This window comes from Labeo rohita, chromosome 1, assembly GCF_022985175.1.
Source record: "Labeo rohita strain BAU-BD-2019 chromosome 1, IGBB_LRoh.1.0, whole genome shotgun sequence".
Classification (NCBI taxonomy): domain Eukaryota; kingdom Metazoa; phylum Chordata; class Actinopteri; order Cypriniformes; family Cyprinidae; genus Labeo; species Labeo rohita.
The window spans coordinates 27,596,581-27,668,669 of NC_066869.1; the positions used below are offsets into that span (position 1 = coordinate 27,596,581).

A 72,089-nucleotide genomic window follows, 5' to 3' on the forward strand; every position below is an offset into this window, starting at 1 on the left:
GTAACCAGGCATCACAGCTGGCAAAGGGGCATGTCTGACTTTGACATGTATATATTGCCATTATTATGTAATCAAAATGAAAATTATTATTGCTGGTCTTCAATGATAATGTCAAGTTACTTTAATGTATTTGCACCAAAAAATGATAAGAATGTATGCTGATATCGTCCAAAACCACACTTTGCCAGGGGTATGTCTAAACGTTTGGAGGGTAGTGTATGTATTTATTATAATTTTTAAATAATTTATATTATATATAAATACACATATTTGGTACACAAATAACATATTTCTCTTAAATATATACATGAATCTGTGTGTATTTATATATACATAATAATTACACACAGTACACACACAAATATTAGGGAAACTCAAACTTTTATTTTGAATGCGATTAATCGTTTGACAGCCCTAATATATAGATAACGCACACACATATATACAAACATACATACGTATACATATCCAAACTGACAGGTTATTGGTCTATCTATGACACAACTATCAATTTCAGTGTCTATAAAGGCATCTCCCTCACTAACTACTTTGTCCTGATCAGATTCAAAATGGTTAAAAATGTGATCGGAGTCTGAGTCCATCAACACCTCCAGTGTCTGTTTAGATGTATAGTAGTCAACATTCGAAGTGGATCAAAACCTTTCATCAAAGTTGTCCTAAACCTAAATCAATACTTGTTCTTGTATTAGGACAAAATTTAAGAACTTTTTTGATCCACTTCAAATGTTGACTACTGTATACCTCTTCATTATTATATGTGATATGATCTACATTTTCTCTGATCTTTCTATTGATGCCGATCATCGTACCTGGAAGACTCGGAAGTCCCTTAACTTATTCGGGGAATGTCCCAGGGCTTTCTTTACCGTAATACAACTAGAACGTGGATTGCCGTAAAAACTTGTCAATGGCGGGGAAGCGTTGTCTCTTAACTGATGAGATATCTCGTCAATGGCGGGGAAAGAGTTCAGATATTTTTGATGAAATCCAAGAGCTTTCTGCCCCTGCCTAGACAGCAAAGCAATCGAAACATCCAAGGCCCAGAAAGGTAGTAAGGGCATCATTAAAATAGTGTTGTGGTACTCGCATGGCAGAGACTGACAAGGAACAGAAGAAATCTTTAAATAGTAATTACTTTTGGGGCTTTTTGGGCACAAAAAAGTATTCTCATTGCTTCATAAAATTAAGGTTGAAGCACTGATGTCACATAGACTATTTTAACGATGTGCTTACTACCTTTCTTGGCCTTGAACGTGTTAGTTGCTTTAATGTCTATGCAGGGTCAGTAAGCTCTTGGATTTCTTTAAAAATATCTTAATTTGTGTTTCGAATATGAAGGACTTACAACTTTGGAACCATTCGACATCACAATTTTCCTCACATGTTATATGATTATTTTTCATCTTATCCCACAACTGGGACAGAAATCAAAATTATAAAACTATAATAAAAAATTATTTTCAATTTCACATGATAAATATTAAAATGATAAATCAATATCTATAAATAAAGGGCATTTGAAAAATAGCAAATATCAGTGATGAAGGTATAGAGCAGGGGTGCCCAAACTAGGTCCTGGAGGGCCGGTGTCCTGCAGAGTTTAGCTCCAACTTGCCTCAACACACCTGCCGGGAAGTTTCTAGCATGCCTAGTAGGAGCTTGATTAGCTGGTTCAGGTGTGTCTAATTGGGGTTGGAGCTAAACTCTGTAGGATAGCGGCCCTCCAGGACTGAGTTTGGGCACCCCTGGTATAGAGAAACATTTCTAAAAACATTTTTCATGCCATCTTTATATAACAAAAAGAAGAACAAGAAAAAAATCTGAAATCAGAAGCTATATAGAAGATGTTTCACATAAGGAATATCTAGAACAACTCTGAATCCACCTAGTAATGTTCATTCTTAAAGGGATAGCTTCATAACATTGTGGCTGAACCACTGATGTCACATAGATTATTTAAATGATGTTCTTACTGCCTTTCTGGGCCTTGAACGTGTCAGTTGTGTTGCTGTCTATGCAGCGTCAGAAAGCTCTCAGATTTCATCAAAAATATCTTAACTTGTGTTCCGAAGATGAACGAAGGTCTTACGGGTTTAGAATGACATGAGGGTGAGTATTTAATGACAGAAATTTCATTTTTGGGTGAACTATTCCAGCAGAAATGTCAGCAGAGGAAAATCTATAATAAGTAAGACCAACAGGCCTTTCATGACTAAATAAGTTAAAGTCTTTCATAGTGTTTAATGATGCAAAAACAGCACAATTCATATCTTACAAGTGAGTGTGGCCAGAAATATATGATAGGCTCAGCATGTGATAGCATGTGAAGGGCTCAGCCGTCTGGAGGAACACACAACGGTCTGAAAAAGTGAACTTTTGGACCTCCATGCTGTTAGGCAAAGACCTAGTAGTACATCACACGGAGAACACAATCCTTAGAGTGAAGCGTGGTGGTTGCAGCATCAAGCTTTGGGGAGGCTTCTCTGCGGCAAGGATTAGAAAACTCATAAAGTTAGGAGTAAAAATGGATGGAGCCACGTACAGTAGAATCCCTGAGGACAACGTGAAGCAATCCGCAAAAGCACTGAAATTTGGAAGACGATTCATCTTCCAACAGGGCAATGACCTAAAACATACCGCAACAGAGCTTGAGCAATATTGCTCCGAAAGAATGAGCAAAAATTCCATTATCAAGATGTGCAATACCGATAGACTGCGAGGCTACGCAGGCTCACAACTGAAATCCTGCCAGAGGTGATCCAACCCGCTTCAATCTTTGAATACTTGAATACTTGGAGTCTACCGGGGGTCAAAACTTTGAGAATAATTATGATTTTCTGCTCACAAAAGTTGAATTTATTTGATAATAATAATAAAACTATAAAAGTAATAATAATAATATAATTAGTATGTTAATAATAATAATATATTATAGTAATACAGTAATATTAGAAATGTTATTGCAATTTAAAATAACAGTTTTCTATTTTAATATACAATAAAATAATAACAATAATAACAATAATAATAATAATTTTATGTGAAGCAAAGCTGAATTTTGAGTATCATTATTCCAGTCTTCAGTGTCACATGATCCTTCAGAAATCATTCTAATATGCTGATTTATTATCAATACTGTCAATATTTATCAATAACTGTTGTGCTGCTTAATATTTTTGGGACCTAATACTTTTTCAGGATTCTTTGATAAATAAAAAAAGTTAAAAAAAGTTAAAAAAAAAAAAAAAAAAAAAAAAAAAGAGTGTTTATTCAAAATAGAAATTGTGTGTTACAATAAACACTGCTATTCAAAGTTTGGGGTCAGTACATTTTTGACTTTCTTTTTTTTAATGAAATTAATACTTTTATTCAGCAAGGATGTGTTAAATGCTGTTATTTTTAACTTTTTTTTTCATCACAGGTTTATCACAGGTTCCAAAAAAAAATATTAAGCTTTAACACTGATAATAAATCAGCATATTAGAATGATTTCTGAAGTATCATCTGACATTAAAAACTAGAATAATGATGCTAAAAATTCACAGCTGCATCACATAAATAAGTTATATTTTAAAGTGTATTAAAATAGGAAACCAATATTAGAAATTGCAATAATATTTATCAGTATTACTGTTTTTTTTTTTTTTTTGATCAAATAAATACAACCATGATTAGCATAAAAGACTTCATTAAAAAACACAAAAATCTTACTGATCCCAAACTTTTGAACGGCAGTGTAACTGCTTTCTAATACTGTAAAATATTATTCATCATGGTTTCCACAAAAATATTAAGCATCACAACTGTTTTCAAGACTGATAATAATAAGAAATGTTTCTTGAGCAGCAAATCAGCATATTAGAATTATTTCTGAAGGATCATGTGACACTGAAGACTTGAGTAATTGCACAAATAATTGTACTAATATTTCATAATATTACTGTTTTTTTTAATGTATGTTTGATTACATAATTTCAGCCTTTATTCCAAACATTTGAACCCCCAGTGTACATATTCAAATGTAGCTTATAGTAAAAAAAAACACCTGAGATCCAGTTTTAATTGTAATAGGAACAAGCTTCACCATTAACATTGATGACCTCTTGAGACAATGTTAATGCACAACCCGCGTACGCTGCTAAATTTTTAAATAAAAATAAAGCTATGATGGTGCTGCTACAGCACTTAAAGACTGTTCCTTAAACATATACACCTTGTCTAAAAGGTGTGTGTGATCTCATTTTCATACATCATGTTAATGGTAAACATTCAAAGTGTGCTTTCCATGATTCAGGAAACTCTTAAGTTTTATTAGACGCAATTTGTCACTGACCTCAAAGGCTGACAACAGCAAAACTCCTCAAGCAGTTCAGCTGAGATGTTTAAAAACACTTATGCAAAAGAGACGAGACCCGAGCCCACAGATTCATTACTCAAACCTTGTTCGAGTGTTGCGTTCTGAGATTTCAAAACAGCTTTCACTTCCGAGAGATCATATTAAGTGGTGCTTCAGCTGGAGGGTCGCCAGAGATAACCATTCCTGCCCAACCTAGGCTGTTTATGCCTTTGTCGAGGCATGTAAATTCAAAGTCCACGGTTTCTTGATCAGCAAATCAGCATATTAGAACTATTTCTAAAGGATCACATGACAGTGAAGACTAATTAAAGCCTGCTAAAAATGCAGCTTTGCATTACAGGAATAAATCACATTTTTAAATATATTCAAATAGAAAACAGATATTTTAAAATGTTATAGAAGCCCATTTTTGCTACATAGTAAAAAAGGCACTTTTTTTTCTTGCAATTCTAAATTTATATCTAATAATTCCGACCCATTTGAACTCGCAGTTCTAAGAAAAAAGTCAGAATGGTTGGATATCATCAACAATTCTGACTGACTTTCTCACAATTCCAAATTTACATCTTGCAATTCTGAGTTCACGGCTCATAATTCTGAATTTTTCTTCTAAATTCAGAGTTTACAACTCATAGTACTGTCTTTTTATTTCCACCATGAAATATAAAATTAAAAAAGGTAATTGCGATTTTTTTTTTTATCTCATAGTTCTGACTTTTTTTGTTCTCACAGTTGCATTTATATTTTACAATTCAGATTTTTTTCTCGCATTTTTGAGTTTAAAATCTCAAAATTCGGAGATTGTCACAATTCAGACTTTTTTTTCTCAGAACTATATATAATAGAATTATATAATTATTTTTTAATTTCAGTATAAATTCTGACGTAAAAATTGCAAAGAAAAAAACAAACAAACTCATTTTGATTTTAAAAATATGAGCTTATATCTCACAATTGGGACTTTTTTCCTGAAGTTCTGAGAAAAAAAATTACACAATTTTGAGATTTAAATTCTAAATTGTGAGATAAAAAGTCTGAATTGTGAAATATAAACACAATTGTGAGAAAAAAAAGTCAGAACTGTGAGATAAAGCAATTACTTTATTTATATGCACACATATATATATAGTTTTTTTTTTTTTTTTTTTTTTTTAGTTATAAACCTGCATCACTCACATGAGCACACTAGCTCATGTATTTAAAGTACTACTGCTGCACAACGGCACAATGTTTTTTCCATTTTTAATATATTCTTCGTAATCGAGAAACATACATCGGTCCCCAAGTTTTACCTTTTTGCGGGATCACTAACTGTCCCACTGAAGAATGAAAGTGGGCAAAGCAGAAATGATCGGACAGAGAGTCAATTAAGTGTTGCTGCACTTCCAGAAGCTCCACCCCTTGATAAGATGCAAGCACCGCCTCCACAACTGATTGGTTCTCGGCTCGTGACATGGTGCATGTGGAGTAAACAACCACTCCTCCAGGACGCACTGCTGCTAGGGCCGAACTGACAAACAATAAAAATAAACACAACCAGCAATTATTAACATTAAATAGATATCATCAAACGGGCACTTTATAAAACCACATTTAAAAAGGAAAGGTGCAGTTGTTAAATTGTAAACTATTGTTAAGTAAAACTATTACAATTCATATTTGTGACCCTGGACCAGTCATAAGCAGCACAGGGATATTTGTAGGAATAGCCAACAATACACTAAATTATAGACTTTTGTTTTATGCCAAAAATTACAAGGATATTAAGTAAAGATCATGTTCCATGAAAATATTTTGTACATTTCCTACTGTAAATGTAAAAACTTTTTGAGTCATATGCATTGCTAAGAACTTCATTTGGACAACTTTAAAGGCAATATTCTCAATATTTTGTTTTTTTTTGTAGTTTTTTTGCACCCTCAGAATCCAGATTATCAAATAGTTGTATCTCAAGCAAATATTGTCCTATCCTAACAAACCATACATCAACTTAAAGCTTAATTTAAAAAAAAAATTTTTTTTAAAAAAGGACCCTTATGACTGGTTTTGTGGTCCAGGGTCATATTTGTTAAATGAAATATAGCTGACAAAAAATATAAATGCTACATGAAACTTAACTGTAAAAAAACTGAATGTTAGAAATATATATATATAGCTTACATTTATTTTTTGTTGTTATTCAGTATATAAATCACATGCACATATGCACATAAATAAATCAAGCTAATATTAAAACAGAAATATAAAAATAAAAGTAAACTCAAAATATTAAAATAATAATAATAATAAAATAATAATAATAATAATAATAATAATAATAATAATAATAAAACTAATTATTTAAGCCATTTTTTAGTTCATTTTATGAGTTAACAATTTTTGCAGTTTTGTTACAATATTGTCATTTCCTAGCAATAAACATTTTGAAAAAATCAAATCTAAATAGAAAATATAGAATTTTATTTCATGCTACCATAATATTAACAATATTAATATGAATTAAATATTTCTAAATAAAATAAAATAAAATAAAATAAATAATGATACAACACAACATTTTTTCCATCATGCTGTGGGAAGGCTGCAAGTGTTATCAATTCTTCAGTGTTACAATTTAAAAAAAAAACTGATTGATTGATTAATTAACATATAAAAGGTAATTGCGAGCTTTTGACTTTTATTTTCTGACTTGTGAGTTATAAATTAGTCAGAATTGCAAGATATAAAATTTCTTTATATTTTTTATAGTTTATATAGTGTAATTTATATAATTTATATAGTTATTAATTTATATTTCGCAATTCTGACTTTTTTCTTAGAATTGTGAGTTATAAACTAACAATTGCAAGTTATAAAGTTCACATTTTTAAGGGGGGAAAAATACTAATATGTTCTCAGAACTGCAAGTTTATATCTCAGAATTCTGACTTTACTCATAATTCGTGTCAGAACAGTGAGACACTGGCAATTTTGAGTTTTTTTTAACAATTGCGAGTTTATATCCCACAATTTTGAGGAAAAAAGTCAGAATTGCGAGTCAGAATAAAAAGTCGCAACTACCTTTTTTATTCAGGGTTGAAAACAGGAAAATCGCGCAACAACAGGGTCGTGCATACAATTTTTGACAAAGCTAAATATTCTTTTTGGTCATTAAACTTCATAATAATAATTTTTAAAAATATTCAAAAAGAGGCTTTTAAAGAGTTTGCGTCAAAATTGTTGCACAATTTAAATTATGCCTACTGTCAGATTATAGATCTCAAATCAAGAATGAAAAAAAGGAGCAGAGTTGTTTTGCGCCGTCTATTTGCCCACTTTTGTTTGTGTGTGTGTGGGAGTTTCCATGATAGATATTTACCAGAGCAGCTCCTTCTGTAAGAGCGGTAGTTGAGTTCTCTCCTTCAGCCACATTTCCCCTTGGTGGGTATCAGGGGTATAAAGCCAACTCCGGTCATTAGAGCACGGGGCATCTACAAGCACCTGACACAGAGGGATGGAGCAACGCACACAGACAAACACACATCAGAGAACAGGTTTTAACTCTGCAGGGAGGAAAAAAACAGTGTAAGAGACTGAAGGGGAATATTTCATGTTCACCTGGGGGACGGTGAGCATAACACAAAGAGCAAAGCAGAAGGACAGCAGGGACCTGCCGGTATGGGCCTCATTAGCTCTTTAAAAGAACCAACACACTCACACCGTCCTCTGTGAAACCGGCTCAACAAATGAGAGAGCAGCTGAAGTAGAGAGAGAGAAAGAGAGAGTGGAAACACCACACACACCTGGGGCCAATAATCACAAAACGCACCTGAGCTAGAATCTTCTACAGTGGTTAAACAAACAACTAACGCAAGCACTAAGAATCTCCCTGAAAGTTTCAGATGAGCAATAGACAGGACTGAATAAAAACACCAGCCATTCGTTCTGGTACGGATCTCTCTCAGGAAATCCTGCAGTCCCTTACCCACCAAAACCATCGTTCCTTGCACAGGCTAAGCTCGTCTTTCTCGGCTTCCTTTGAGACTACTCTCTCCTCATTAGAACTGGCTGAAACTGCCTTGTCAAGCTGACAATTGAGCCCCACTGTTTTTCTCCTTGCCAGCTTTGTATTAGAGCCTCTTAATTCCCTCTCTTAGCTCTGCTGCCTGTCTGGCTAAAAGAACGCCGGGGGGCACTCTGGAGACCGACGTCACTAAAGGACATGATGCTGTAGAAAGACCCCCGTGGGCCTGACAATGTGATCTAGGAACGGCAACACATTTAAGTGCGAGAGCCAAACCTGTTACCCTCATCTAAGTGCCAGCGCTGATAAAGTGATTGGATTATGGGCGTCTGAGACGTATTCATTTGACATTTCGGGACAGGAGTTTTCATCACCAGAGCTTGAACGAGTACCTGTGTCCCCTCCATCGAGGGTCCTGGGAATCTTAAGCATCTGTGCAATGTGAATGGAGGTCAGTGAGAGTAAAACAACAACACTGTCACCTTCTGGTGGGACCGGTGTATCACAGCCATGTGTGGTTGTGCTACATAATGAATTGTACAAAAAACAACAGACTCATTGGAAAACAAGTGCCTTCACCTATATTTTTTTGCAAAATGATGTACCAAAGAAGTATCTATTTCAATTTACTGCAGTTTTCAGTTGAAATGAACACTCACACACGTTCTTACGTAGTGAAAAATACATTGCAGAGCAAAGAGGAAACTGACAACATGCCAACACAAGACAGAGCAGGTTAGTTTTGGTATGAAACAAGGTGTCAGCATTAAAATGTTGACTTTTTTTTAAGAAATTCAAACAATAAATATCATTCTGTGGCTCTCTAATGTGTTGTGAAAGATCGCTGTATTGCATTTTTAAATTAATCGACGAACCGATTGTCTTTTCTTCTTTACTTAAAGCAGGAAAAAAAAACACGAATGAACATCAGAACAAATTTAATCTCAACCGCGGAAAGATGTCAATACACACAATTTTTCATGTTTAAGTCCAAAGCTATATTTACTCTCCTGTCTTATTTGTTTGCCGGACAGAATGATGGATTCGGTGTTATGACTGGTCAGATTGCCTATCAATCTGTTTGCGAACTGTCAATTATGGGGCAGATTATCAATATATAAAAATAATAAAGACTTAATAAAGATTTTTGCTTTGTTCCTTGCACAGTACAATGTTTTGACTTCAAAACACTTTTACCATAGTGCAAGATTTAGAATCTAATACATTTTGAAGTCTGCATCACATTACCAGCTTCAGCTTTTCTGACATTGTAAACTTGCTCGGTAGCTCACCTGGTACAGCATTGTAATGGTAAACACTGCAGAGTGCTAATAAAAATCGAATGAAACACAAGTCACGATATAAAAGCTCAAAGATCTGTAGCAGCAAAATACATGTCATTTTTATCTCCTGTTTGCTTTTTTTAAAGGGATAGTTCACTCAAAAATGATAATTCTCTCATTAATTACTCACCCTCATGTGGTTCCAAACCCGTAAAACCTCATCTTCAGAACACAAATTAAGATATTTTTTGATGAAATCCGAGAGATTTCTGACCCTGTATCTGACCCAGTGCAAGAAAGATAGATAGTAAGAACATCCTTAAAATAGTCCATGGGACATGACTGGTTCAACCGTAATTTTACAAAGCTATGAGAATACTTTTTGCGTGCAAAGAACAATGTTTGACACGCATTCACGACAGTACCACGAAGAATGCATCAAAGACTGACACAGAAGAGATTGCTAAATAAAGTTGTTCTATTTGTTTTCTTTGTGCACAAAAAGTATTCTTATTGCTTCATAAAATTACAGTTGAACCACTGATATCACATGGACTATTTTAACAAAGGTTTTACTAGGGCTGCCCCCTAAAAGTTGACTGTTAGTCAACCATTAGTTAATGAGAAGAGGCTTGGTCGACCAAAATTTTATTAATCGCTTAGTAACAGAAAAAAAAAAAAAATTCGCAGAAAGTGGCGAAGTCATGCAGTCCGTGACGGACAGATTGTTAACGGATTGTCTATGTGGTAATACAGTACACCGGGCAGGACATCCAAATACTCATCGATCGACCTCAAATATGGCTTTTCATCTGAAAGATGTATGTAGTAGCAACTTTACATGGCTGCTCAATCTAATGTTAACCTCGAAAAATGTGCGCTATTAAAGTGTCTGTGCGAAAGCAGAACCTGATTTTACCAAGTACAACATGTTCCTGGATCAACATCTTTGTTGACCCTGGAACAACATTGCGATTAACCAATCAGATTTGAAAAAAACAGTTTATAGTCTTTGTGAAGTTTATAGTCTTTGCAATCAGTGTTTGGTGCTTGTACATCAGTGTCATTCATCTATCATTTCCTCTGATTTTAGGGATTACTCATGGGTAAGGTTAGGTTTAGGTGTAGGGATGTGGTCAAGATTAAATTTTTGGATTAAAATGTTGTTCCAGGGTCAACAAAATATGTTGACCCAGGAACACATCTAACTCAGCAAAATCAGGACGTGCCTGTGCGAAACGTGGAAGCTGAATAGTAGCACGCTCTCTGCATGACAGATGTAGGCGACGGTGCGGTCACTTGCTCTCAAAATACTCCGTCATTTTTGGTCATACAGATAAAAGTAATACATCTTTTTAATCTGCAAAGACTCTAAGTTTATTTGTGTGCACTCAGAATAACAACTAAACGTTGCACTTTTGTAAAATATTGAAAGCAAACAGGATGCGCTGTCTGCCGTCTCGGTCTCTGTGAACTTGAGTGCGAAACTTTGAAACTCTGTATATACTTAAGATACAAACATGAAAAATATGTCTATAAAGAGTGAAATGACTACTTTTAAATAAACCAATTCAAACTGAAAACAAATATTCTCAGATTAAATAATAATATAATAATAATCTGTATAAAACATGCATACAGGCGCATCACTATTGCAGAGATCAAAAGTCAGTGTCGCCGACTTTATCAATAAATTATTAAAACTTTAATGCAGTCTCGTTGCTGTTTTTCCCAGAGCCATTTATAATTTTTACATCTGCTGGTGCGCTGTGGCAAGGTTCTTTGCGTGCGCTTGAGCATTGATTAGGCTATGCAGGCAATTAAAGGCTCATTATTATGATTTATATGGTTTATTGATAAACGTGCGACTAATAGTTTACTAATGCTTAAAACAAACGACTACTAGTCGACCAGAAAAATCTTTAGTCGAGGATAGCCCTAGTTTTATTACCTTTCTGGGCCTTGAATGTGTCAGTTGCGTTGCTGTCTATGCAGGGTCAGAAAGCTGTCAGATTTCATCAAAAATATCTTAATTTGTGTTCTGAAGATGAGGTTTCATGGTTTTGGAATGACATGAAGGTGAGTAATTTTCATTTTTGGATGAACTAACCAGAACATTATCCTTTTAGCACCACTCACCAGACATTTAATTTTTTAACTATAGTAATACGCACAACAACCAACATAAAACATCGCCAGATTCATGTTAATCTGTTTCAGATAAAACTGAATGCACTGGATTCACGTTTCACTTAGCAAGTGTCACGTGACGTGAAAGAAGCAACATAATATCTGCCATTTCGCAAAAATCTCACCACAAGAATAAGTTTCCAATACGCCTGGAATGAAGTTAACCTCGCTTAGCAACGCAACCACCCTGAGCTGTTTTCATTTAAAACCATCACGACACCTCCTGTCGCATTGTGTATTCGTTTACCTTTCCGCTCAGCGGCCCAACTCTTCTCTCGCCACCAGAAGAGGATAATACTCAGTCAGCAGTATCTGGAAACTTTAAAAGCACCATATTCACCGCTTGATTGGCATGTTTGGCCTGGAGGGCTGCTACTGACCTGCCTAGTGTCTCGTCACCTCATGATGAGTGGAAAAAAAAAAATGCATCATATGCAGCTTTGCCTTCAAATGACTGAGTGTGCAGAAAACCTCTATTCCACCTTGCAGGTTTTTGGTCGCTTTGAGATGGAAAGTAAGGGCTTGCACTAAGAGTTACGCCAACAGTGATAAATGAGGGAGTTTGGAGGCAGCACCGCTATTGATGTCATGTGAGTGTGTCACTTTGACATTCACAAACTAGAAGTTTTTTTTTGATGCTGTTGTTGTTTTTCCCCAAACACTTGAATGGATGACATTCAGCGGAGGTTAATACAGTGAGTTTAGCTTATGTGGTTCAGGGAATCGAACAAATGTTAGGTAATGCTCCCTCCTATAAAGAAGTCATTTGATGATTCATTCTGTGTAAATATCAGCACTTAAAATAGCCAAATGATGGCTTGAAGGTTGTAGTTTTCATGGCTGTGACAGATGAGCACAGGTGAGTGTGGTACCTTGTCGTAAGCCCCTGGTCGCACGCTCCCAATGCTCCGGCCGTCCAGGTGAGTCACGGAAAGCAGATGTCGTAGTGTTGGAGGAACATATGATTCGAGAGTCTTTAGTAGCCAATTGTGTCTGTGCTGATCCACTTCATTACAGTGCAGGAGTCCTAAGAGTACAATTTTATTACATAAAATCATATTGCAGGGTACAACAAAAAGTCATTTACACAGGTCATTTAACGACAAACTGATTTCCATGTACTATTTCCAAGTTTTAGAAATGAAGCCACCAAGTTAAAGAAAAGAAGAACAGCTGGTAAGATTTTGGTATTGTGTAAAGTAATCTGAAAAATAAGGCAAGTTAAATAAGGTATTGTGAAATAATATTACAATTTAAAATACCTGCTTTCTATTGTAATATGTTGTACAATATGATTTATTCCTGTATACCATTACTCCAGTGCCACGTGATCCTTCAAAAATCATAATATGCTGATTTGCTGCTCAAGAAACATTTCTGATTATTATCAATTCTAAAAACAAATAATTCTGCTTCATATTTTTGTAGAAACGTATTATTTATAGGACCCTTCAATAAATAGTAAATTTAAAAGAACAGCATAACCTGTTCTTACTACGAAAATGGCAATATATGGGCATCTAGTTAAAAATGACTAAAGTATTTATTTTAATTTCATAAGACATTAGTAAAGCAACAAATAACAGCACATTGAATCCTAAGTGCTAAAGTTGCATTATAATAATTATCTTTTATTTTGATGCTGTGATCGGGCACTTAATTTCATGCCTAATATCCCAGAAATTATTTCACTGGACTACACTTGAAGTCTATTGTTTCTGTCTGTTTTCGCAGAGATTATTTAAAACCCCTGATGGCATTTATTTAAGAATGTTATATTAAAATAGCAAAAAGTTATAAACTGTAATAATATTTAACAATATTACAGCTTTTACTGTATTTTTGATCAAGTTAATGCAGGCTTGGTGTGCACATAAGACTTATTTAAAACAAAAAAAGGTAACACTTTACAATAGGGTTCCATAAGTTAACATAAACAAACAATGAAAAATAATTTTAAAGCATTTATTAATCAGTTAAAACTGATTCTGACATTACATTTACTTATACATTATTAAAATTAAAAGTTGTATCTATTAATGTGTAATTATTGGACCGGAGCTAACATGGACTAACAATGAACAGCTGCATTTTTATTAACTAATGTTAACAAAGATTAATAAATATTGTAACAAATGTGTTGCTCCTTGTAACTGTTAGTTAATGCATTAAATGTAGTTCAAAAAATATATCCCTATTGTAAAGTGTTACCAAAAAATCTTACCAACCACAAACTTTTGAACAGTTTCACTTAGTGCATCAATAATGACTCAAATAATTTCATATATGTGACCCTGGACCACAAAACCAGTCTTAAGTCACTGGGGTATATTTGTAGCAATAGCCAAAAATACATAGTATAGGTCAAAAGTATTGATTTTTATTTTATGCCAAAAATCATTAGGAAATTAAGTAAAGATCATGTTCCATGAAAATATTTTGTAAATTTCCTACTGTAAATCTATAAAAACTTAATTTTTGATTAGTAATATGCATTGTTAAGAACTTCATCTGGACAACTTTAAAGGCAATTTTCTCAATATTTAGATTTTCTTTGCACCCTCAGATTCCAGATATTCAAATAATTGTATACATTAATAGAAAGCTTATTTATTCAGCTTTCAGATGATGTATTCATCTCAACTTTGACAAATTGACCCTTATGACTGGTTTTGAGGTCCAAAACCTAACCTAAAGCGTTTTTTTTTTCGACTAGGTTTGGAACTTACCGGGAGTTGCTGTCTGTAATATGGCCAGACTTTTCCCCCCCAGGAGCTGCACAAAGATCAAGCACATTCTCCCCTTCCTTCACATTCAAACTCAGTACTGGGAGAAGAGAGGCTGCGTTTAGGAGATAGTACTGTTTTAACCAGCCGGGGTGGTGGGTTTGGGTGGGAATACGCACTGGATCTCTGTGAATAAAACACTGGAGGGGGATGTGTGCCGCTTGGGACTGGGATTCAGGCTGCGTCTGTGGAAGGAGGTTTGTGTATCCAAGCTCTGTGAGGCACTGCTTGAGGTTTGTAAGGTCACTGAAGCGATTAAGCAGCACACCATATTGCCATGAGAGTGGATTCAGAAGCACATCCCTGAAAACATCAAACATTTATGTAGGCTGTGCACACTAGTTCTGAGATTGTTTAATATAACACGCTTTGGTAAATCACACAAAATATGACATTTCCAGAAAGCTAATATTTTTAAGTAGTACTGTGGTAATGCCATATTTAAAAAGCCATAGTACACTTTAGTTTGTGAAAACATCTTAAAAATATAGCTTTTTTACCATTTTACCTTACTTTACAGAGGGCAATTTAATAATAATAATAATAATAGAAAATGAAATGGGGAGGAAAAAAACAACATAAAATCCCAAAATTTCCCACCTTGCACCCTGCCACTGCTCTCCAAGTTCTTCGCTGTACTGTGTATCAAAATGCCTCAGTACAGTCTTACAAACCTGCTTCTGAGGTTTTGATTTACACTGTGCTGCAAGCTGTTGAGATGAATAACAATTTAAACACATTTAAATAATTACAAATATTTTTTTTTAATTAAAATGTTTTTAAACGACCACAAAATAAAAATTATTAAATACAATTAAATATAAAAATACAAATGAATGTATTAAATAAATACATTTAACAATTTTACATTTTAAAAATAATTAAAATAAAAATTTTATAACTGATTATAACTAGATACTGTTCAGTAGTAATATAAACCGCTCACTGTATTAGTAACTGTTCGTTGACCATGAGACAGAGAGGACAAAACACGCTTAGAAGATGTCAGAAAGAGAAGAGGACTGCTGGAAAATCCTTTAATACAGTATAATTTCGTGGAAAACATTGATATTGGTATACCGGTATTTCTATTTATTGTTCCGCGGTCCGTCTTCTTACTGAGTTCCTCCAGAAACGTGGCTTATGATATTTGTTCCGTTTTTCTGTGTTTACAGTCGGTTTTCTTTTGCCGTACGCGTTAGTTCATTTAATGTTTATTGGAGCCACTTCTGTTAGCTAAATAGCTATATAAACAAGTGTTAATAGGCCTATTTAACCTTATTATTATTATTATTATTTATTTTTTAGTTTTGTTTATCCCAGTCTTTTAAGATATTTTATGCCTTTTTTATGCATTCTTTATTTTAAGAATGTTACTTTATGGGAAAAAATGTAAAAGTAAGTAATAGTGTTCTTCAACATGAAAAAAAGAACTGAATTGAAAATATGTTATCATTAAAATGTTAGTTATGCTATGTTAGGTTTGTAGAAAGATATTACCCATGTGTGTGTGTAGCCTGTAATATGGTTAAAATATTTATCGCAAAATATACAAAATAATAATAATAATAATAATAATAATAATGTGACTTATAAAAAATGAATTTATTACTTTTAATAAAAAATAGCCTCATGAGAACCTGCTATACATATTCTTATAGCTAAACATGATCCCCCTATAACACCATGTGCAAGTGTTCTTAGTACATATATTGAGATATTCTTTATAATTGTTGTGATATTAATTTCATTTTATAAATTATTAGTTGTATTTATTTTTGTAAAAAAAAAAAAAAAAAAAAAAAACCTTTATTTTCTTTTTATTTTACTTTTTTTTTTTTAATTGCAGAAAAGAAGAACATACAAAATAATAACAAGAATGTTCAAATAAGAACAGTACAATTTATGAACAAAACGGGGGGTGGGGGGGAAGCATAGCACACATTTAATTTTAACAAATAAAGATATTAAAAGCACCAGAAGATTGTATCATAGTATTTTAATTATTTTATATTTCTTACTGAATAAATATAAAATAAATAAAAAGGTTAACAATAAATTCTATCTTTATTGCTTTTGTTTTCGTAGTACACGATAACATCCTTTAAAGTAAAGCAATAATTAATATTCATTAAATTAAATATAAACTCTGCCAAGTCCATCCAAAACTTGTTTACAACTTTCATAAGTGAGTCAGAAAAGTCAAAAAATAAGTGAGTCAGCATCTCTTTCTATCACAAAAACAGCATACATCATCTCTGTCAGTGAATCTTGATATTAAAGAAGGGTGAATGGTATGTAGAATTTTGAAATGTATTTCTTTTATTTTTTAGTTCCAAAAAAAAAAAAAAAAAAAAAAAAAAAAATCTTTTTTGGACAACTTTACAATTATGTTTGTTATTGTATTTTTTCTCAGTGAGCTCAACAGCTTCTAAAATTAATTTTGGGTTTGTCACAGACAAATATGACTTTTGACAACATGACAAAGTGTTACTGGAATAGCTTTACCAACTAAGTTACATTCCCTAAACTGTACAGGGAAACTGTAAATAGGCATAAATTGTTCATAAATTGAAATATTCCCAAAATTGTCAAACATTTTTATAAGATGATTAATGTCTTTGTTGAACCAGTTTGTTAAAAAAAAAAAAAAAAAAAAAAAAAAATTTGTTTGAAGCATGCAGTTATATTACCATTGTTCCAAATGAAGGAGGTGTGAGGAGAGAAATTGTGAGAGTAACAAATTTTCCAAGCGAGAAGAGCTTGCTGATGAAATTTTGATAATTTGAGGGGGATTTTAGAAATATTATAATCAGATGTTAACAGAAATTTCAAGCCACTAATTTTATTAAAAAAGACTATGAGGAATATGGTTTCAAAGAGAATTAGGGCAGGGGGGTGATGGGGGGGTGTGACACAGTAATTGACAACAGAATGACAGGGTGTTTATTCTTTCTAACCAAATAAGTTTTAATGGTTTATAGCATCCCCACCTGAACCCATCCTTCATTAGTAATGCTCGTTAATCACTGTTAACACCTGCTATAAACCATTTTTATGAGTAGATAGAAATCAAATATTGTACATATTAAAAGTAACTGGAAAATAAATTACCTAAGAGTTCAAAATACATTAAATGATTTTCAAAGAAATGCAATAAACTCAGAGCTGACACTGAATGATTATTGTGTTGTTGTTGTCTTGATATAAACACATTAAAATAATTATTCAAATCCAGCTAGATGTGATATAGCATCCAAAGACTTTAATGCATGTTTACATAAACTTGAAATTATAGTAGACAGTATACACAAACATATAAATCTTCCACAGACTGGATTGCTGTGGCCTGTAGGCCAGTGGTGAACGTGATTTTGCCAAGTACAACATGTTCCTGGATCAACTTCCTTGTTGATCCTGGAACAACATTTCAATCAGCCAATCAGAATTGAGGGATAACTTTAAATGCCAGTTTTAGGCTTACGATTAGAGTTTGATGCTTCTACACCCTTGTTAATCAGCTACCAGCTCCCTCTGATTTTAGGAATAAATTATGGTTATGTTTAGGGGTAGGGATTGGGTTAAGTCTATATTTTTAGACAGTAATGTTAATACAGGATCAACAAAAGATCTTACTTGGCAAAATCATGGCAACCGTTTTCACAACAACACCCTCCCAACTGCTACTCAAAACTAGCCCAAAAGTAGCCCAATCACGTTTTGAAGGGGGACCCCATTAAAAATTGGATTAACTATTAAAAATTGCATTGCTGTTGCACAAGCTGTTTTATTGACAGAAGTGCTTGGAAATAGTATTTAATGTTATCAAATCATTATTGGTAGTGCACCAGCTACCAAATAATTGCATTAACACTTTAAGTTCTGTCAGTTTGATCACAAAACAGAAAAAGAATAAATGTATTTTTTCCACTCTTTAATGTGGAATGAGATCACTGTATTCGCCTCAGTACAAAAAGCATGTAAATCAATAATCTAACACTAGTTATAGCATGAAATAATCAAGAATATCAGAAGACATGTTAAAGAAAATCAAAACAACTTAATAAAATGAATTTCTCATATAACTGATCAATTAGTGTTTGAAAATAAAATAAAACAGCTTGTAAATAGCATAAGTCGTATCATAATAATATGCCAATAAAACAAATTTGCCAACATTGTTTTATTATTTTCAGAAATTAAAAAAAAAAATATATATATATATATATATACACATATATATACACTACCGTTCAAAAGTTTGGGGTCAGTACATTTTTATTGTTTCTTCTTTTTTTTTTAAGAAATTAATACTTTTATTCACCAAGGATGTATTAAGTTAATAATTAAAAGTTCATTAAAAGTTAATAATAAATAATTTACATTGTTATAAAATATTTATATTTTGAATAAACACTGTACTTTTTAAACTTGTTATTCATGAAAGAATCCTGGAAAAAAAAAAAAAAAAAAAAAATCACTGGTTCCAAAAAATATTTGGCAGCACAACTGTTGATATTATCCAACACTGATCATTCTAATAACAAATCCGCATATTAGAATGATTTCTGAAGGATCATGTGACACTTAAGACTGGAGTAACAGCTGATAAAAATTCAGCTTTTCATCACAGGAATAAATTCTATTTTAAAGTATGTTAAAATAAAAAACATTATTTTATATTGTAAAAACATTTTGCAATATTACTGTTTTTTTTTTCTATATTTTTAATCAAATAAATGCAGCCTTGATGAGCATAAGAGACTTCTTTAAAGACTATTACAAGTCTTACTGAAACCAAACTTTTGAACGGTAGTGTATATATATATATATATATATATATTTTTTTTTTTTTTTTTTTTTTTTTTTTTTTTGAGTAGGTGGGATTTTCTCAATGATTGATTTTATTCAAGCAAAACAACAGAATGCTAATATTGTCAGCAATTGTTGGATTCAGCTTACTGATCTAAAATCTCATATTTGACCATCTCAGATTGCCATACCATTCTCCAAAGTGTAACAAACATACTTATTTGAATTTTTCACCCTTGCCAAAATAAAATGTAAGCATCTCTTGACATCATACATTATCTAGATTCTACACAGTTCAGCTGTGGTTGAAAACGACCCATGATAGTGTAATTATCTACCAGCAGAGGGTGCCGCTAAATGTTTTTTCTTCAGAATGTGTGACATTGAGATGTAAGTGAGAGTGACCATAACGGAGTACAAATATACATTTTTATAATATATTTAATTTGACATTCATATTAAATGTGAACTGGGTACAAAAGAAGCAGGTACTGAAAGCAGAGCAAACTGGATGACACATCAACTAAACATTAGTGTGGGGCGTAAAATACAAAACAAAACAAACAATGTAAAATATAAAAAAAATGGCAATGGCATCAAATAAATATGAAAGCAGCTTTTACAATATGACATTATACATTAAAATATGTATTTCTATTTGAGGTTGAGCACTGTTACACTTACAGTGGAATATCTTATCTGTAAATCACAAAATTATAGAATCATCGTCTTTCAGAACATGATGCTTTCCTCCGTGATAAAGCACAGCGTACCACATGTGAGAATAAAATGCAGTTTCAAACTCAAAAATGAGGTTGCAAAAACATTTCAAAAGTTCACTTTCTCTGTATCTGTTGCTGGTGCTATTTGAAAGTATGAATGTCATTCTCAAAATTAAGACAGTGTAGTGTATAAACCTAGAAATGCAGCTGAAAAAAAGACCATCTGATATTTTAAAGGCAAACTGTGTCACAATCAACCGCACATTATATATGCACAAGAGCTTAAGATATGCATGTGGACCATAAAAACATGTTTGTACAATTTCAAGTACACAAATTTAAACTCTTATGTATTTACATACATTTTAATTCTCTTAAAAAATAGGTCTGTAATATATTTTTCACAAAGAAGTGTGAAAATGTGTTTCAAATTTCTGTTAATACTGATTTTAAATAGTTTGATTAAAACAAGAAAAACAGCTTTAAAGAAAGTAAAATATTGAACCGTACTAAATTTAAGAACATTATCTGAACATGTCGTACAGTGAATGTCCAAGTCCCCCATCTTATTTAAACAGCTTCTGCTGGCCAGAAGTTGCTCGAGGTCATGTGATCCGTCTGGGTTTGTCGATTGGGTATCAGTTCCTCGCTTATGGGCAATTGCATCTGCGTAGTTTGCTACACTGCCCGTGCTTGAAGATAAGAACAAAACAATACTTGAGAATTGTAAACCAGTGAGGGGGGGAAGCAGAGGTAGTGTTAGGAAATTACATCATGAGTATCGCTGTTCGGCCTCTGCCTAATTGCTACAGGTGGGAGAGGTTTGCCATAGAAATCTGCCAATGAAAAAAAGAGTCATGGGGAAAAAGATTTAGGTCAGGAATGTCCGTTTTAACTTCTGCTTACTACAAGATTACACTACATCATTTAATTCATAGATCAAAATGACACGCTGCTTGGTTTAACATTCAAAAGAGGACACAGAACATTACATGCAGCATTCAGAATGGCCAAAATGTTTCCTGTAAGCATCAGGAAAACAAATAACATACATTAGTCACAGCGCAGGAAGTGATGTGTTAAGGAGATCATGCTAGGAGCATTTATTAGGCACAATATCAAGGTGGATGGTTGTGGTATTTCTGTTGACAGATGATTGTACAGGAAAGATGTGGCTGAGGCTTGCTGTATGGATGGAGAGAAAAGAAATCTTTAAAAACAGAATTATGGGAGACACGTACATGGTTAGGAAACAGAATGGGGAAAAAAAGAATGTTAGTGATGCGCATGCTGGTAGAAACGCCGGACAGGGAACAGATGCAATGAACCAACAATTACCAGAATGTCTCGTATCTCCAAGAGGCTCAAGTTTGGGGAGCCTAGAGACTTTAGGAGTAGCCCATCCAACTAAAACAAAGAAAAAAGTAGGGATTGACTGTTAGAGTCATTAATATGATGAAGCAACAAAAGAAAAAACTAGGACAAATCAGTGGTTAAAATGAGACATTTTGCAAATATTTGACTGTGAAAATCCAACAGGAAATTTCTCTTGACTTTCCTGATGTGTACCACTGCAATGTGTAATGTACAGCAGGCCTGTAATTTACTGTATAATTATTTAATCTGCTGATTTAATTAGGTTAAATTAACTCTCAATAATGTATAAATTAAGACTTAATATATGCTATCAGAGGGAGTGTGCAAAAAAAAAAAAAAAGTTTCAAAATGCAAACAGGTGTTCCACATGAACATGCATTCTGAACACTATGCTTTTTCCTATAGTAATATTAAAGCAATAGTTCACCCAAAAATGAAAATTCTGTCATTAATTTCTCACACTCATGTCGTTTGAAACTCGTAAGACCTTCGTTCATCTTCGAAGTAAAAATTAAGATATTTTTGATGAAATCCAAGAGTTTTCTGACCCTGCATAGACTGCAAAGCAACTAACACGTTCAAGGCCCAACAATGTAGTAAGGACATTGTTAAAATAGTCCATGTGACATTAGTGGTTTAACTGTAATGTTATGAAGCTACAAGAATAGATTTTGTGCGCAAAGAAACAAAGATAACTTTATTCTACGATTTCTTCTCTTCCTTGTCAGTCTTCGCCGCATATCCACAAGAGTACCACTAAGCATACGTTTTGTTGCTGCTGACGCAGAAGCCAATGTTCTGACGTAAAACCTGTCTTTGGAAACATGTCCGAAGGTTTCGACAGAAAGGATGACTTGCAATTTTTAGCTTAGCCTTACTTATTTAAACCAGAATCTAAAGATCATGAACTAAGAGAGATGGACCTTCTATGTCAGAACACGGCTCCTCCGTCAGAAGCACCACACGTATGCGCTGCCATGTCAATGTTCCGTGTTGAACACTGACGTGGAAGGGAAGAAATTGTTGAATAGAGTTATTTTAGTTTTGTTTGCGCACAAAAAGGATTCTGCCGATGTCACATGGACTATTTTATCGATGTCTTTATTACCTTTCTGGGCCTTGAACATGGTAGTTGCGTTGCTGTCTATGCAGGGTCAAAAAGCTCTCGGATTTCATCAAAAATATCTTTAATTTGTGTTCCGAAGATGAACACAGGTCTTGCGGATTTGGAACGACATGAGGGTGAGTAATTAATGAAAGAATTTTCAGTTTTGGTGATCTATCTTTTTAAAGCAGGGTTTCTCAAATCCAATTCTGGAGGGCCACTACCCTGCAGAGTTTAGCTCAAACCCTGATCAAGCTTACCTACCTGTGATTTCCTGTGGTGTGTTTAATCAGGGTTGATGGATTTTTTGCACAATTTTTATTACTAGCTTTTTGTCCTTAAAAGGCAAATATCATTTATTATGGGTAATTTAAACTTAAACTTCATGTACGACAATGTTTGATTGCACTCCCTTTGGCATGCATGTGTTGCACACCACTTGGTATTCATGTGGAGTCTATGAAGTATCAGAAATATTTGCCCAGGGTATTAAGACTTGTATGGCTTTATATAACATATATCATGTCTCTTGCTGAAATATGTAGTTGAAAACCCATTAAATATATACAAATTGTATTTTTTAAAAATCAACATCGTATTTTGGTCTAATGGGGGCACTATTATTTCGATGATGTAAAATAATTGCACTTGGTGAGCTACTGGCAATACCTGTTGCTATTTTTACCACAACACAACTTGGAAAATAAAATACTGATATGATGACCACGGCAACTGAAAGTTTACAGGTAGCGATGGATGTAAGCGTAGGCTTAAATCAAATGCCCATATTCTCATTCTTTTCTCCTCTTCTTATCGCTAGGAAAGCAGTAAAGACTTACATCGCTTCTCTTGTTGGCCATCAGCTGAAAATAAAGGCCACTCTAAAATGTGCAGTTTTATCACACAGCACAATGCCACAGATGTTGCAAGTTTGGAATGTCACAAGAAAACAGGAATGTCCACCAGAGCTGTTGCTAATGAATTGAATGTTCATTTCTCTACCATAAGCCGTCTCCAAAGGCGTTTCAGAGAATTTGGCAGTACATCCAACCGGCCTCACAACCGCAGACCACGTGTAACCACACCAGCCCAGGACCTCCACATCCAGCATCTTCACCTCCAAGATCGTCTGAGACCAGCCACCCGGACAGCTGCTGCAACATCGGTTTGCATAACCAAAGAATTTCTGCACAAACTGTCAGAAACCGTCTCAGGGAAGCTCATCTGTATGCTCGTCGTCCTCATCGGGGTCTTGACCTGAATGCAGTTCGTTGTTGTAACTGATTTGAGTGGGCAAATGCTCACATTCGATGCCATCTGGGCACTTTGGAGACGTGTTCTCTTTACGGATGAATCCCGGTTTTCACTGTACAGGGCAGATGGCAGATAGCGTGTATGGCGTCGTGTGAGTGAGCGGTTTGCTGATGTCAATGTTGTGGATCGAGTGGCCAGTGGTGGCGGTGGGGTTATGGTATGGGCAGGCGTATGTTATGGACAACGGATACAGGTGCATTTTATTGATGGCATTTTGAATGCACAGAGATACCTTGACGAGATCCTGAGGCCCATTGTTGTGCCACTCATCCACGACCATCACCTCATGTTGCAGCATGATAATGCACAGCCCCATGTTCAAAGGATCTGTAATTCCTGGAAGATGAAAACATCCCAGTCGTTGCATGGCCAGCACACCCGCCAAACATGTCACCCGTTGAGCATGTTTGGGATGCTCTGGACCGGCGTATACGACAGCGTGTTCCAGTTCCTGCCAATATCCAGCAACTTTGCACAGCCATTGAAGGAGTGGACCAACACTCCACAGTCCACAATCAACAACCTGATCAACTCTATGCGAAGGAGATGTGATGCACTGTGTGAGGCAAATGGTGGTCACACCAGATACTGACTGGTTTTCGGCCTTTTGTGTACATAGAAAAGGTCTTAAATCTTTAAGTTCAGCTCATAAAAAAAGGGAGCAAAAACAAAAGGGATGCGTTTATAATTTTGGTCAGTGTATTAAGCCACACAAGTTTTACTACCTGGGGTTTCCTTTAAAGACTACAGCAACATGCAACAAGACATATTACTACCTGGTAATGGAGGAGGGGTTGGGCTTTTGGGTGCTGCTTCTTCCACTCTGAGAGGGTCGACTCTGTGCTTACGTTTCAATCGTAATTTCCTAGTTTTCTTTTTGGTCTGGTCCACCGCTCCTGATCAAAGGTGACAGAGACATTGAAATTTTAGAGGTAAACAGGTTTTTCATGCATTGTAATAGCAAAAGCTTGTATTTAAAATGAACTCAGATTACTCTTGGCATGATGGAACCCATTTGAGGAATAAGAGTTACTACCTGATTCTGTGCTCTCCGGGGTCTGTCTCTCGCTCTCTTCATCCTCCTCTTCCTCTTCATCCTCATCTTGAAGGGTTGTCTGCTCTTGCACACTACCCTGCTCGCCATTTTCTCTTTGTCTTTGCATCTCTTTCTCTTTGTTTAGTCTGTCTTCATTCTGGGATTTTTAAATTAATTTAGTATTTGCATCTCAATGATTTCATCCAACTTGCATTTAAAAGACACATTGTGACACAAACCTCATTAACAACACTGTTTATTGGCTGGAATGGGTTGGACATGTTGACATCATCTAGCTCCTCCTCTTTCAATGTCCTTCCTTCTCGCTCTGCTTCTTCTCGCTCCTGTCTGTCTCTATCAGTACAAAAAAAATAATGAAAAAAAATTGTCAAACTGTTGTTGGCATTTTAAAAACTTTAAAGTAATAATGAAACAGACAGATCTTTTCTTCAGTATTGTGACATATGTCTGAGTAAAACAGATAATTGAAAAAAATGTGGTGAGAGAGGGCTGCAAACATCATCAGCAGCTTAAAAATTTAAAATTTTTAAAAATGGGTGTTCCCCAGGGTTCTGTTTTGAGGCCACTTATATTCCCCTTTTACACACACAGCTCTGTGGCCTTAGTTTCAACTCCATTCAGATTTTTCTGTTGACTTCTTTTGCTGTTTTGTTTGGCGTGATTGCTAAGAGCTATACAATTTTCTCTACCAAATACCAGCAAGAATGCAGGGTGTGGACTTGGTTCATTAGATTTTAAGTTTTGGGTTTGGGTGAACTATACCTTTAATCTTTTTTTTTTTTTTAATTGAATTTTTTAATTATTATTGTTATCATCATTATTATAACACACACACACACACACACACACACACACACACACACACACACACACACACACACACACACATATATATATATATATATATATATATATATATATATATTATATATATATTTATTTATTTTATTTAATTTTTTTTATGAAATTACACTCTAAATAAGAAACTAAATCTGCCAGCAGGTGGCGGTAAATGTCTTTATGAGTCATTCACTCATTTGATTTGATTCATACAAATGACTGATTCATTTAGAAATGAACTAAATGGCTCTATAAATGGGTCTTGGAATCACTGATTCAAACGATTCATTCAAAACGCGGATTCATTCAGAAACTAAACACTGCTGTGTTGCTTGGAGATGCGCAACGATTCTGCTGTGGCTTCAAAGGTAATATGTTCTCTGCAAAATTGAGCAAAAACACATAAATGCTAAAAATATACACAATATATATAACACAAATATAACACAAATATCAACTTCTCTTTTACTGAAATATTATATAAATAAAATTTATATATATATATATATATATATATATATATAAATATATATAAATATGAGACAAAACACATACAGGGGCATTTTTTGCACCAAATATCTTGAATTTTAGTTGTTGCCCTGCATCATATTTGTCAACAGTCAACTGTATGAAATATAAGATGATGTGCAGGCCTGTGGGCGGGGCCAGTGCGTTAACTGTGTTAAAATATTTTAATCACATTATTTTTTCATAACTAAGTAATTTAAAGTTAATGTCTTAAACTGACAGCCCTAGTTTAGATTAAACATCACAACCAAAAAAAAAAAAAGAAAGAAAAAGAAGAAGAAAAAGATTCACATGGATGAATCATTCACAATAAGATCCATAACATGCATTTACAAAATACATAGGGGTGAATTTACATTTCATGCCAACTCCCTCTGCAGTAAAATAATAAAAAAATGCAAATAAAACCAGTTATATGAAATATATGAAATCATACCAGAACTAGACTACATTATCTTCATTCGCTCCTAGAAAGGAGGGATCAGCATGACAATCTAAATGTGAAAAAATCTTGTCAACTCACTGACCTCTCCTCTCTGATCCGCCGGACTCTCTCTGCCCTTTCCTTCTTGTCTTGTTCTTCTTGAGCCTTCTGCTCAGCTGTATCTCTTTGCACACGCTCTGAAATTGCCTCGTAGTCCTTGGCAATGTTATTCAGGAGCCAGTTAAGGCCATTCTTAATGGATTTGTCAACCTTCTTACCATAACCCAGCACTGCAGAACAGGGTTCCTGAAAGTAGAGGAAGCAATGTTTTAGCTCAGTTTTATATGATTGGTTTGCAACCTTTCTGGCAAAAGAATGTAATGAATTTGATTACATTTGAACCTGTTAAAAGCAAATAATAAAGAAAGAAATATCGTGTTAAAAATATTAACTCACAATCTGACAGAGGCATTTATTCTCATTCACAAGCTTCTCCAAAGACAGCGTCTCAATGATATCAGCTTCAGCCAATGCCCCATCTCGGTCCTGTTTATTAGCCAGTCTGCAAGCCAATCAGAAGGAGGAAAGAGCTGGTCACTAGGTGTGCAGGTCACTAGGTAAGCTGTCACAAACAAATGACCTGAGGTCTGCACCTGAGGTGGACTGAATAATTAGCTTTGTGTTAAAGAGCACTCTTGACTTATTAGCACACTTAACAAGCTATATTTAGTCAAGGACTTCATCTGCTGCTCACTCTCTCAGTTAATTGGAGGCACTGCAGCTTGTCTAACGCCCCAACAGATATACAGATGATGTATTGCACACTTACTGCACGCCGCCCAGTTCCACTTGGACTAGAGGCAGGAATTATGTGAGGATGCTCTTCACTGATTACAGCTTGACATTCATCAAAGCCTCCAGGCTCATCAGCAAACTCAAGGTCTTAGCTCTAAACTTCTCCTTATTTCTGACAGGCAGGCTGCGCTGGTGAGGAAGGGGCTGTAAACATTATCAGCAGCCATTTAAAAATGGGTGTTCCCCAGGGTTCTGTTCTGAGCCCTCTTCTATTCTCCCTTTTACAATCTGCAGTTTTACGCAGTTCTTAATTCATCATGTTTTTTTTCTGCTGACACAGTTTTGGTGGGTCTAGGGCCGGCTGCTTAAACTTAGGCTATGTTTACACTAGTGCACAGGGCCTAAAACTAACTTTTTGCCACACCTGCCATGACGTAATAAAATTTACTGGCCCAATTTTTTTTTTTTTACCGGCCATACTTTTTACTACTACAATAACTAAACATATTTACAACGTTTTTAATTTGTCCTTTACTTTACTTATATAAAAAAAAATAACTAACAGAGTTACTGATACTTTTTTGTCCCTAAAAAATATTGAGATTCTTGTCCTTTGCATGTTTTCAGCTAACATTAGTGCTGTCTGTCAATCAATTAAAAAATAATTAATCACAATTTTTCTCTAATAATAATGATTAATCGCATATTTATAATGTCATAATTTCACAATAAACCTCCAAATTAATGTAGAAACAACATAAAGATATATTTTAAAGTACATTTTAAATGTGTTTAATGTCATCTTTTTACTACGGTCAGGGTTTTTTATAGTCATTTAAGACTTTATAACCCATTTAAGAATACGTTTACAAGGTAACTTGGCAAAACCGCCCATTTTGACATAATTGTGTGTATTTTCGTCCGTTGAAGCGCTACTGGTGCAGCTCAGGATATGCATACAGCCGAACACGCCTTTCAAACTATACTGTACTTCACTGCACCGTTTAGGCGCCGTAACCCCAGGTATGTGTCGCCACATTATCGGGTTATGAAGAATAAAGAAGGGAAAAGTATGTTTTCCGAAATGAAGCAGCAATATCTTCTCAGGTAAATGTTATTAGAACTGGTGCTTGGCAAGTGTTAATTTTAGACCCTGCTAGTGCATTTTCGTTTTAAAACACATAACTTTTGCTAGTTTTCAACCCTCGAAAACTGAGACTTTCGAAAATGCTGCAGACCCAATTTTAGTTTGAGAACTCTGGGGTTGCATTTCAGGGTAAACAAACCAAAATGGAGACTTTCGAAAACTATGGCGTGGATTTCCACATTCACTCTACGTATCCTTGATGACTGTATAAACAATAACATCATGCTCATCATGAATGGTCATGTGATGCGTTTTCGATTGTGTTGACAGAGATCGTTTCTGAAATGCAGTGAAAAGCCAGTTTAGGATTGTTTTCATTTTAAATGAAAACACACTAGTGTAAACAGAGCCTTAGCCTCATATGTTAAAATTGTATCTTAAAGGAGGGGTCCACTTCCAAAACAAAGATTCACATATAATGTACTCACCCCCTTGTCATCCAGGATGTTCATGTCTTTCTTTCTTCAGTCGTAAAGAAATTATGTTTTTTGAGGAAAACATTTCTGCATTTTTCTCCATATAATGGACTGATATGGTGCCCCCGATTTTGAACTTCCAAAATGCAGTTTAAATGCAGCTTCAAACGATCCCAAATGCAGTTTGTGAACGATACCGGCCGAGGAAGAAGGGTCTTATCTAGCGAAACGATCGGTTATTTTCATTTAAAAAATACTATTTAAATACTTTTTTTTAATCTCAAACGCTCGTCTTGCCTTTCTTTCCATGAACTCTGTTTATTCTGACTTAAGACAGTTAGGGTATATCGAAAACCTCCAATTGTATTTTCTCCCTCAACTTCAAAAATAATTTCAAAATCGTCCTACATCGCTGCAGAAGTACCGACCCAGTCTTTGCAAAGTGAACATGCAAAGAAGATCAAACACCCTTAACAAAAAAGGTAAAACAGCGATATAGGATGATTTTAAAGTTGAGAGAGAACATGAGATGGGAGTTTTTCGACATACCCTAACTGTCACGAACCGGAACAAAAACAGTCCAAGCAGAGTAAGACAAGACGAGCGTTTGGCATTAAAAAGTAGATAAACTAGATAAACTGTTAAACTAGATAAACTTAAAAAAGTAGATAAACTGTTAAATTTTTAAAAATGAAAATAACTGATCGTTTCACTACCTCGGCTGGGATCATTTACAAACGCATTTGGGATTGTTTGAAGCCACACTTAAACCGGCTTTTTGGAAGTTCAAAATTGGGACACCATAGCAGTCGATTATATGAAGACAAATGCTGAAGTGTTTTCCTCAAAAAACTATTTCTTTACGACTGAAGAAAGACAGACATGAGCATCTTGGATGACAAGAGGGTGAGTAAATTTTTTGAAAATTGTTGTTCTGGAAGTGGACTTCTCCTTTAACAAGTAGTCTGACAACCCAGCAGTCAGCCAAGGGGAAATGAGTCTTAATTTTCAGATTTAAATTAGACCAATCTGCGTTTTTATGTAACTGACTTAAAAATTATGACCAGTCTAAAAAAAAACCTTGTATGATTAACTCGTAAGACTAGTCTAAGCATTTTATGCAACTGATTGCTAAGAGCAATGAGATTACCAAATACCAAAAAGAACAAGAAGCCAATCGAAGGCTTCTCATGATCAGCAGACAGCTTGTTTAGAAAAGCACATCAATAGCTTTATTATCTCAGGCACCAGGGGAAATTGAGGAGGGGCCCCCAGGTGCTGAGATCTTTTTACAGGTGTACCACTGAAATCATTCTGTCAGGTAGTATTATTTCCTCCTAGAAGAGCTGGACCACGCAAAACTGTCAAGGCGTACACAGGGTGGTGTAGTAAGATAAATGTATCAACAAGGATGTGCTGGCCAGCATGCAATCTTCACAAGGTAGAATAGGACTAAAGCCAGAAAAAATGATTAAAGACCCCAGCCACCTAAACAACAAGGCCTTTTATCTTTTTTTCATTACTTCCTTCATATATCCAAACACTTAATGCGGTACGCGAATATATGGTATTTTACATTACACCTTTCTGAAAAAAACAAATCTGCATATCTCATCAGTATGTATATACACCCTAGGCAAGGATTTTGCACTATATCAACATAAATACCTATCATTTAATGGTGTAAATGCATTAAAGTAACTTTATCGTTAAAGGCCAGCAATTTGGCAGCTGTGATGCCTGATTTCTGGAATAAACTGGCAGAGTTTTATTTTTTTTTCATTTATTATTTTGATGCATTTATTTGATTCAAAGTACAGCCAAAATAAAAACATTTTGAAATATTTTTGCTCTTTAAAATAACTGCTCTCTATTTGAATATAGTTAAAAATGTAATTTATTCCTGTGATTTCAAAGCTGAATTTTAGCATCATTGCTCCAGAAAAAAAAAAAAACTAATATTCTGATTTGCTGCTCAAAAAACATGTATTATTATTATTATGTTGAAAATAGCTAAGTAGATTTTTTTCAGGTTTCTTTGATGAATAGAAAGTCCATAAGAACAGTATTTATCTGAAATAGAAATATTCTGTAACATTATAAATGCCTTTATCATCAGTTTTGACCAATTTAAAGAATCCTTGCTAAATAAAAAGATTAATTTCTATCATTTCTTTCCCTAAAATAAATAAATAAAAGAATACTGACTCTAAGCTCTTGGATGGTATAGTGCATAACATTACAAAAGATTTTTATTTCAGATTTTTTTTTTCGATTAAAAGATTTTTATTTTATTAAACTTTTTTTAAATGCTGATCTTTGGATCTTTCTGTTCATCAAAGAATCCTGAAAAAATGTACTCAACTGTTTTAAATACTGATAAAAATAATAATACAAAATGTTTCTTGAACAGCAAATCAGCATATCAGAATGATTTCTGAAGGAACGTGTGACACTAAAGCCTGAAGTAATAATGCTAAAAAATTTAGATTTGATCACAAGAATAAATTACATTTTTAAATATATTCAAATAGAAAGCAGTTATTTTAAACAGTAAAAATATTTCACAATATTACTGTTTTTGCTGTATTTCAGATCAAATAAATGCAGGCTTGGTGAGCAGAAGAGTATTCTTTAAAAAACATTAAAAATCTTACTGTTCAAAAACATTTGACTGGTAGTTTAAATGCAGCCTTGATGAGCATAAGGAAAGGAAAGGAAAAGGAAAGGACATGACGTGTGGCCAAGTATGGTGACCCATACTCGGAATTTGCGCTCTGCATTTAACCCATCCAAGTGCACACACACAGTAGTGAGTAGTAAACAAACACGCACACACACCGTGAACACAAGAGAATTATTAAAAAAAAAAAAAAAAAAAAAAAAAAAAAAAACCTTCTTAATGATCCCAAACTTAGTAGTGTAGCATTAAGTGTAGACAATAAGTATGTTCAACAGCCAGATCATGTCATGTTTTGAAAACTTACACTAATACAGGTTTGCCTGCGATACGAGGGTGCCGGAGAACCTCAGCCATTGTGTCTCTGGTCTCCTGGATCCTTTGAACATCACTGGAGTCCACAACAAACACCACTCCGTAAGACTCAGAGTAGTAGTTTTTCCAAATGCCGCGGATACGCTTCCCGCCACCCAGGTCGAAGATTGTGACCTCAAACTTGCCCTGTTTCAGGTCCACCTTTGAGAAGCCCACTGTAGGTGCTACATCTAAAGGACTTTCTATGATAGAAAAATGCACATTGTGAGAACAATCCTGAACTTTGACAACACAGCATAAAAAATACTCCAAAAATATTAAGATGAGGACTTACCTCCCTGGATTCCTCTGACAGTAGCTGTTTTTCCAGCATTGTCCAGTCCAACCATTACTAATGTCACCTTCCTGCAAGAGCACAGACAGAGCTTCATTTCATTATGTGTCACCCAAAGACCTCATTAAGGTCAAGGTGGCCCTTATAATGAAAAACTATTTTCTTGTAAAACACTTGGGGTGCACTCAGGTTAGAAGGACATATTAAGGTCAATGGCAAGGAAGCAAGATCATGATAGGGAAAAAAAAAATCTAGTTTACAAAAACTGTGTCAAGTTTAAAAAAGTAGAAAAGTACTGTGTATTCATGTTGATTTCAAACGATTTTAAAAAACATTTTAAAGAAAAGATTATTTAAATGTAAAGGTTTAAAGTAATAATTCATGTGTTTTAACCTTTAATACATGTGACTTAATTAATTATTAAATAAAGGTTAAAAACATGTTTATTATTATTATTATTATTACTACTACTTTTCATCCATTAACTCTTTTGTGGAGCTGCACCATATTCTATTTTATCTGAACTAACCTTACCTAAAAAAGAAAACAAACTCACAAGGGTTATTACTATAATATAATTTCCTTCTTTTCCCCTAAGAAATATTAAATAATAAATAAATAAATAAATATTTTTTTTTAAGAAAAGATTATTTAAATGTAAAGGTTTAAAGTAATAACTCACGTGTTATAACCTTTAATATATGTGACTTAACTAATTATTAAAAAAGGTTAAAAACTATGTTTATTATTATTAAACCATTAACTTTTTTTGTGGAGTTGCATCACATTCTAATTTATCTGAACTAACCTTACCTAAAAAAGAAAACAAACTCACAAGGGTTATTACTATAATATAATTTCCTTCTTTTCCCCTAAGAAATATTAATAAAAGTCTAGGCCAAATCACTTAATATTTCTTTCCAAGAATGTCATTTAATGTACTTTATAAGTATTATTATTTTTATCATTATTACTATGATACAATTTCATTTTTATTTATTTATTTATTTCTCGCATGTTGGTCACCCATATCACTTAGTTTTTTGTTTTTTTTGTTTTTTAGTTTTCCCTCTAAGAAATATTAATAAAAGTTTATAACAACTCACTTAATATTTCTTTTTAAGAATCTCATTATTTTAATGAACTAACATATTTGACATAATTAATTAAAAAAAGGTTAAAATGTAAATTATTATTATCATTTATTAAACCATACACTTTTTGTGGAGTTATGTCACATTGTAGGTTATCTATTTTATCTGAACTAACCTTACCTAAAAAGAAAGAAAGAAAGAAAGAAAGAAAGAAAGAAAGAAAGAAAGAAAGAAAGAAAGAAAAAAAGAAAGAACCTTACAAAGGTTGTTTCCATAATATAATTTTCTTTTTTTCCCCCTAAAAAAATATTAATAAAAGTCTAGGTCGAATTACTTAATATTTCTTTTCATGATTTTAATTAACTTTATTTCCCAAAGAACATTTTTTAAACTTAAAAAAAAAAAAAAAAAGTTTAGGCCGATTCACTTAATATTTCTTTTAAATAATGCCCCAAAGAACATCAAAATGAAAAGTAATATATATATATTTTTTTTTTATTTATACCTTTAATACATGACTTAATTATTTAAAAAAAACTAAACTCTAGGCCAAATCACTTAATATTTCTTTTCCAGAATTTGTCATTATTTTAATGAAATTTATGTCCCGAAAAACATATAAATGAATTTTAATACAGAAATTAAAAATACAGAAATCACAGAAAATGTGTACTCAAGTGCACTCATTAATGAGCTCATGCAGGCAGCTTCAAACTTTTTGGCATTTAATAAAACTTGACATTAAGTCTCTAACAGCTGTCAACTAAGCTAAGACAACCTAAGCCTGGACAGTAATGCATCATCCCATGACTGGCAAAAGCACACAAGGATGAAGAGGATGATTCAGCATACCATGCACAAAAAGCTGATGTAAATAATGTGGCCTTTTCCTACACTAATGACGTCAAAAATATTCAATAAGTTATAAGATAATCTGTCTGAGACTGTAGAGTCACAGCTGTTTAAACTACAAGGCTTCCAGTGGAGGCTTAAGAGGCATAATAAAACATCTGCGGAGTAACACAAATATCCTGAACTGACATGGGATTTCTGCTCACCATCGTCAACCTAAGCTAATTCTGAAGAAATGCCAGACGAACATAAAGGCCAGGCGGCGTAAACAAACCCTGCAGTCACCACCAACTCACATAAGAAAACACAAAGCTTAAATCCTTACAGCTACCAAACACGTACAAACACATAAACAGATACTTAACTGCGGCACTTGCGCCGCAGGGACATCAAGCGCACTATCCAGGTGACAGTTCTCTGCAACCAGGAGGCCTTCATCAAGACTGGGAATAGATCAAGATGACAGCTAGCTTTCCCTTGACTTCGGTTGTTTTTGTCGATACACACACACACACACACACACACACACACACACTGTCTTTCCTGGCCTCTGGTCAGCTCTGTATCTGAGGGATTAGCTGGGGATTTCGACTTACCCAACAAGATCAGTGACAGGGTGCTAGAGGACACGCTGCGTTCAGCCAATGAAATTAAGACAATAACTTAGAGACTTAGCTGTCACCTCGGGGCCCAGGAGCTGTCAGTGGAGACTAAGAGTCTCCATAACATCACCGGCACTTTCAGGGCCTGGCTGCTACACCGTACACAGACCAATACTTAGGTCCTATGATCAACCAACTGGCCCAGATTTAGGCTTATCGAGCATTTTGTTTCAGGCACAGCAGGTGATGTGAGTAATCAGATGTTTAGCACTTGGATTTAAGCTTATGCCTAATTGTGAGTCATGTTTAAACATGTACAGTGAGAGGTGCACGTGGGGCCACTAATAAACTCTGACAATGCTAAAATTGAAATGACACCAGATCTACTGCAACCTCATGAGAAAAACGTGAATATACTGTGTGGAAAATGTACTGTCAATGTATAGTCACAAGTGCTTTTGTACCATCATAACTATTAACTTAAATTATAAATGTGACCCTGGACCACAAAATCAGTCAGATGGGTCAGTCTTTTGAAATTGAGATTTATGCATCATCTGAAAGCTAAATAAATAAGCTAGGATATGACAATATTTAGGACATTTGTTAAGATAGGACAATACTTGGTCGAGATACAACTATTTGGAAAATTGGAATCTGAGGGTGCAAAAAAAAAAAAAAAAAAAAATACTAAGAAAATCGCCTTTAAAGTTGTCCAAATTAAGTTCTTAGCGATGCATATTACTAATCAAAAATTAAGTTTTGATATATTTATGGTAGAAAATGTACAAAATACCTTCATGGAACATTTTTACTTAACATCCTAATTATTTTGGGCATAAAAGAAAAATCAATAACTTTGACCCATACAATCTGCTGTTGGCTATTGCTACAAATACACCTGTGCTACTTATGACTGCTTTTGTGATTCAGGGTCACAAATATTAGATGTAAAACCTAAACTTAACTTTAATTTAATTTTGAAATGAAATAAGTTACATTTAAAAAAAAAAAAAAATTAAAATAAATTAAATTAATTAATTAAAATAAAAATAAAATACAATTAAAAACAAATTAATAACAAATTAATAAGCTAAATAAACAAAAATAAAATGCCAGAAGTCCAAAAATGCCAAAAACTAAAACAAGACAAAATCTTAAATGTTGAATACTAAATGTTTAAAAAAATTCAAGGTAATTCAAAATATTAAAAACACTAACACTAGTAAACAAAATAGTTCAACGTCTGTCCTGATCATTTTAACGCACTCTCGCAAACTTGCTGTCTTCACTAAGGTATTAACTTAAAATTAACAAAGTCATATTTTATGTTTACTGCTTACAATAGCAAGTATGAATGTTGGATAACAAAATTTTAAATCATGTGGCATATGCAAATACATTATAGTTTATATATTAAATAAATAAATAAAACCATTATGTACATTACCAGTCAAACGTTTTTTTTTCTCATCTGCTCACCAAGCCTGCATTTAATCCAAAGTACAGTAAACAGTAAAATTTTGAATTATTTTTACTATTTAAAATAACTATGTTCTATTTGAACAGATTTTAAAATGTGATTTTTACCTGTGATTTCCAAGTTAAAATTTTAGTATGCTTACTACAGTCACATGATTATTCAGAAATCATTCTAATATTCTAAACTGCTGTTTAAAAAAAACATGTATTACTATTATTAAGTTGAAAACAGCTGAGTAGAATTTTTTTCAGGTGTCTTTAATCAATAGAAAGTTCAGAAAAACAGCATTTATCTCAAATAAAAATCTTTCGTAACATAAATGTCTCTGTACAGCAAATCAGCACATGATTTCTGAAGGATCATGTGACACTGAAGACTGAAGTAATGGTGCTAAAAATTTAGATTTCATCATAGAAATTAATGACATTTTAAAATATATTCAAATAGAAAGCAGTTATTTTAAAAATGTAAACATATTTCACAATATTAATGTTTTTGCTGTATTTTGAATCAAACAGATGCAGGCTTGGTGAGCAGAAGAGATGTTTTTAAAAACATTAAAATCTTACAGTTCAAAAACTTTTGACTGGTAGTGTACTTAATGGTTTGATTTATGTATGTATGTGTGCATGTATGTATTTATTTTAAATGGGCAGTGGTGAACTATTCCTTCAAAATACAAGCTACTTAACATTTTCTATTGCATTATTCCTGTGGTTCGTGAATTTGTTAAAACACAAAGGGGAAACAATTTTTTTTCCAAACAAGACAATTATATCCAATCTTTTTTCTCCACAAAATGACGCATTTTGAGAGTTATACAACGCATTTCCCATTGCAATAGAAAATAAGTTACTTCGTGTGTCATCATTATTATCAGTCAACTAATCACCTATGGCAATTTTAAGTGTGGATTACAGGGTCTGCTATACAAATATAGATGTGTAAGGGCTCACTTATAGTTCTGCTCAGAAACAAGTTAAATTAAATACTAAGCATGAGATGAAAGTTGCAGACACTGACCTTGCAGGTTCTCTCCATCGTTTCAACCAGTTGCAGCAGTTCGCCATCAGATTGAACATTTCACCCCAAGTGTTTAAACTTGGATTTTATTATTTCATGACAACCGTTTTGGCGTATTACTAAAGTTCCTGACTGATTTTCTTTTTTGTGTGTGTTTTCAATCAAACCGTTATCTGCTAGCACGCTTTTATCTGCCTATCCGAGTGATTCGCACAGATATAGGTACAGGCATTTTGTTATGTCTCCTATTAGAGAATAAGGGCGAAATTAACTACAAATTGTCCACTAAGCTACATCGTCTAATTAGCAGTCTATCACTTACAGTACTGACCATGCAATTCCGTTTCATTTTGCACACTAACGTTACACAAATCAATGCAGCCTCACTGAAAGGCTAACCAGTTAGCTACTGGTTAGCTACATACGATCCATAAAAACTATTAAATTACATATCATGTCATTAGAAAGAAAAAAATAATTAAATAACAATGAACACCGTTTGGAAACTGTCCGCGTATGAGTTTTACTCTAAATTTTCGACCGTTTTTCGCAAAAAATGTATTGGGATAACAGTTAGCTCGCTAACGTTAGGTGTCCGCTTTGTTTACCAAGCTGAATCTGGCTGCTATGGCTGCAGCCGCGATTACGTCGAAGGGTTGCCAAGTGTTTAGAAATTGTGTAAATTATGAGGGGTAAATGCGTACTCACATTCTTTTAAGCTTTCAGAATGTGATTTACTCTTACACATTTTTTTACACAAACACACTTAAAGGCACGGTGTCGATCAAAGCGCCCAGAAAAAGAAAAAAAAAAAAAAAATCTGTACAGAAACCGCTGATTTGGCAACAACCATGTTTGACTTAACCAAAGAGTGAACAGCACCTCCCGTGGACGGAGACGTAGCAAACGAATTAATTTTCAGAACTTAACATAAACTTAAGTAAATTTAAACAGACGTTGTGTACAGTGCTAACGATACACAATACAACGAATCCTGGCTGTTTACAATAAACCAACAAACTCAATCCTCTTCAAATGTGTTTATTCAGGACAAAAAAGCTCTTGTTATATAAACCCAGTCACCCAGTTCAATCATATACTATTTAAACTCTTCAAACATTTACATAAGATACAAAACAAAAACAAAAGAAAAAAAAAAGAATAAATAAGACTGTTACTGTTCATCAACGGAACAGCTTTAAGCATGCCTCTGTTTGAGACACAAATTAGTTCTCCCCTTACAATTTTCTTGAGTTTAAAGAGAAGTCCTTTAGACTATGTCGTGACAATGTTCAACGAGGCTTTGTGGCACATATACACTCCTCCATTAATAGGAGAATCTGCAGTCTTAAAGACTAGGCCTTTTCAGCAGCACCAGTTATAGGCCGACAGTTCTTTACATTTTCTCAACTGAAGTCCCGATCCTTCATTTAAAGACTTGATGTCTTTAATTCTTCCCAACTGTCCACTGACTTAAACGTAAGCAAGTTAATGACATTTGCAAAATATGCAATTAGTAACAATTTACAATGGTTCACATATCAAATCTTTTAAAAATAATAAAAGAACATGTTTAGAGTGTGCTTTCAATACTTAAAGTGGCCTACGAGTTTCCATCCAGTACTTCTGCTCATAAAGCACCGTAACACTGGTAAACATCTGACCCACTGTCACAAAACAGCCAAGTTAAACCTTTAACCACTAGACTGAGCACAATTTTTTATGCTTTCTAGTGCAGCTATTTATCCTAGACCAACTCCTCTTGTAGTGTCATGGTCCTTGGTGGCCTCCCACATCCAGGTATTGAAAAGACAAGCAAAAAAAAAAAAAAAAAGAGAGAACAGGCTAAGCTCTGTGACAGGAAGTGATGAGGGAGTCAAAAGCCTCTGTTGTGCATTTTGTAGAAAGACAAACTTTTTCATTTTCTAGCAAAGATGACAACCAAGTAAAAAAATAGTCACAAGTCTAAAAAGACTTTGGGAAAAAAGTCAATGTCAGATTTCATTTTATGAAGAGTGATCAGACCCTCGCTCTGAAATAAAGCAGCAGATCGGTCTTATAAGACTACAACGAGGGATAATCAGTTTCTCATGTAGTTCTCAATATAGTTCCGTCTCGAGACGCTGACAAAGATGTTAAGCACACGTAAGAATGCTGATTGCCTACAGCAGCATTTAGCAATTTTCTCAGTAGAGTGGCTTGCTTCTCCAAATTCAGGAGGCACCTGTTGAAAACAAAAACAAAGTATTAAATCGACAAAAATAAATAAATAAATAAACAAAGGAATAGTTCACCCTAAAATGAAAATTAGCCCATTATTTACTCACCCTCCAGGCATCCTAGGTGTATATGACTTCCTTCTCTCAGACAAATTAAATCGGAGTAATATTAAAAATTATTCTGGCACTTCCAAGCTTTAAAATGGCATGGGCGGGTGTTTCTCTTTATCCGTCCAAAACAAGTCCAATAAAGTGTATCAATCCATAACAAAAAGTGCCTCACACAGCTACGGGGACTAAATAAAAGCCTCCAGTAGTGAATCAATGCGTATTTGTAAGAAAAATATCGCAATTTAGAATGTAAGAAAATGTCACTTTAATCTAGCTTGCACCAACTGGTCGTACACGGAAGCAGTTCCGGACAGATAACGCAGGACGTCAGCGTGATGTAATGAATGCGAACGTCCTGTGGCAATAGGTAAACAGCACCGGCCATGGATTAGAAGTTCAAAACGACGATTAGCAAAGAAAAATGTCAAAGGATTTCGATATAAACCAAGAGGAGACTGGTTCTCCTTTGCTAAAGTAATGAAACTTTGCTTCCTTTGCTCCTGTAAACAAACGTTGGTCTGTGCAAGACTTGTGCACACACAATGCCAACGTCCTACGTCATCTGCCCAGAACTGCTACCGTGTACATTTTAAATATGTTATGGATGGATGCACTTTAACTGACCTGTTTTGGACTGATGAAGAGAAACACCCACCCATGCCATTCTAAAGCTTGGAAGTGTCAAGATCATTTTTAATACAACTCCAAATAGGAATCGCCCGAAAGAAGGAAGTCATATACAACTAGGATGCCTGAAGGGTGAGCGAATAATAGGCTAAATTTCATTTTTAGGTGAACTATCCCTTCAGGATTCCTAATAAAAAAAGTACTTACTTTCATCATCCGAATCAAAACCAAAGAGGGATGTGCATTTGTCCTTATGTGTTTGCAGCTCTTCCTCATTGTTGAAAGACTGAAAACATCGAGAGCAGCGCTGCCTGGTAGCCACTTTTTCTTGCTTTGCCACAGAGCCTAATGACTTTGAGGCCACCTGGGGTTCCTTCCAGCGTTTTGGCATGCTAATATAAGACTCATCCAGATAGGCTGAGGGAAGAGGTCGAACGAATTGTTTCGTAACAGGTTTTCCTAAAACCGATGGTTCCTGCTCTTTAACGACTGGATCTGAAGGTTTGGGAGGAACAACTTTGTCACACTCGCTATGTCCATTAATGAGACTATGGTTCTTGGTACTGTAGCTTACAGAACCTTTATTGAGAACCAAAGGTTTTCTATCCTCATCATCTTGATGTGCAGGATGCTTCAAATTGCCTGTATCTAGAATTTGTTGACTTGGTGAAGAATTTGCTGATGCCTCTATACTATCTTCCAGGCTTTGAGGGGCTCCATGCCCTGTTGGTTCAGATTCTTTGGGTTTTCTTTCCAAATTAGTATCGGGTAGATAATGTGTTCTCTCATGCCTATACAAGAGTATAGAGCTCTCAACTTGCATAGAGCAGCCAGGAAAGCAGCACATCGCTCTCAACGGATGATGGCATAACATGTGCTCGCTAAGCTCCATTCGTGTTTGGAACCTCTCCTTACAGCCGTAATGGTAGCATGGGAACTTCAGCTCACCTCTGTGGCATATCACATGGTCAAAAAAATGCTGAGGGTTAAATATCTTTCTGCAACAGAAAAGACATTTTTCCTTTCCAAAGTTGAAAAAGAACACAAGCGCCTTCTTGTCGCCATGGTGGTGAGACAGCACATGCGAGAGGACGAGGATCGACTTTGCACTAAATGTACATATCTCCACAGGGCATCTGACCTGTGTAGATGCTCCAGTTCTTTTTCCTTGGAATGGTGTGGAAGGCTGTTTGGGTTTTGGCTGAGGAGCTTTCTTGTGCACCACTGGATTTATTTCCTTAAATTCAGTATTATTGTCTTTGGGTTCCTGATTCTCAGAACTGACTTCCGGGCTACTTGTTATCTTCCTCCTCTTTACATCTTCTCCTTCCTCTTTTTGATCTCCAGGCGTAATCTTCTTTTTCAGCCCAGAGTTTGGCATTTTATCTTTTCTTTTCATTTTTGATTTGCTCTTGACTTTTGTTACTTCTGATTTCTCAGACTCAGTCTTGACATTGTCTTTCTGACCTTCTACACTATCAATTTTCACTTTGTTATCCTGTGGTAATGATGTCTGAACCTTTTCATCAGTGGTATTCGTCTCAGGCTCGCTCTTCACTTTTCTCTTCTTTCTGATCACTCCATTTACCCTATGAGCCAAGGTGTCCTTGGTATCTGAATGGTTGTCATCTGGAGTTACTGTTTGCATAGTCTTTGCTCTCTTCCTTGCTAGTCCCATTCTGAAAAACTTTTTGTTCTCATCTATGGACTGAGATCTCTTTGCTAAAACTCTTCTTAAATGTTTTCTCTTCATCTTGCAAACTTTCTCTTTTTGTTCTTCCGATGTACTTGGGTGATCTGAATTCTTAACTAACCTTGCCCGCAGTCTCTCTTTAGGCTCTGAACTTTGCCCTTCCTTGTGCAAATTTGTGATGTTCAAAGTACAGTTTAACCTCATTTTGATGTTTCTAAACCTATTCTTCATGGCAGGATTCACACGTTTAAACAGTCTTGTCTGGGCACGTCGCAAGTTGGTCTTTGTGGCATTCTCACAAATATTTTCATCAAAAAGCCCATTAGACTTTTTCAGCTCCTGAATGTGCACTTTAAAATGGACTGATGGGCTACGCCCATGAGTGTAGCGTTTGTGGCAGAACATGCACTTTCTGTCAGTCCGATGATGCCACATTGCATGCCGTAGAATGTATTGGTATTTGGTTTCTTTATTGCAAAGGCTGCAGTTAACTGAAAGCTGACAACCTGCCTCACTTGGTGGAATAAGGTCAGGGACTAGATCAACAACAGCTTTGTGCATTTCTGGTGATGTCTCCTCAGGTCTTGATGACATATCTTCAGGTCTTGGTAACGTCTCCTCAGGTCTTGGTGATAGCACTGGTGCCTCCATATTCTCATGCTCAATTTTAGAAGAAATGTTAATCTCACTTTGACTCAAAGTAGCTGCTGTATCATCAGGGAGCATCATCACTTCAGTAAGAACTGGAGGAGCATCCTCATGGAGACGGGTCACGTTTTCTGGTGTACTATCAGGTACAGGAATGGCATCAGCTGTGGTGACAGATTCTGGTGGAAGATCAACATTAGTAATTTCTGGAGGACTAATAGGACTATAAGGGCCATAGTCCGGATATTTGGTGTTTGCATCTTGGGGACTTGGTGGCTCGTTAACTTCTGGATGTTCAATGATTTCTTTAAATGGCTCAAGAATGGTTTCAGCAGGACTGGATTCTTCCTCATTTATGACTGGGATTGGTGTAGTCTTGATTTCCACAGCATTTTTATCCTGTGCAGCAGCTTGAGGGCTCTCTGTCGGTTCACACTGTTGCTCAGCAGTCTGTCTTTCATTTTTGGATTCATTATGGTCCACCTTAACTTCATCTTTGGGTGAACTGTCAACTGATAATTCTTCTATTTCAGCTGGTCTTGAATATGTGTGGAATTTACGAACCATAGTAAGGCCTTGCTCACGGAAAACAATCTCCTCCCTCACCCTGAAGTCTTTTTTCCTACATTGAGTAGATTCTGCTGAGAGTAACTCGAGAAGAGACGTAGCACTGTCAGGCCATTTCAAATTCTCTTGAGATGCAGTTTTGTCAGTACTGCATTCAGTATTATGAGGGGTCTCTGTGGAAAACAGTGAGGCCTGAACATCAGAAGTGAGGTCAACTTCGTTATCAGGGTAGGAAATGTTCATTGTGATTTCACTTAATGGCTCCTCAAGTGAAATATCCTTCAAAAGATTTGACTGCTTTGGTTTCCTTCTTGGTTTCTTGTCTTGTTGAGGTTCACTGTTTTCAGCTAACTGGTCTAAAAGCCATTGTGGTTTCCTTCCCTTGCGCTTCAGAGTGTTCATCTCTGTCTGCCGGGAAAGGAGTCTCTGGCGTCTACTATTATGTTGCCTGGCATGATCCTTTGCCAAGTCCAATTGCCTAAATGAACGTCGAACTGGACAGGCCTCTGGATCTTTTACAAGCTGTGTGCCTGGCTTCCTTCCCCGCCTTTTGCCTGGAGGTTTGGAGGATGCTTCCCCTGAGGCAGAACTTACCCACGTTTTCACTGACTCCTGTTTCTTTCGACTGGTATGATTCTCTGCTTTAGTGACAGTGCCATGTGTGTTGTCTGCATAACACTGACAATATCCTTTCACACAGTAGCTTGGCATCCACTTGTCCCTTTGCATTATTTCACATAGTGTTGCTTTACCAACCTTATCGCTCATTAGCTTAAGACAGTTTGTTTCAATGTTGAGAAGGCTCCAGAACTCGGGGTCGAAGTACAGGTCTTTTTTCAGGATCTGGAGAACCTCAAAGCGTACACTGTTTCCGACAAGACTGGTGTCTGCATGGTACTCTTGATCAGGGTGAGTGTATAGGAGGAACACATTCTTGTATGACTCAACAGTTCTCTCTAGAAAGAAAACTAGCAGTGCACAAGCCCTACAGACCTCAAGGTCATTAGGGAGTAGGTATGCAATGGTTTTGTAGATAAGAGACTTGGAGACTGGATCATTCTGAAGGTCAGTCTGCAAGGCTCGTGCACAAAGCTCCACACAAAACTCCAAGCCATCTTTTCCAAGCTGAAAAATAAAACCACAGATTTTATTGCCGTGGTCATTTCAATAAAAGAAGTCACTAAAAAGAACATTTCATAGACACTGTGATACTATAAATACTAACATATGGTGTATTCATTTAGTTGTGTCTATGTCTACAATTACATGTTTAATATGTAAAGTAAACTGATAAAATATCTTACCTCTGCCAAAATCACCTTCATAAATGGGAAAATCGCTTTTATGTTGGTGGCTGACAGAATCATTACTTTGCATTCCTCTAGGAAGCCCTGCTTAGACAGCTTTGATCGCAGATAGAGTCTGCTCCATATGAAGACCAAATCCCTTAATGGAAAGAAAAAAAAATACAAGAAATAAGACAGTGATTCTCTGCACTTTCAATATTATCTTATGGTCAAGTTGTTAGAATGACTATGTAAAAATGCTGAATGCTAGAAAGAGGGGCAATTCACTGAAGATAATTCCCCTTGTAAATGTTCACAGAGCTTGTGAGACCCACCAAAGGTAGTACATATCTCCAATCTGGAGCTTCTGAGATAGGAAGCCTTTACTCAGCATTAAAACAGTCTCATCTTTCTCTTCATTCTCCATCATGCAGAGTATCTCTACAGCATCCTTCCCATCGATGTCTGCCATCTTTAGAAAAGAAAACAATAGTGTAATCTATGACACAGTGCATTGAATTTCCATATTTTAATATTTCAAAACAAAAAACATCACATATTTGGACATATAATTTTAAACTTATTTAAAGCTTCAGCTATGTTTATATACAAACAAAACACTACTGTCTTACACATGAATAGACCACTAAACTTAAAAATTAACTAAACTAAATAACTAAATAAAAATTCTTTCCAATAACTTAATTCGCTCCCTCAGTTTAGTTAAATTATGACCAAGTTGTACTAATTCATTACTTTTTTAAAAAGTTTAGCCGGGGTGAAAAAAATAAAATTCAGATTCCGTCACAGAAGTGGAAGCCAAAGATTTTAATTAATTTAATTTAATTAGATTGGTAATTAACTGATAATTCAGTTTTGCCATCCAATTTAAAATGTCTTGCTTACGTAGAAAATTTAATTAGCTTTTCTGACCACTGACAGTGTCAACTGCTTTAAAATATTGGGAGAAGCATAAAGATATAAGAGAAGAGATTGGCTCCATCCTTTTTATGTCCCACAGCCTTCTAAATTTCTAGATACTAGATTTCTGCTTTTCATGTTCAAAGACTTTGTATTGCTTCTATTTTAATGCACTAAACCTGAATCACACTGGGCCTCATTTATCAATCTAACGTAGAAACAAGTGCAGATCCGTGCGCACAAATCAACTTATGAAAGAGTTCACATGTGATTCATGAAAGATTTGTATGATCGTACTTTGATAAATGTGGCGGCTGAAAACAATCATCATTTAAATATCACGCCCTAAAAACAGAGAGAAACGAAAGCTGGCCAAAATAAGCAAGTAAACTCAAGAATGAGAAATTGATCTTACTCTAAAAACACCCTTTAACTTTATATTCGCAAACAATAGCATTAACATCATGTATATTAAATGCCATTACAGAACAATGAAAATTGAGTGGCTATAAACATTTATATTAAACTATCAAGTAAAACACAAATTAGGCTAGTGAATACAGAATACAAATGTAGAGCTAAAATGAATATATGAGTAAAGCAAAACTAAACGCCATTGGGCTCACAAGCTTCTCTCATCGACATCCAAATGTTTCCAATTTTTGCCATGTAACATTTGGTTGCTGAACTATTATCCATGATTTTTAGACAAAAAAAAAAAAACAACAAAAAAAAAAAACTATCCATGATATAAACAAGTCTTTGTACTTCACTTGTGTTCTAATATCCACGTAAATCGTCCATCACATGCGCAAAAATGTGGATTTTAGTGGACCTTTTAAATTGAGCAGTGAAACTTTTGTTTGGTTGACTGCATTTTAGTTTGATTAATGGCTGAAATGTCAGGTTAGCCACGCTGAAATGTGTGCGTTTTTACGTGAGATACCTGCGTGATCAGTTACATTTAATAAAGATAACAAATAAAATGCATTAAGAGTGTCACAAAACACAAAGTCGCCTATACTTGTCACAGAGTTTTCCCTTTTCTTTTGTTAATCTCTTAATTATTTAAGAGAAATATATTTTGTGTAGGCTAGCCCTATTTATTTTATTCCTTTTATAATTTTTGTTTTTCTCCTCTCACCGAAGTGAGCAGGTAGGTGATGCAACGTTGAATCCTCATGGTCTGTTGTTTTATGCTGCTATTTGCACATTCAAATCTAACAATAAATTGGCCAGGAAAATAATCGAAATTAACAAAATTCTGTCATCATACAATTCTCTGAAATTCTCTATGCTGCACACAAATTCAGGCTAACGCAAAAACTTGCGCACGCAAGCTCAGACCTGACGTGAGATCGTAGTCACCGCTCACGTCCATTTTGATAAGTCCCAAGTTTTGCGTAGAAACGTCTGTATGCCTAATTTTCTGTTGTACGTTTGTTTCATAAATGAGGCCACTAAAAGTGTAATTTATATACCAACCGCTAACTGCTGTGGTTGGCCCCTTTACGACCACAGTGTTTAAAAAAATGCCACCGTCACAGGCCTATTATTGCATTAATTTTCAGTAAAATACTTATTTTGCTTCTGTTCTTTATGTGAACTTTCAAAACTAAAAAAATATTTGCCTTACCAGTTAAACAGGCCAACTTCACATTCAATTTTAAATACTAAATTGTACTAAATTTTTAATGAATTATTTATCATACACCTAACTGTTTCAGCCCAGCACAAGTTCACTGACTGTCCATGTGCAGAGTTCTACACTCTCAGGAATGCTGCCATTATAAATCACTGAAACCAACACTGCACATGGAAGTCTCTTATTTACACCACATCTATGCTTTCCCAATTATAACATTCTAGTCTTCTGGACACCAAAATCAATGGCTTGAATCCTTTTTGATTTTAAGGCCCCTTCTTTGTACAAAATGGTACTTCCTGGCCCTCCGATCTAAACTGCCCCTAGCTTATGTGCCCCTAGTACTTCTGTAGTAATTACTACAACAACAACAACAACAACAACAACAACAACAACTAATGAACAAAAATGATGTCAGTTTAATGTTGTACATCTTGCTTTGATTTTATGTTAATATATCAAAGTAAGCCTTATTGGGGCCCCTCTGGAAGTTTGCTGAGTCTCCCTGGTTAAAAACCACTGGGTGCCATGATCTTACATATTTGGAATGCCTCTAACTGTATGTCTTTCTTAATAGCTAAATGAGGTGACTGCTAATGTTTTCCTACAGTACACATGTTCTGGAGACTTTCATCTTTTCTCAAAAGTTTTGAAACAACCACACCTATGAAAACACGGAACTGATGCTATCTAAATTAAGTTTCCATCGCGTTTTACATAATCGCAAGCGATCAACTTTAGACACAACCAATGGAGTCCTATGAAGTGACACACAGTATGTTACACCAAATAGCCTTATACCATTTGCACCACTACAGAAAATTGCTCTTAATATGCTACCCAACACAGCAAATAATTTTCAGTCAGGACTTTAATGCACAGTTAGGAAACACAAAAACTTTCACTCAGAAAATGTACTCAATGCCTACTCAGAAAAGCAAAAATTGAGATGTTTTGCTTTTGAGGGGGTATTCAATCTCCAAAAACACAAGTCAACTATGTATAATCCAGACACATCAAGGCTTATTTCACACCAAGTGTAGTGTAACTATCAATTAAATAACTTCTCACTCACCCCCTTGCACAATCGCTCATGATGAGAAGCTTTCCAAAGGCAGATGAGGTAGGCTTGCTTGAAATAGAGATGTTTTCCTACAACAGAGTGCCGGATGCATCTCCTTGTCAGTGCCAATGCCTCCGGTAGCCTCTCACACGCCACCAGATAACGCACTCGAAGCTCAAAGAAAATGGCTACTTCTGAGCTCAGATATTTGTCCGCTGTAAACAAAAGCAATAAATAAGTCATGTAATAATTAACTCCATTAACAGTTTAGGAAATGCAAAGTATAGATCACTTGATGGCGCACTGTTTTTAAACAAAAGCTTGATTGACTGACCATCTTCTTGTGGTAGTTCTGAATCCTTGAGGATGGCCTGAAGAACAGGGTTTGCCCAAGGACCTCCATCTTTAATAATATGTCTAACCTGCAGAAGGTAAACATTCTGGTGTCCTACCAGGCTCGCATAGCAGTCCTAGAATAGAGGAGACAAACATCAAATGAGTAACACAACAAGATAAGCACTGAAAGACCAGTAAGCAGAATTCAACATGATGCTTCCCCCAAGAATAATAGGATTGAGGTAATGCAGTTACCTGGAATGAGTCTAGGATGCCTTTTAAAGGATGCTCGATGAATTCATCTTTTCCGAAGAACAACAGCAGTTCGAAGATGCTCCTGCAAATTAAACAAAAATAAATTAATGATTATGTAATTATTTTCTTTTACAACCTGTTGCTACAATAAATTATACTGTAAGCATTTTAGCTACTTATATAACTTTCACTGAATTTAGGTCTTATTCAGACAGGATTAGTTTTATGATATATTTTCATGCTTAATGTCCCAACTAAATACTCTTTGCCTTTTATAAACCTTGTGTAAAATTTCAACACATAACATTTACGCATGAATTGACAACTGAATTACAGACATCCAAAGTAACAAGTACTTAAAAGTAACAGTTCTCATCACTTTCGACTGATTTAAAAGTATTCTCACCATATAAAAGTAAATTATACTAACTCCAAGCTTTTGAATGGTATAGTGTATAATGTCACACAAGCTTTTTTTTCTTTTTTTTTTTTTTTTCAGATAAATATTGATATTTGGATTTTTTTTTATTCAAGAATGAATCCCAAAAAAAGGTGCTCAACTGTTTTAAATATTGATATAATAATTAATGTTTCTTAAACCGCAAATTAGAATGATTTCTGAAGGACACTAAACACTGGAGTAATAAAGCTGAAAATTTAGCTTTGATGACAGGAATAAACTACATTTTAAAATATATTAAAATAGAAAGCAGTTATTCAAAACAGAAAAAAAAAAAAAAAAAAAAAAAAAAAAAATTTCACAATATTACTGTTTTTGCTGTATTTTGGATCAAATAAACGCAGGCTTGGTGAGCAAAGGAGACTTCTTTAAATAAAAAAAAAAAACAAAAAAAAAATCTGGTAGTCTGGTAGTGTATTTTTCATCAGCACTCAGAATGAAATTCTACTGTATAATACATTAAAGGAGAAGTCAACTTCCAAAACAAAGATTCACATATAATGTACTCACCCCCTTGTCATCCAAGATGTTCATGTCTTCCTTTCTTCAGTCGTAAAGAAATTTTTGGAGGAAAACATTTCTGCATTTTTCTCCATATAATGGACTGCTATGGTGCCCCGATTTTGAACTTCCAAAATTCAGTTTAAATGCGGCTTCAAACGATCCCAAGTGCGGTTGTAAACGATCCCAGCCGAGGAAGATGGGTCTCATCTAGCGAAACGATCGGTTATTTTCATTAAAAAAATAAAATTTAAATACTTTTTAATCTCAAACGCTTGTCTTTCCTTTCTCTCCATGAACTGTGTGTATTCTGACTCAAGACAGTTAGGGTATGTTGAGAAACTCCAATCGTATTTTCTCCCTCAACTTCAAAAATTATTTCAAAATCATCCTTCATCACTGCAGAAGTTCTGACCCAGTCTTTGCAACATGAACATGCAAAGATCATCAAACACCATTCACAAAAAAGGTAAAACAGTGATACAGGACGATTTTGAAGTTGAGGGAAAACATGAGATGGGAGTTTTTCAACATACCCTAAGTGTCACGAACCGGAACAAAAACAGTCCAAGCAGAGTAAGACAAGGCAAGCATTTGGCATTAAAAAGTATATAAATTGTATTTTTTTTTTTAAATGAAAATAACAGATTGCTTCGCTAGATAAGACCCTTCTTCCTCGGCTGGGATCGTTTGAAGCCACATTTAAACTGCATTTTGGAAGTTCAAAATCGGGGCACCATAGCAATCCAATATATGAAGAAAAAACTGAAATGTTTTCCTCAAAAAACAATTTCTTTACAACTGAAAAAACAAAGACCTGAACATCTTGGATGACAAGGGGGTGAGCAAATTATCCGTAAATTGTTGTTCTGGAAGTGGACTTCTCCTTAAGAAAGATATTTCAAGTCGCTTATACAGACTGTTTTTTGACTGTCCAGGGGTTTGTTAGACTTGCCAGTCTAAACTTAAACAAATTAGTCATTGCGCACATCCCTATTTCAAACCAGTATGACTTTCTTTTGTGGAACCAAAAAAATATTTCAAAAATGTCTCTCAAAACTCTGTCTGTCTGGTATCCAACATTCTTCAAAATGTCAATAATGACAATAAATTCACACAGGTTTATAATGACATGAGGGGGAGTAAATAATGAAAGTCCAGTGACTTAAATGTGTGCTCTTCTTCCTAAAAGTTTTACAACTTATTTAAGTAAGATTTACTGGCAAAAGCAGAAGTATATACTCACAGGGCCAGACTACTCAGCGTGTAGCGTACATGCTCACACTCCGGAGGGAATGAAGCCACACCATGGACAAAAGAGCACAGGGCACTCTGCAACACCTGGAGCTGGGGAAGAGGCACTTGCCATCGTCCGGTTTGCTCCACCACCAACTAAAACGGGAAAAAAAGAGAGAGAAAGAAAATATTGACAGAATATATCACTATGTGCTCCTAAAGATAGAAAACATTAGGGTCAAGCGACTTGTGATGTTTGTTTATAGTTATTAAAATCACTACCATTCAATGACAGTCCGTGAACTTACTGATACAAATTAGGAAACGTCAATCAAACTTATGTGAACCACCATAAAAAAAAAGTTTGTTATTAAAGAAAGAAGGATGGATTTAATAACTCAATAGCACTTTCATTAAAAACAAAAAGCTGCTTAGTAACTGTTGGGAACAAACCTGCGATTTTAAGTCAGCCTTTGCAGAGATTGGTTAATAAGACATCAACTACTGCTAACACTGACAACATCGAGTTATTCTATCACTTAACGCCCTGTTGTCATGCATAAGGATTTATCAAACTGGGGTGGCCAGTTTTTTGTTTAATAACATCGCTGGCGAATAAAATCTGAAGAAGTGTGCATAAGCTGCTCTTTCGCAGCCTGCTTGTTTTGGAATGCAACTTGGGAATGCTAACCGTTAGCCACATACCAGGCTATTGAAGCTAACTGAAAGAAAGTGACAGCCAGTGTTTTAAAAATCGCGATTAAAAACGAACTTTAGCCCTACTGAGATGTACTCATGCAGTATTTTGAAGTCACCCGTAGTTACTGAGGTAAAATACAGTGCAATTTTGGCTCACGGTGGCTGTGCACTGGGGGAGGGGAATCTGCTGACATGCTGCTAACACTGGTTAGCACCTCTCTGTTTGCTTTTTCTAAAAAGCTTGCAAACGCTTTCGTCCAGGCTGTCATCTTACCTCACAGAATCGTTCACAGTACGTCTTGCTCTGGAGTCCGCGTTCGTCGCTTGCACTAGTCTTCAACAAAGTCTCCAGTTCTTTCTTAAACCTGTCTAACTCCAATTCACTCTCTTCTTCCGCCATACTGCTTGTCTAAACCAGCGCGTACAACAGAGACCACGAATGTTACCATGAGGCTAAGGACAGCCCATCAGAACCATCTGATTGGTGGAACGCCCTGTCAGTTGTGTATTGAGTAATAACTGCGTGCTTTGTGATTGGACGATGACACCGTCAATCAAACAGTGGTCCCAGCGTAGGTTCACCCTCAATATTTTATTGGTTGGTCAGGAATGTTAATATTTTATCCGTCTCTTAATGAACACCCCAAAAACAAATAAGTTGTCAAATCACTTTAATTGTCTTCTTAATTAACTAAGTTTTCCAAGCAGGCTCGACTCCGTCTTCTTATTTTAATGCATCTAGCATGTTTAACAATCACTTATGGTCATTTGATTGTAGTTTTAGTTTAAAATAAAAGAATTATCGAATAAACTGGTAATTAAATCATTGTTTATGTGTAACCTGATAACGAGTAACCTTTTTTTGTGATGATGAGTAATCATCAGTACAGCGTGCTACACTACAAACCAGTTATTCAGTTGATTGTTAATCAGCCAATCAGTGATGGGTAGTCATTAACAGCAGAGAACAGCGTCTTCAAGCTATTTGAGTAACTTAATATAAGTGATGGAGTTTACAGACGTTGTTGTTGGCGTGACAGTTCTTTTAAAATAATTCTGATTTCTTGCACAAGCATGTTTTAAATTGCTTTTGCTTCAGGACTTTGTAGACGGCTTTGTGATTGGGTTGGTGTGGTGTAGGCGTATTTAGTTGCAATCACATCTACAGCTTTGGAAGTTCTTAGGTAAGAAATGTTTATTGTTGAGATTTCTTGATTTAACAGAGTGGTGAAAATACTTATAATTTCAGGGTATTCATTTTAAAATCTTATCCTAAATTCAATAAAGTCAGCTGTAAGTTGTATTGCCAACAGTTTGGCAGTAGAGAGCAGTAAAGTTGTCATCACGTCACTAGCATCCTGCTGTATGAAGTCCCTTTCAAACCAATCAGCTTTCTGTTGAATGTACACCACCAGTCAAAAGTTTTTGAACAGTAATTTTTTTTTTTTTTTTTTCACTAAGCCGTTTGTTGTGAAATATTTTTATTACAACTATAACCACTTTGTATTTGAATATATATGTTAAAATGTAATTTTATTCCTGTGATCAAAGCTACACTTTCAGCATCATTACTCCAGTCTTCAGTGTCACATGATCCTTCAGAAGTCATTATAATATGCTGATTTGTTAACGATTTATTGTTATCATCAATATTTAAAACTGTAGAGATTTTTTTTTTTTTTTTTTTTTTTTTTTTTTTTTAATAAAATCTCAACCGTTTTAAATACTGATGTTAGTTGGTTAGTTGGTTAGTTTTTCAGGTTTCTTTAAATCAAAAGACCCAAAGATCAGCATTTATCTGAAATAAAGTTTTTATTATTATTATTATTATTATTATTATTATTATTATTATTATTATTATTATTATCATCATCGTCATCTTAATTTTAATTATTATTATTATTATTATTATTATTATTATTATTTTATTATCATCATCATCTTAATTTTTATTATTATTATTATTATTAGTATCATCATAATCATCTTAATTTAAATAATTTTTCATTATTATTATTATTATTATTATTATTATTATTAGTAGTAGTAGTATTATTTATTATTATCCATCATCATCATCATCATCATCTTAATTTTAATTTAATTAATATTATTATTATTATTATTATTATCATCATCTTAATTTTTATTATTATTATTATTATCATCATCATAATCATCTTAATTTTAATTATTTTTCATTATTATCATTATTAGTAGTATTTATTATCATCATCTTAATTTGTAATTATTTTTCATTTTTATATATATATATATAATTTTATATAATTTTTTTTTTTTTTTTTTTTTTTTTTTTTTTTTTTAATATGGCTTTTATAATGTTACAAACCTGAAAAATCTATTCAGCTGTGTGTGGGTTTTGTTTTTTGTTTTTTAAATAGAATATTTGAATTAGTTCTGAAGGATCATGTGTCTGGAGTAATGATGCTTAAAATTCAGCTTTAAAAATCACAGGCAAAATTAACGTTTTAAAATGTATTAAAATAGAAAAATTATTTTAAATGGTAAAGTGTTTTTGCTGTAGTTTGGATCAAATAAATGCAGACTGTGAGCAAGTTGGTAGTGTACCTCAAACTTGCCTTCTGCTTCAACTCATTTTGCAAACATTATGTGCAGAATTTATTTTGAGTTTATTGGTTTCTCACTGTTTTTTGCAGACATGTCTGTTGGCTTGCAACTCCTTGGAACCACATTAGGCATTCTTGGCTGGCTGGGAATCATCATCTCATGTACGCTTCCTCTATGGCGTGTTACTGCTTTTATTGGTACCAACATTGTGACGGCGCAGATTATGTGGGAAGGACTGTGGATGAGCTGTGTGGTGCAGAGCACCGGCCAAATGCAGTGTAAAGTGTACGACTCCATGCTGGCTCTTCCTCAAGACCTACAGGCCTCTCGAGCAATCCTTATTATTGCTTCCCTTGTTGGTTTAATAGCAATATTTGCCAGTTTCGCAGGTGGTAGATGTACTAATTGCTTGGCAGACGGTTTCGCAAAGGCTCGGGTTGCCGTAGCAGGAGGGGCGTTTTTTGTCGCTGCGGGGGTCTTGGGTTTGGTGCCGTCGAGTTGGACTGCCCATCAGATCATTGGGGACTTCTACAATCCTCTAGTGGCCCATTCTCAGAAGAGGGAGCTGGGAGCAGCTATCTTTATCTGTTGGGGGGCGGCGGTTCTCATGCTGATTGGCGGAGGACTCCTCTGCAGCTCTTGCCCAAAAGGAAGAGAGTCTCGTGGGGGTCGGTACATGGCCGCTTCTCAAAATGGAAGGGAGCGCTTGGAGTATGTGTGACTGCAGGGTGACTTGACTATTCCGAGAACTTATGTGTAGATATTTTTAAGTGTTTTAACTTTTTTAAATGTCTGTTTGTGACGCTTTTATGTAAACTAGGAATTTCAACCTGTTGCAGAATTTCTGCAGAATTTTTTTGTAATAAACTACAATTTTTATCCAACAGAGGGCAGTATTGATTCTTTAATGACTTTTTCTCCAGGGTATTCTAAATTATGGCATACCATAGAGGCCTATATCCTGCGCAAAGATATATATAGATATATATAGAGATATAGATATAGATATATATATATATATATATGTGTGTGTGTGTGTATATGTATGTGTATATATATATATATATATATATATAATAATATTAATATTTTATATATATATATATTTAAAACTTGATTTTAAATTTACACTTTTAAACTTGATTTTAAGCAGACCCCAACTATAGCTTGTTTCAAAATTAATTGAGTTTAGTATTAGTCAGTCAGTTGTGTTTCTAATCAAAAGCTGTTCATGCAGTAAACTTGACTTTCATCTTCCATTCCAATGGAACTGCCTATTGTCTTTCTCTCGGGATCCTGCGTTTTTGGGCTTAACTTGAAGGTTCCCCCCCTGGGAAATGGGCTATGTCTGCCATCTTTACTCACTTATGGGTGCTCAAGTCCATGCCCAGGTTTTTGTTGAGCCACTGCTTCTGTTTAACTGACGCTGCCTTTAAGTGTACCTGGAAAAACTTCTCAAAATTTGCCTCAAAAATTCATTACATATCACAAGTCAAGATGGAAACAAAGTTAATTTTTACAATTAACTCAAATGGCTACATCTGAATTCAAAATGGTATGTGATCTAAATGCTTTCTATTATACTACTTAAAAACACTTTTTTTTTTTAAGAAAATGATGGATCAGTCATGAGCTTGTCACTACAACTTTGTAACGCTATTGGTGCAGTTTGCATGTTTTGCCTCTTTACGTGGGTTGTGCTCCTCAGCGCGGATGAATCTAATGTTTTGAGGAGGTGCGTGTGTGGGCTGTCAGTCAACGCACCAGAGGTATTTACTGTAGGGGAGCTTTATATATATATATATATATATATATATACACATATATATCCATATATATCCATGTCCAGTGTCTGCTCTATTTTTCTCTAGAAGACAACAAATTTTTGAACTCTTTTAAACCAAACTTGGACTTTCTCAGAAACTCTTGTTTACCAATGTGAACACCTGCTGTTATCCTCCTCTATTTTGTTGTTGTTCCATCACTTTAGTTATGTTTCTACTGTGAAACAACGCCTGGGACAGTGTTGCCACCTTGTAGAACAACTGATTACTGCAAAACAAATTTAATGCACATGTGCAACCTGTGCTTGCAAAGTACACTGTAAAAAAACAGTTTGAGTCAACTTAAAATAATTTGTAACCTGGCTGCCTTAAAATTTTAAGTTCAGTCAACTCAAAAAAAGTTTGTTCAACTTGAAATGTTAAATTATACTAAGTGACAACTTAGATATTTGAGTTGAATCAACTTAAAATTTTAAGGCAGCTGAGTTACTTACCCATCTGTTAAGTTTAGCAAACACAAATATCTAAGTTGTTACTTAGTACAACTTAACATTTCAAGTTGAATAAACTTATTTTAGTTGACTGAATTTTAAGGCAGCAGGGTAACAAATTATTTTAAGCTGAAAAAGAGAAAAGTGATTATTACATTTTAAACATGGATATTTTTCTTACAAGAACACATTGATTCACTACAGAAGGCCTTTATTCACCCCCTGGAGCTATGTGGGCACTTTTTATTGTGGCTGGATGTGCTTTATTGGACTTCTTTTGGACTGTTGAACAGAAACACTTGCCCACTGCCATTATAAAGCTTGGAAGAGCCAGGAAAATTTTGTATGAATGTGCGATCAAAATAACTTTTAAAATGGTTTCCTTTAAAAAAAAAAAAAAAAAAAAAAAAAAAAAAAAAAAAAACAGATATATGACATCATCTATAATAAAGATCAGTGTTTCCACAATGTTTTAAATCATCACACCTCTTCCACCACCACAACTCAGAAACCTCTGTATCATTTAGAATTACTAAAAATGCCATTACGATAAAGGTGGTCCTGAAACACGAACATGCAATCCAAAGCCCTTCACTAGCTGCACTGTGAAAGGTATTCCCACTGTCACACTTTTAAGAGCCTGCAAAAAATTGGTAATTGACAAAGCATTTAATAAAATATACTAAAATGAAGATTTCTATGTTTCAAATTTTTATTTTGTCAGTACACATCAAATTTTCAATGGCTGTTAATGAAGAAAAAATATTTTGGGATCCAGATGGTGTAGTTATGATACATCAGTAGGGGCTAACTGGACCATGCTAACCAGCCAAACTTTGCCCCCATGGTGGAGTTGATTTACATCACATTTGTGCACCAGACGCTTTTTCATTTTATATAAAATCCTCAATTTTAAAATACTGAAATCTTTAAGTGGAGTAAATGAGTTGGTTTTTACATGCATTCATGTACCAAAGTATTCACAGGCACTATATAAACAATATACAGTTAAAATGTCTCTGAAAGGTGTGTAATTTTTGCAGAAGTCCACCAATTTACAGTATGACAGGACTGTCATTGTAATTTGCAGCTTTAAATACAAAGTTTTGTCATTTGAAACCACATCTTTTTCTTTCCTTCTTAGTCAGTTTCACAGAATGCTGGTGCAGCAGAGAGGCAGAAGTCTTTTAAATGCTTTCTTAAAGTCCTCATTAAAGATGGTGTATATTAGCGGATTGATGAGGGAATTGAGGTACCCAAGCCAGGTGAGGAAATCTGCAAGCACAGCGGAAGTGCTGCAGGTCGGGCAAATATTCACAATTACCTCCTTTAGGAAGAACGGTAACCAACAAATCACAAAGGCTCCCAGGATTAGTCCTAACGTCAAAGCCGCCCGTCTCTCCCTGGCCCCTGGGTTCCTACGGACCTTGATGAGATTACCTGATGATGAAGTAATACGCATCCTTTCCCCATCTGTCGATGGATCCGAAAATGACTTCTCGACTGGGCAGAATGTGTCAGGACTGAGGGCGATGTCTTTATCGGAGCTCATTCCAGGAAGCATGACGCTGCTCACTGTCTGTTTGACCAATCGGCTGCTCCCTCGACGGTTACGCAGAGTCTCCGCCGCCTTGTAGATCTTGTAGTAAAGCACCAAAATGAGGGCCAGTGGAATATAAAATGCTCCAAAAGTTGAGTAGACAGTGAAGGCCACATGGTCATGCTCGATCAAGCAGTCCATGACTTCCCTCTCCCCATCTTTGTGTTCCACCGGGAATTTCCTCCACACTAAAGGTGGTAAAGACACCAGCACAGACAGTGTCCACAGGGCTAAAATGGTTATGATTGCTCTCTTATACGTGCGTTTCTGGGAATACGCCACGGCATCGGTAATGGCGCGATATCGATCGAGCGCAATGGCGGCTAGGTGTAAAATTGAGCAGGTGCAGCACGTAACATCAACACCCAACCACAGGTGACACACGATTGGACCGAGAACCCACGACTCTTCTGCAATGTACACAATGCTGACGGGCATTACTAGAACAGCTACTAGAAGATCTGTCACAGCTAGAGAGCAGATGAGGTAGTTGGCGGGTTGGTGGAGTTTGCGGGTGATCAGGATAGCTGTGATGACCAGGGAGTTGATGGCGGTGGTCGCCACTGCCAGGAAGGAGAGAGTCAGGGAGAGGAGGATCTTACTGGGACTCATCCTGCTGGCCAGAACATCAGAGAGATCCACAGATGAGCAGTTGATGGGGTCCATGGTGAAAGTACGGTTGTGAGCTGTAAGAGATGGATAAAGAAAAAGTATTAGTGAGAGCAGAACTCATTGCCGTTAGAACAAGAGAACATGTTGACTTTGACAGCAATTTACACTGATATCATGAGGTGTGAAATTAAAAGCATGTTTTCTATCAACGCAAGTCTTAAATCAGTCAAACCTTGATCTAGAGGATTTGTGTTAACCTCATTATTTTAGTGGGTATTTCTAGAACGTATTTCCCAGGTGTTTATATTTATTAAAACCATAGCAGACAGATTTCAAAACAGATTTTAATCTCATTAAAGGTTATTTATTATATAAGAAGATATAATAAAGGTTATTTATTATATAAGATCATACTAAAACTGACATAGAAACATTAATTCATGTATGTATGTATGTATGCATGCATGCATGTATGTATGTACAGTGTTGGGGAGTAACTAGTTACATGTAACGACATTATGTAATTTCATTACAAAATAAATGTAACTGTAATCTGTTACAGTTACTGAGAAAAATGTGTAATGGGCAAATCCAGCATTATGGATGTGACATTTTGCATTATGGATGTGACATATAAATGCTTAGAGAATGTATATGTTACCAATATACTGAACCATCTGTTTATATTTTAATAAACCCTTGTTGATAGAGTCTAAACATAAAAAAATATCAGTCTATGCACAAGTTTTCTATGTCAAAAAAAGGGAAATAACCATGCGTTATGGATGTGACAAAAAAGGACACCATTTTAGGACACTTCCAAATTGCACTGACTGCTCTAAAATATGAAACACCAATGCTTGATTTTATGGTGGCTGCGCTTTAAAATTATAATCTTAGTTCAAGTGATGAAGGATTTTGAAAAGTAATCAAATGTAATCAGTTACATTACTTTAATGAAGTAATCAAAACAGTTAAAATACTTATTACATTTTAAATAGGGTATCTTGTTACCTTTCAAAAGTAACCTTCCCAACACTGTGTGGATTATTCCTGGGATTCTGTAATATTTCAGTCCCCGAGAGTTTCTACATTGGTGGTTAGAGCTGCAAAACGATTAGTCGTGATTAATCGATTCAAAATAAAAAGTTTATATTTACATACTATATGTACTGTGTATATTTATTACGTATATACAAATGCACACACATATATGTATATATTAAGGAAAAATATACTAGATTTATATGTAAAATATTTATTAAAATATAATATAAATCATATACAAGTGTTTACATAAAAATACATACAATACATACAAATATTTTAATATATGCATATATGTGTGTGTGTGTGTTTGTATGTGTATTTATATATGCATAATAAATATACACAATACACACACATATACTGTAGTGTGTAAACAAACTTATTCTGAATCGATTAATCGTGACTAATCGTTTTGCAGCTATAGTGGTGGTTCACCAAAATTAATTGTTGAGCGTTTTCACAATACTTCACAGTGCCCTAATTATAGTAAAATAATTATTGCATTTTAATATATTTTTTTGTATAAAATAATGGGTAACACTTGGTGTCCATAATACGGAGTAATTACCTAATTAAGTACTTAGTATTAGCTGTTGTACTGTAAAAAAAAAAATGTACTTACCATGTAACAAAGTTATGGAACAGTTAGTAATTACAGATTGTAATTATGTAGATGTAATAGGCAGCTACTGTTACACATATCGTCGCCTTAGAATGATAAGGTTCTATCTGCATTCTGAGCACTTTTTAGATATTTAGCTTAAAAGTTTTTGCGTTCCATAGACTTCTGTAGATAAAACCATTTTTGTTTTCTAAAAAAAAGGCCGAAAATGTAAACAGCTTACAAAAGAAATATCACATAATGTAAATATGTTGTCACAGAATAAGAATATGTGAATAACTCAATTTTGACAGAAATGTCAAATAGAACCTTATAATTCTAAGGTGACGATATGTAACAGGCCGAGTCTGTTACACGGCTACTTAAGTACAATCTTGATACGCTATTTTAAGTAGCTTACGTCTGTATAATATTATGTAATTGTAATGTAATTATAAAAGTATTACATGCATTTAAGCTGTGTACTGGTGGGTTAAATCAAACTAAGGTGCAGCTGCACTGTAAAAAATAAAAAAAAACACAATTTGTTGAGTCAGCTTAAAATAATTTGTTACCCTGCTGCCTTAAAATTTTAAGTTCAGTCAACTAAAATAAGTTTAGTCAACTTGAAATGTTAAGTTGTACTAAGTAACAACTTAGATATTTGTGTTTGCTAAACTTAACATATGGGTAAGTAACCCAGCTGCCTTAAAATTTTAAGTCGATTCAAATCAAATATCTAAGTTGTCACTTAGTATAATTTAACATTTCAAGTTGAATAAACTTTTTTTGAGCTGACTGAACTTAAAATTTTAAGGCAGCCAGGTTACAAATTATTTTAAGTTGACTCAACAAATTGTTTTTTACAGTGTGGATAAGTTGTACAGTATAGATACACATGAAGTACACTTAAGTACAATTTTGATACACTTTATTTTAAGTAGCTTATGTCTGTGTACATTTTTAATTACGTTGTATAAAGTGTGCAACACTTATGTAACAATCTTTTGGTTACATATGTAGCTGTGTAACAGACTCAGTCTGTTACGTATGTGTAAAAGTAGCTGCCTATTACATCTACATAATTACAACCTGTAATTACAGGCTGTTCCATAACTTAGTTACATAGTAAGTACATTTTGCTTCATGTAAGTACAATGGCTACTACTACGTGCGTAATTAGGTAATTACTCTGTATTATGACACCTTAAAATAAAGTGTTACCTAAAATTATTAACAAAATGTGCATAGTGTCTATAATTGTTGCCAGTAATGTAAGCATTTATTTGTGTTTCTATCGTGAAGAATATTTTTCGGAAAAATTGCAAGATATTTTATATATATATATATATATATATATATATATACACACACATATATATATATAAAATAACTGAAGCCAAGACTGATAAACAAATAATTTCAACAATTACTGTGTGAAAAGTATTTAATCTCATTTTCAAACATAAGACTGTCCCTCAGTTGTGGCACAATTGTTGCCAGCCATGAAAAAATGTTTAGCACAACAAAAGAGTTTATTCTATTTCAAAAATTTTCAGAAATGACAATAAACACAAAACATGATTTCATGTTAAGAAAAAAAAAGACAGAATTATTCTGTGATATTCATTATTATTGGACAAATTAAATAACCGTTGAAGTAAGTCTATTTCAAATGTACACTCAAGCCGTCTTTTTGATACTGTTTGCTCTGCAGTTCTCAAGGTGTCAAATTTGTGTGCTCGTCCCCTTGTCCATATTTACCACCTCTTATGAGCACAAGACGGTTTTCAGCATTACACGGCACGTTTAAAAATATGCGGGGTACATTACTTAAAAGGTACTTATCACTTTTTAGTTTTCTGTTTGGGGAAATAGGATTTATGCTTATGCATGCCAAGCTAGATGAAAGCATCTTAAAATGTTTACTATTTGCGTCACTCCTGGTGAAGCTGTAATCTGGCCTGGCAGTAAGATGCTGATAACACTGAAAGACGTTGGTGCTGCACTGTCAATCTAATACGCTCCACACAAGTTCAGTGATTCATTTTTCACAGTGCAGTGGAAACACACCAGTGAGCACGTTGACTGCTCAAAAAGCTGGAAATAGATGGCCAACCCTGTCTTTCTCAATGCCAAGCCATGCTAGTCAGTGTGATCAAATTAAGAAAATCCCAGTTAGCTATTTTCTCCTGCCAGCCACACTTCTCACTTCCTACAGTTGGTTAGAATAGGATCAGACTGTTCCAATCAGGCTGTTTAAACACTATTAGCACTCTGCCCTCTAATGATATTTTTAAGATTTAAACCTTTATTGGCACTATAAATACAGCTGCTTCAAATACATTAAATACATTGCTTCAGCTACAAACACTGGCTCTGGTTCAAAAAGTAGTGTGCTGCCATGCTGTCTGTTTTTTTGCCCTTTTAAAGAATGAAGTCACCAATCTAAAATGCTTTTCATATACATCATACAGGTAGTGCTCCTCACACAACATGCATAAAAGCCTCAATTCAAAATTGTTTCTAATAGACTCTTGTATTAGCATGTTGCTAAGCTAATACTTTGATAACGTTGCTTTCACACTTAATTCCAAACTAGTTCACACTGTATTTTGGGGGTCCTAACTGTTCAGACTGGCAGCTTTTTACCACTTTCTCAAGGGCAAATGTTATATACATACATAGCCTATATTACATCTCTGTATATTAAATATTTTGTCATATGAAGTACAAACATATATGAAAGAAATTACAAGTTAATACAATTTCATTTATTAACATATCTAACCCATACAAATACAGTTGAAGTCAAAAGTTTACATACACCTTGCAGAATCTGCAAAATGTTAATTATTTTTACCAAAATAAGAGGGATCATACAAAATGCATGTATTTTTTTTTTTTTAGTACTGACCTCAATAAGATATTTCACTTTTATATGTTGACATATAGTCAACAAGAGAAAATAATAGCTGCATTTACCGTTTAAAAGTTTGCATACACTTGATTCTTAATACTGTGTTGTTACCTGAATGAGCCGTTTTTTTTTTTTTTTAAATGAAAGTTCATTATGACTCCCTTGTTTGTCCTAAAGAGTTAAACTGGTTTTTCACCATTTTTGTGTATTTTAACCCTTTCCATCAATGACTGTATGATTTTGAGATCCATCTTTTCACACTGAGGACAACTGAGGGACTCATATGCAACTATTACAGAAGGTTCAAACACTCACTGATGCTTCAGAAGGAAACAATGCATTAAGAGCCAGGGGGTGAAAACTTTTTTGAATTTGAAGATCAGGGTAAATTTAACTTATTTTGTCTTCTGGGAAACATCAGTATCTTCTGTAGCTTCTGAAGGGCAGTACTAAATGAAAAAAAAAAAAATGATATTTAGGTAAAATAAGAAAAATGTACACAAATTCATTCTGTTCAAAAGTTTTCACCCCTGGCTGAAAAGCATCAGTGAGCGTTTAAATCTTCTGTAATAGTTGCATATGAGTCCCTCAGTTGTCTTCAGTGTGAAAAATGGATCTCAATCATACAATCATTGTTGGAAAAGGTTCAAATACACAAAATGCTGAGAAACCAAAGAATTTGTGGGACCTGAAGAATTTTTATGAAGAATAGTGGTCAGTCTAACTTTTCAGGACAAACAAGGGACTCATGAAGAACTATCACTAACTAAACAAACAAAAAACAACAGCAACAAAACACAGTATTAAGAATCATGCGTATGCAAACTTTTGAACAGGGTCATTTTAATAAATTCAACTACTATTTTCTCTTGTGGACTATATGTAAAAATCTTTTATTTGAAGTATCTTATTCAGATCAGTACTAAATAAAAAATAACATGCATTTTGTATGATTCCTCTTATTTTGGTCAAATAATTAGCATTTTGCAGATTCTGCATGGTGTATGTAAACTTTTGACTTCAACTGTTTTGACATATATATCATGTACATGTATCTAAAACCTGTTAATGCATGTTGATATTATATGAGTAAATATAAAAGATGGAATTGTATTTTGGCAAATGCACCTCAGCTCACCATGACCAATTGTTTTTACAGGCCTCATAATGCATTCTGGGATTGCAGGTGAAGCTGCCATGGAATCAGGTTAAAATAAGATATTTTAGGAGGCAGAATAATTATGCTACCCACCGTTTGAAACAACCTTGATGCACTTATAATGCTTTAAAACGCTGTCAACAGAGACAGCTCACAAAATTCTTAAAGCGTAGGTTAAGCTGAATATCAGATTAGCAGTAATATGTACAGCATTGTGCATTTTCAAGTGTACAAATTCACTTTAATTTTAATCTTTATCCAACATTTACTCACAGTAATATAAAGTATTAATTTCTTGAGTATGTAAAACAAGACATTAGACCTTATTTTGGAAAATGATTATTTCTTTACAAAGATAAAAGCCATATTCTACTAAAGAAAACAAATCACAGGATCCATAGGTGTGCGTCGATAGGGACTATATATCTCACACCAATAATTTCTTGATTTACAGTCTATTAAAAGTATTTGAATATGTGATATGCCTTGAAGGCTTTTAAATCCCTGCCTGGGTTACCTGCTACATGGCAATTCCTTTTCTCTGAGAATCCCAGAAGACCAAAGGTAATTGCGAGAAGTTTCAGTGAATATATAAGCGTTGGAAGGTCTCACAGTTCCCTCCCAAATGGCCTATACTTTGTTAATTCATTGAACACTAATATGGTGCAGCAGATTTGTCACTGCTTTGTTGGTACTGAGGCTTCATCAGCCTTGACACATGTTCCCAGTGTAAAATAGCAAATCAAAAACAAGTAAACAAACCTGGTGATTCAGAAAACATGTGAAAACTTTGGAAATGATTAATTTTGTTAGGCTTAGTGAGGGTTGGATAGAAAATATGTGTGAAATGTGCTTTTTTTCCCCCAATGTATTTCCAATGTGGATGCTCTGAATGAAGGTTTGTAACATTTAATGCAAAACCATGTGATGTATTTCCAAGCGAAACAGGAAATTTAAAGAATGTAGGGCGAGATTTTATTTTATCTATTTTTGATTTGATTGGCTCATGAGAAATTGTTATTTTTCAAATCAGAATGAAGCCAGGTGGTCGGAGGGGAGGGGTTGAAAAGTAAAAGGGATTTACTGATGAAAAACAGCCGAATAGAAAAGTCATTTCAGAGCAAGAGCAAGTTATTACATTCTGATAAAAGATCTCAAAGCAAATGAATTATGCACAATAACACCAGCACTGTATATTAAAAAAGTAAATAGGGTCAATTTTGATTTCATACTGGCACCCCACCATTTCTTATCCCTTTTTAAAGTCGGAATAATGCCCATGGTGGATACCTGACTGCCTAACTGTTGGGGTTGGGAGATATACTTTAACTAGAATTTAGCCAAGTGCAATATTTACAATAAGTGTTTGATCACACTTTAGATTAGGGACCAATTCTCACTATTAATTAAGGATTAAAGGAGTTGTTCACTTCCAGAACAAAAATTTACAGATAATGTACTCACCCCGTTGTCATCCAAGATGTTCATGCTTTTCTTTCTTCAGTTGTAAAGAAATTATGGTTTTTGAGGAAAACATTTCAGGAATTATCTCCATATAGTGGACTTCAATGGTGCCCATGAGTTTGAACGTCCAAATTCAGTTTCAGTGCAGCTTCAAAGGGCTCTAAATGATCCCAGCCAAGGAATAAGGGTCTTATCTAGGTAAACGATTGGTCATTTTCTAAAAATAAATAAATTAATTAATTAAAAAAAACGTTTTAACCTCAAATGCTTGTCTTGTCTAGCTCTGCGATGTGCATACATACTCTGTGTAATCGGGGTCAATACAGTTAGGGTATGTTGAAAAACTCCCATCTCATTTTCTCCTCCAACTTCAAAACCGTCCAACATCGCTGTTTTACCTTTTTTGTAAAGGGTGTTTGACCTTCTTTGCATGTTCACATTATAAACACTGGGTCAGTACTTCTGCACTGATGTAGGACTAACTTATTTTCGACTGAAAAAGGAGAGACATGAACATCTTGGATGACATGGAGTGAGTAAATTATCAGGAAATTTTAATTAAGGAGTAAACATCCTTTAAGGGATCTAAAATATGGTCACGTAAAATAAGGTATTAATATGTGCTTCATAAGTATTAATAAACAGCCAATATGCTAGTAATATGCATGGTAATAAGCAATTAGTTAACAGTGAGAATTAATCTAGAAAAACTTAAGTGTTGGAACTAAATGTAAATAGAAATTAGATGCCATTTATGCAAATAGTTACATGCTATTTGTACTTGTACAGTGCAATAACAGTACACAATAACATGTTCAGTGTATATTTATTAAATTCATAAATGGATGCTGCCTGATTCAAACCTTATTGTCTCTGTCCCTAAAGCCAGTCAAACTTTATTTTAAAGGTCCAGTTCTCGCAATTAACAAACCATTAACTACAGCGTTTGCCTCAATAAACTCCTAATTTGCTGCTTATTAATAGTTAGTTGTCACGTATTGTGTGAGGAAGGGGCAAACGAAGACTAAGGTCAAAGATAAAGTCTTTATTATATTCCACAGGTAAATCCAAAACAGGTAAATCCACAGCAGCAGGGTTAAACCCCGCATACACTGATGAGATAAGACGACAAACACTGAACTGAATGCAACTTACAAAGACAGGTGATTACGATGAACATAATTATGGCACAGGTGATACAAGGTTAACTAATGATGATAAACAAGGACAGGAAACAGGAACAACCAAATATGGGACAAGAGGGAGAAACCAACATAAACAGTCCACAGGGGTGTGACATTACTACCCCCTCCCAGAAGGCGTGACCTTGTGCTGTAGAACAAAACAAAAACAAAGGAGTGTATGAGGAGGCTCTGGCGGAGGACTGACTCCAGCGACAAGGACAACAAACAAAGTCCAGGGTGGTGACGGCTGAGGGAGGAGCCAAGGAAGAGACAGAAGGATCCAGGGCAGATCCGACGGACGGAGGAGCCAGACAAGACCCAGGCCGCAGCTATGATGGTGGCCCACGGCAGAGCCGACAGAGAGGAGCCATGGTGGAGGAAGGACTGACGACTCCAGGGGGGCGACCGACGGCGGCGGAGCAGGTGGTTGTGGAGCCAGAGGCAGAGACAGAGAGCCGATGATCCTGGGCGACACCGAGGATCCAGAGGGCCAAGACGGAACCCAAGGCTCTGGCAACTGAGAAGAAGGTCGGAGATCTGGAGGTCCACAGCGGAGCCAGAGCGACAGAGGACTGGGGTGGAGCTGGAGAGAGGGAGGAGCCCAACAGAGTCGGTGGGACAGAGCGACGAGGCACAGCCAGAGGAGTGGAGTCCTGAGGCAATGGCGTGATAACGACCAACCAAGGCGGAGACGGAGGGACGAGGAAGCCCGGTGGAGCTAGTGGGCCGATGTGCAATGGTGGAGACGAAGGAGCAGAGAGCCGGGGTGGAGCCGCTGGGTCAGAGGGCCAAGGCGGAGTCCAGGACTCAGAGGCTGGAGGCGGAGATGAGGAATCCTCCAGCCATGACACCGATGGAGACTGGCAGACCCACGGCGAGCCCACCGCACAGGTGGTGGGCTGAGGGTGAGCAGCGAGGCTGCCAGGAGACAGTGGTGGTGGGACTGAGGCAACTGGGATGATAGGAGGAGATAACAGAGAGAGGGAGGGTGGGTGGGAAATCCTGGCAGGCAGGTAGTTCAGGGCAGGCAGGAAGTTCCACATATATATCCTTAGAGAAATCAATAAAATCTTGTTCCATATTTAAACCCTCAGTGGCGGTGCAGTGGGAGGTGGTGTCCTCAGCACCCTCACACCCCACTGGAACATCCACCGTAGCGGGCATTGTGGCCGGCGGTCTTGACTCGGGAACGGCCGGTGGGATGGTTCTGGATTGGGGCCGGACACTCTCCAGACACCAGAGGATCCCTTCCCTCAAGCTTAGTCCTGTGGTCTCTGGGAGGTCCACAGGGTGGTTGTAATAGCGGCTCCTTCCATTTTTTCTGTCACGTATCGTGTGAGGGAGGGGCGAATGAAGACGAAGGTCAAAGATAAAGTCTTTATTATATTCCACTGGTAAATCCAAAACAGGTTAATTCACAGCAGGAGGGTAAAACCATGCATACATTGAGCAGACCGGACGACAAACACTGAACTGAATGCAACTTATAAAGACATGTGATTACGATGAACATAATTAAGGCACAGGTGATACAAGGTTAACTAATGATGATAAACGAGGACAGGAAACAGGAACATCCAAATATGGGCACAAGAGGGAGAAACCAACATAAACAGTCCACAGGGGTGTGACATTAGTAAGGTAGTTGTCAAGTTCAGGTATTAGATAGGATTAGGGATGTAGAATATGGTCTTGCAGAATAGGTGCTTTATAAGTACTAATAGACATGCTAACTAAGTAACTATATTAACTAGTTATTAGAAAGACTTTTTCCTTATACTAAAGTGTTACCCTTAAGCCTAAGCCTACACCTACCCATAACCCTCAATCATGCTGAACCTACTGTTCAGTAAATTTGTTTTATTAGGTCTAGGAAGGGAGCCACAGTTTTGAGCATGGTGACAATAGGAGCTGCCAGTTTGCCTAATCAATGCGAGGACACCATGTCCAATTTCAATTATAAAGCTATTAAATACCTGTTAAATACTTTATTCCCACTATTACATACATTAAGCACTTTATTTACACTGATATGCGATTGGAAAAGGAAGAATGGGGTCGGAAAAGGCCAAATTAAAACGTGAATCATCAAAAGTCCTTCCTCTCCACTCTACTGGTTCTTTTGTAATGTAGTCTGGCTCAAGCAAAATGTTAGGCAGAGTTAATGTAATTGCCTTTGCCAATATGATGGGTTATTTGCACTTAGTGTAAACAGACATTCTGTAAAATGCATTTCCTAATATTTTCAGCCATTTACAAAATGAGCACAACAAAACACAATTTTCATTTCATTAAAAAAAAGACATAAAAGAGTATTTAGCAATAAACAACATTTACCTACGTAACACACAGAAATTGCCAGCAGACCAGTGGGTGTAATATCTGGGGAAGGGAACAGAGTTTTGGGGCAGAAACAAGTAAAAAACAACTTTTTGTGGTTGCGCTACTAGAGTAGTTTAATGCAGTGGCTGCCGCTAGCGGTAACCAGGTGGGTAAATGGTTACTGCAGTCAATGGAAAAGGACATTTCATAAAAAGAGCAAGTTATTACATTTAGGATTTTTTTTTTCTTTTGAATAGCATGCAGCAATGAATTGTTCACAATACCAAACCGTTCTGAAAGAGCATCACTGAAGTAGCTACACTGAATTTCAATTCCCCCAAAAGAACGTTTTACACATTTAAACTTGCATTCATCCCAAGGTCTGATGTAACCATCTGGAAGTTGTAATTTCACTCAGGACTCACTCATTTTTAACCAAAATAAAGAATTGTGCCTTGGAGTAGGCTACATAAATCTTACGCAACGCATCTCAAGAGGTTATGCGATTCTTTGCAATCTCTGCTTTAGAGAGCAAACAACAACAGACTGTCATGGAGAGATATCAGAACACATTGCCAGATGCAGAATGACTGAAGATCTGTCCTTCTCAAACTTTCAGCACTGGCTGTGCCAAAAAGCCTTCTGGGTGATTGGATGGTGATGGCACATCAGGCTGGTAGCAATGATATTCCTTTAACCCTTAAATGCATACCCCGGGTCTTTAGCGACCCGGGACATCATTCACTACCCTCTCCCTCCTTCATTTTTTTGAGTTTGACATCAGCCTTCTTAGTATTTCTCAATCTATTCTTTATAAACAATATAACAGGAAAAAAAAGAAAGAATATCTGTTTTCTGATTAATTTTTTTGTAAAAAGTGTATAGGGTCACTAGAGACGTGGTGTGTAATATTGTAAAAAAAAAAAAAAAAAAAAAAAAAAAAGTATAATAAAGTATATAGTTCACACGCAACAATATGTAAATATCTTCAGACTCAATACATGCAATTCACCATTGTTCCTCAAGGTGGCACTGTTTGATAGACAATGACGTGATGTTTCACTCATAATTATCGCAGGCATTAAACAAAAGAATATCATATGCAAAAATTGAACTGGCTTGAATGACTTTATTGCAGAGCAATTACTGTACGCAATAAAATATACAAAGCACTGTTATTTGATGGTGGATGTTGTGAATAAGCTGCCAGTGATCAAAATATTGATTTTGAAGTAATTTAAAATGATAGTTATGAGAATATGGTTGAGATTGTAAATATGAGCCAGATTCTGAATGTACTGTGGAAGTGCACTCTGACGATGACGGCGATAGCAAAATTATCTCCTTAAATTGAACCCTTTTAAATTTCAAAAGGTAACAAAATATGCTTTATTTTATTCTTTTGTAACTGTTCTTAAAATATCAAGAGCATTTTTTGCCGGGTCGCTAAAGAGCCAAATATGTAAGAATGATTGGCGAAACATTCATGCATATAAGTTTATCTGAATATTTACTCACCAGGTCATTCAAGATGTAGATGAGTTTGTTTCTTCATGGCAACAGATTTGGAAAACTTTAGCATTCCCTTGCTCACCAAACGATCATCTGCGGTGAATGGGTGCCATCAGAACGAGAGTCCAAATAGCTGATAAAAACACATTAGTCCACAAGTAACCCACATGACTCCAATCCATACAATCTTGTGAAGTAAAATGCTGTGTGTTTGTAAGAAACAAATCCATAATTAATGTGTTTAATGTCAAACTGAGGTTAAAATAAATGGCTAAAATCCAAGTATAAATATTGCTTTCTCCAGTGAAAAAGTTATTTAGTCTAAATCAGGAGAAAAGTATGCATGGATTAAACAGTTTTAAACAAATATGTTCTTTGATTTTGATCCGAAAGAACAACATTGAACAGATTTTTTTTTTTTTTTTTTGAGGAACTGGAGGAAGCATAATTGTGGATTAAGGTATATTTTGGTCAGAACTAAGTGTTTAAAATGCTTTTCCTCATGTATTTTTACTTCATACGATGTTAACTGATTGACTGGAGTTGTGTGGATTACTTGTGGATTATTGTGATGTTTTATCAGCTGTTTGAACTCTCATTCTGACGGCACCCATTCACTGCAAGATGAGCACATGAATGCTACATTTCTCCAAATCTGTGCCCATGAAGAAACAAACTCATCTACATCTTGGATGGCCTTAGGGTGAGTACATTTTTAGCAAATTTTCATTTTCGGGTGAACTATTACTTTAATACTGCTCAAGGCACTACTACACTATCAAAATTCATGCCTTGGGCATAAAGAACAAAGAGTAGAATTAGATTCAGCCTTGTGCAGTGGAACTGCCTCTAAAACCTGCTAAATAAAGCCATGGTGTGGATGTTTGTACACATAGGGCCACCTGGGTCACCTACAGATGTCATCTGATCTTGATTCAGGTGTAAGTCAACAGATGGAATGCTTCTGGGCACTG

General features: G+C 35.2%; 5 protein-coding genes across 10 annotated transcripts in view; 1 reads left to right on the plus strand and 4 right to left on the minus strand.

The window, feature by feature from the left end:
• Positions 1-5,515: 5,515 nt before the first annotated feature.
• On the minus strand, positions 5,516-15,738 carry nsun3 (NOP2/Sun RNA methyltransferase 3). Its single transcript, XM_051132463.1, is given in 7 exon segments — positions 5,516-5,888; positions 7,737-7,858; positions 12,727-12,881; positions 14,584-14,623; positions 14,625-14,943; positions 15,241-15,350; positions 15,587-15,738. Coding segments are annotated over 7 exon segments (1,134 nt in total). The 5' UTR covers positions 15,707-15,738; the 3' UTR covers positions 5,516-5,620.
• A 4,139-nt stretch (positions 15,739-19,877) lies between these two features.
• Positions 19,878-38,189, minus strand: arl13b (ADP-ribosylation factor-like 13b). 6 transcript variants are annotated; one of them, XM_051117655.1, is made up of 11 exons: positions 37,561-38,189; positions 32,507-32,577; positions 32,165-32,414; positions 27,276-27,381; positions 26,923-27,125; positions 25,246-25,360; positions 25,007-25,163; positions 24,747-24,866; positions 21,513-21,581; positions 20,946-21,010; positions 19,878-20,866 (listed from the first exon to the last, which is right to left on the minus strand). In XM_051117655.1, exons 1-11 carry the CDS (start codon positions 37,617-37,619, stop codon positions 20,825-20,827), a joined length of 1,257 nt encoding a protein of 418 aa, XP_050973612.1. In that variant the 5' UTR covers positions 37,620-38,189; the 3' UTR covers positions 19,878-20,824. The 6 variants fall into 6 exon arrangements, with proteins under 6 accessions (XP_050973612.1, XP_050973653.1, XP_050973622.1 ...); XM_051117696.1 differs by lacking the exon at positions 37,561-38,189 and adding an exon at positions 34,817-34,989; XM_051117665.1 differs by lacking the exon at positions 37,561-38,189 and adding exons at positions 21,227-21,359; positions 34,817-34,989 and having other exon boundaries at positions 19,878-21,010.
• A 403-nt stretch (positions 38,190-38,592) lies between these two features.
• Positions 38,593-52,241, minus strand: znf654 (zinc finger protein 654). The gene is made up of 9 exons (XM_051108655.1): positions 52,102-52,241; positions 51,139-51,284; positions 48,932-49,013; positions 48,675-48,810; positions 48,353-48,555; positions 45,047-45,183; positions 44,730-44,871; positions 40,725-44,550; positions 38,593-39,784 (listed from the first exon to the last, which is right to left on the minus strand). Exons 1-9 carry the CDS (start codon positions 52,225-52,227, stop codon positions 39,774-39,776), a joined length of 4,809 nt encoding a protein of 1,602 aa, XP_050964612.1. The 5' UTR covers positions 52,228-52,241; the 3' UTR covers positions 38,593-39,773.
• A 584-nt stretch (positions 52,242-52,825) lies between these two features.
• cldng (claudin g) lies at positions 52,826-55,300 on the plus strand. The gene is made up of 2 exons (XM_051108657.1): positions 52,826-53,011; positions 54,506-55,300. Exon 2 carries the CDS (start codon positions 54,508-54,510, stop codon positions 55,135-55,137), a length of 630 nt encoding a protein of 209 aa, XP_050964614.1. The 5' UTR covers positions 52,826-53,011; positions 54,506-54,507; the 3' UTR covers positions 55,138-55,300.
• Positions 55,301-57,402: 2,102 nt separating this feature from the next.
• Positions 57,403-72,089, minus strand: part of htr1fb (5-hydroxytryptamine (serotonin) receptor 1Fb) — a 21,965-nt gene continuing 7,278 nt past the window's right edge. The window contains exon 2 of the mRNA XM_051108656.1: positions 57,403-58,977. Within this exon, the coding sequence (XP_050964613.1) occupies positions 57,842-58,957 (1,116 nt within the window). The 5' untranslated portion in view covers positions 58,958-58,977 and the 3' untranslated portion in view covers positions 57,403-57,841. The remainder of the gene's footprint in view (positions 58,978-72,089) is intronic.

What these genes read in the sequence shown, in the direction of transcription:
- arl13b (XM_051117696.1), bottom strand. Translation starts at nt 34,890, where the DNA reads ATGAAGGCCTCCTGGTTGCAGAGAACTGTCACCTGGATAGTGCGCTTG. An exon ending in TAAACAGTGTTGTTAATGAG is followed by an intron (nt 25,164 to 25,245) that starts GTTTGTGTCACA and finishes TAAAAATCCCAG; the next exon opens with AATGAAGACAGACTAAACAA. An exon ending in AACCCCTCCTCCATTACCAG is followed by an intron (nt 21,582 to 24,746) that starts GTAGTAATATGT and finishes TCTTTGTTTTAG; the next exon opens with TTGGATGGGCTACTCCTAAA.
- znf654 (XM_051108655.1), bottom strand. Translation starts at nt 52,227, where the DNA reads ATGGCGGAAGAAGAGAGTGAATTGGAGTTAGACAGGTTTAAGAAAGAA. An exon ending in AGAACTACCACAAGAAGATG is followed by an intron (nt 48,556 to 48,674) that starts GTCAGTCAATCA and finishes TTTTGTTTACAG; the next exon opens with CGGACAAATATCTGAGCTCA. An exon ending in TGAAGGTGATTTTGGCAGAG is followed by an intron (nt 44,551 to 44,729) that starts GTAAGATATTTT and finishes TTTATTTTTCAG; the next exon opens with CTTGGAAAAGATGGCTTGGA.
- cldng (XM_051108657.1), top strand. Translation starts at nt 54,508, where the DNA reads ATGTCTGTTGGCTTGCAACTCCTTGGAACCACATTAGGCATTCTTGGC.